This window comes from Grampus griseus, assembly GCF_964374135.1.
Source record: "Grampus griseus genome assembly, chromosome: 8".
Classification (NCBI taxonomy): Eukaryota; Metazoa; Chordata; class Mammalia; order Artiodactyla; family Delphinidae; genus Grampus; species Grampus griseus.
In genome coordinates, this window is record NC_139002.1 from 82885261 (window position 1) to 82953629 (window position 68369).

Genomic DNA, 68369 nt, shown 5'->3' on the forward strand with positions numbered 1-68369 from the left:
GCTTTTCTTGTTTACTTTCTTGTTTGGTGGGAAGAGGGTGACAACAAAGTAGAAATCAAGAATTTGGTTTAGGGCTTCCCTGGTGGCGCAGTGGTTGAGAGTCCGCCTGCTGATGCAGGGGACACGGGTTCATGCCCCGGTCCGGGAAGATCCCACATGCCGCGGAACGGCTGGGCCCGTGAGCCATGGCTGCTGAGCCTGTGCGTCTGGAGCCTGTGCTCCGCAATGGGAGAGGCCACAACAGTGAGAGGCCCGCGTACCGCAAAAACAAAAAACAACAACAACAAAAAAGAATTTGGTTTAAGACACGTTAGAGTTAAGAACTCTATTAGATATCCAAGTAGAGATGTCAACGGTTTCATATAAAAGCCTGGAGTTCAGAAAACGGATCAGCACTGGAAATGTGAATTTGAAACTCATACGGGTGGTATTTCAACTAAGGGACTAAATTAAGTCACCAAAGGAATGAGCATAGACAGAATAAAAGAGTTATGAGGACTGACCCTGAGGAACCCCAACATTTAGAGGTCAAGAAGATGAGGACAATCCCACAAAAGCAAATGAAAGCCAACAGTCTTCCAAGTAGAAGGAAAACCACGAGAGTAGAGTACCCTGGAAGCCACATGAAGTCTTTCAAGAAAGAGATCACGTGTACGGAAGCCACTAAGAGCTAAGAAGACTGACCACTGAATCTCGCAACCATGAGTTCTTGGGTGATGTACCAGAAAGTTTCACTAAATTTTATTACATTTTGTATTTCTTGTTTATACATATCCTGTAAGCAGAAAAAAAGTATACATTTTTCTTTGTTTTATTTTTAGATTCTAAGGAGAGGAGCTGGCTAACCACTCATGAAGTTCTGATAATAATATGTTGGTGAATGGAATAAGGTCCTCAGTTTTGATGGCCTCTATTTTATCAGTTCACACAGAAATGTTTAGGTTCTAGAGAACCAACTCACCCTGAAAGTTACAAATTTACTGATAGAATCTGATTTGTTAATCAAAAAGCAAGTGTATCCATTTGTATTAGGAAACACACCATTCTAACACCATTGCAGGTTGAAGGAGCCAAATGGAAGGGAGGTAATAGTAAAATGAGCCCTCCCAGGGTGGTATTACTTTGAAGAATTTACCATAATTCAGAATCTAATCCTTACTCTGGCTGATATTAAACTCTGGGAGCAGATTTGACTTGAGAAGGCTGGTTCTCACTAATCACATTCAAAAGATTCAAATGAACTCAAAAGAAGTTCACTTGTAAGACAATTATAACTGAAAATTCAGGACGCAGATTAATATAGAAAACCAAACCATCATATAGTTGATTGACACAAATGGAATTTTTTTTAAATGTGCTTGCTACAAGATTCATATTTTCAATGGCATATTTAATGAACATCCCTGTTATAATAGCCACACAGGTTGTCTTTGAACCAAATAATTCCCTCTCCTGGCAGAGTGGACATCTGCTATTTTAACTTATCTGACATCTCTTTCCCTTCCAATAGCAGTGTGAGTTTCACTAGACAACTTCCTCCCCTCTGTCCACACCCTTGACTCATTTGCCCTGCCTTTCCTACCTCATTTGTATCTGAGAGAAATCTAATAATTGTTGAGGGGAAAGGGTTTTCTTTACAGGGTATTCCAGTTAAAAAATGAAGAAGCAATGATAGGATTATAATATCACCATTCTGCTCCTCTTAATGAAATAATGGAATTAGGCAAAGATCACAGAAAGAGAGACAATTAAATAGCATGTGTTTCCTATTAGCAGTATACAATACACTCTACAACATATTTTTGGCAAAAAAGAAAAAATGATCAGACCTGAATCTGATCACCTCTTCAGATTTAACTACAGTCTATGGGAAATATAGAGGTAGAGACACATGTTTAATAACATTATAAGAATAAAAATCAGACTCCTCAGGGCAAAAAACAAACAAACCAGCATTTTCTTCAATAAATAAATTGCAACAAGAAAGATAGAGATAAAGGAGGGGCCACCAATAGATTAAAAGAGACTTAGATGATATATCCACAGTAGTAGTTTACAAAAATTATCCCATTCTTCACCCCATCCTATGCAATATAACTCTGTAGTGCTTTCCAATCTGACACTGACTTGGCAATAGCACTTGCTTTGGCCAAAAGAATGTGAAGTGATGGTGTACCACGTTTAAGCCAAAACCTCAAGAAACTTGCCTGTTACTTCTTTGCTCTCTCACTCCTTTGCCATCCCTATGAGAACGTGCTTGGGAGAGCCTACTGGATGACAGACATGTGGATCTAGGTCAAATCATCCAAGACACCACATAGCCAACAGCCAGCCAAACCCAGATACACAAATAGCCCAGATAAGATCATCAGAACCTGCAAGCTGACCCCAGATACATTAGCCATAAATTCTTGTTTGTTTGTCCTGCAAAGTAATGTATGTTTTGCTAAAAGCAATACTGAACAATAGATAAGTGATACATTCACCAAATTGCAATATAAAGATCTTCTTTGTATTCTGATTTGAACAAACTGTTAAATAAATGTGAGTCAATTGGGAAAGCTTAAACAGTGACTGGATATCTGTGGACATTATGGAAATATTCCTTTTTTTTTTCTGTGCTGACATTATGGAGTTAACAGCTCATTTTTTTGCAGCATGATAATGATATTGTAACTCTGTATTTTAAGAGTCTCTTAAAGATACATACTGAAATGATACAACGTCTTGGATTTGCTTCAAAATAATTTGTGGACCAGGGTGGTGATAAGGATGGGGAAATAGATAAGATTGATCATGAGCTCATATTCACTGAAGACGGATGATAGCTATATAGGGCTTAATTACACTCTTTGCTTTTATATGGTTGGAATTTTCCATAATTGAGAAGACATGCATGGGGGAAAAAAAAAACAGGCTTGCACCCAAAGCAAACAACAAAAACAACACTATATCAGGAGGGAAAAAAAAAAAATAGGTTAGTTGAAATTCAACTGGCTACTATTAAACATGCCATTTATTCATTCAAAAAATAAGCAAAAGTACTTGCCATTGAGGAACTTACATTCTAATGAGGAAACAGACAGTAAATAAGTACACAATATATCAGACAGTGATCAGAGCTATGGAGAAGATTCCTTCAAGTCTGCTCAAATCATATCTTCTCAATGAAACTTCCCCTGGGTAAAGGGTTAACAACACCCTTTCCCTTTTCCTACAAATATGCCCCTGGGTTAATATTTTAGCACTGTTTCCCTAAAAATCTGATAAAGGTAGAAGAGCAGTTGTGTCACTAAGCAACAGTGCTTGTGGTAAAAACAACCCTGGATTGACAAGTAGCATCTGGATTGAAAGTTATATATGTGAACTACAAATTCTCCGTTGGAATCTATAGCTTTGGAATCCGTGAAAGTGACAATTCTTGTAACTAAACACGTCTCTTGCAGGAACATACTGGGGAAACAGGGTTCTAAGCCAGGGTGCATATTGTACTTACCCAGCTGGACCACCTCTTTTCACACCTGAACTAAAACTTTGGTCGGGGTGCAAAAGAGACTGGCTCCTGGATGACTGGGGATTGCTGCAAAGACTACTCCCGCTGTAGAGAAACATTCGCCCGCCCTGCTGGCATGCTATTTTTCCTGACCTCTATCCTTCTAAGTAAGGCTTAGTGCGAGTATGGCCTATGGTAGTTTAATTGAACCGGAGAAGACTTCCCAGGTGGCAATCATGTTAGGAGCTAAAGAGAAAATGAGCTGGAAATCAACCATGAAGCGGACCAGCAGGAGTATGGGAGAACTAGAAAGGTTCCGAATGAGATATCTGGGCACGTGGACAGTCCAGGAATGCAAGACTAGAGGTCAGCAGCTAAAGTCTGCAGGCACTAAAAGGGGCATCTGTAGCTTCATCTGCGCAGCTACCCTCCCATTACCCACACACGTGTAGGATGACTGCATTTGGCTTCCTGTCTTTTGGATGGATCCTGGGGAGCAAACTCAAACTCCCTACCACTGCTCTTGCACCTGTGGATGGCACTGATAACTGTCTGCACCTGGCTGGAGTGGCTGCCGCAGCCAATCAGCAGCAATTCCTGGGAAGCACATCCTGACAAAGCACAGTACATGAGTCAGAGCCTTAAAGCAGCCAAAGCACTGCTGTGCCAAGGCAGCTCTGGCAAGTTACTGGGAGCATGTGAGAAACTGCGTCTCTAGGCCCAGGATGTTGGGTCCAGGGACTCAAGGAATGCTTCAGAGGGCTTGGTCTCCCTACGTATTATGTCAACAGAGGAACATCCCGTTTCCATGGGCCCTTCACAGTACAGCTCCCATCTGCTTCTCTAGCTCCATCACCCTCCACTCCAGACCCTTCCTGCCCAGCCATCTCTCAACATGCTGTGCTTCTCACCACTGCTTCAACACTTGAGGCCTATTCACACCCCCGTGATTTGCTAAATATTATTCCCTCTGCCTGGCTCGGACTTTTCCACCTCACTTTCTCTATCTGACCCAGAAAAGGTTGCCGCAGGCTAGCTGACTCCCTTGACCTAAAGTCACCTTTGCTGTAGGTGTCCCTCTCTCCAGCTACTGCTTCTTCCCCTTTCCCTTAGACCTACCCACATCTCCATTAAGTTGTTCTCTAATCATTCAATTTTTGTGTGTTCCAACTCTTTCCAACTGGGACTCTGACTGACAACATTTACAGAAATGTATTGAACATTTTTACTTGTCAGTTTCTTCACTAAGATTATAACTTCCTCAAATGTGGAAACAATTATTTTATCTATTTGTTCAGTAGTTTAACAAGTATCAATATTTACAAGGTCGTCCACTATGTCAGGACCCCAGGGATAAAATGACGCAAGAAAGACGATGCCCTCATGGAATTCCTGTCTACTAAGGGCCATTAAAAGACTGTCTTGGGATTTCTTAATTTCGGAGACCATATCATACATCATATCGAGCATTATACATGTACCAGTAAAAGTTATGAAAGCAGTCTTACAATTTTTTGTGTGGCATCATGAGATACAAATAGCACATATAATTCATGAATTGTTATGATTTTATAGAAATTATGCTTATCGAGAACTTCAAAATTAAGAAATAAACTTTTCAAAAGCAATGAAATATTTATGAATACCCAACTAAATAATGAAGTCAATATTTAATTATTAATTCAGATTTTCTTCATTTTTAAACTTTGGACTTTTTTTTAATTTAAATTTATGAATTTGGATTTTCAGTTTTATTTTCACATTTTGGAATTTGGGGAGACATGATAATAATACTCACCAATACCTGACCCTCCTTACCTCTGGGCAAATAGAAAGCTGTACTTCTCAGTCCCTACAGTTGAGCAAAGCCATGTGATTAGTCCTGCCCAATGAAAGGGAAGCGATGGGCAGAGAAAAGCCTCGATTATTCAGACTCCCTGTCTCTGCCTTGGCAATCAGGAAGTCTGGGTTTTCTAGATGGGGCAGCTAAAAGACAGTGGAGGTTCTATCAGCCTGGGTTCTTGAGTGACTCTGTAGAGCCCAGAATGCCCCTTCCTTCACCATTAACCTGCAATGAACGTGTAACATAAGCTAGAAACAAAGCTTTTTGTATTGAGCCACTAAGGACTTGGGAAATAATTGTTGTTGTAGCATAATCTAACCAATGCTTACTAATACAAAGCCCCATGTTGGTTTTTTGGTTTTTTTCAGTTCTCTTACATTTTCAGAGGCCCTGCATACAGTCCTTAGACACCGTGCCAGCACTACCTAGTAAATGAAACAACCCTAAGTCTACTAGGGGACACAGGAGATCAAATGAGAAGTTAAAGTTTAATCAATGCAATTCATTCAACAAAGATTTATTGAGTTCATGCTACATGGAAAGAGGATGAGATCAACTTCCTCTGAGTCACGTGGGCTCCATAAGAATGTGGTGGATACTGGAACAGATTCAGAGTTCTAAGTAGGAGAAAGACAGATGGCTGCTCCGTAGACAACCACTAGTATCTGCCTCAGGGCAGCAACTCCAAAGTTGATGACTTCTTTCACCAATGGTCCCAAATAAAATAAGGATAAGACACTTCTGGTACTAAGGAAAAGATGATTTCTCTGGGAAGATAAACAGAGACACTGCTCTGTGTTGTTTTAGTCTGCAGGCTATTAAGGAAGGCCAAGGAGGATGGGTTCTTATAAGGAAAAAGAGGCCGTTCCATTAAAGAGAGAGGAAAGCACTTTCTCTTCAAGTGGGGTGTGGAGAAAGAAACGGGCTACCTGAGAGATGACAGTGACCAGAAAAAGAAATAAAAGGAAGAATGCAAGAAAAAAAGCTCTCAAGGATTCTGACCCAGGAAGATTCTCTATCTTTGGCTGTTAGTAATCCTATAGTTAAAATATTACCTTGTACAATGCTCCCTGTGAGGTTGAGAGACTGGGGCTCAGGCTCCTTTTTCTGTTGATATTTGTACTTTTTAAAATATAGTTTTCTGCATATTGCAACAAAAGCAAGCAATAATCACTTTTAAATTGATTTTATAGAGGTTAATTTAACTGCAGTAAAATTCACCAATTTTAGGTTTACAATTTGACAAGTTTTGAAGGCATAAAGTTGATCATTACTATGAAGATATAAAACATTTAACTTGCCCCCACCAAGTTCTCTCTTATTCCTTTGATATGTACTCTTTTTGAAAATGCAGCCTTAAGAAAGTTTGCCAACCTCAGTTCCATGAGTGGACTCTCAATAGATTGCATCACAGATGATAATCATAGACCCCTTGCTAGTGATTGGTTCAGGAATGAGTATGAAAATCTAATTCTGGCTTAGGAGAGGATTGCTATAAACTTCTGGGAAAGCATGGTCATCCTCTTCTGCTCCTGATGGAGTAACTAAATGATGCTAGACATTTCACCATGAACAAATAGAAAACTGGACAAACTTTATGAAAGAACTGTTTTCGGACTTTAGGCAACAGGTGGTGCAGGACTGTGATCCATTATGTTTACCCAATTTCTGCCCAGAGGAACTGTCCAGGCTGCAAAGCAGGGAGGTATAAGCCATGCAGAGAAGGCGCATCTACAGAGCCAGGGAGACAGAGATTAGAGTTTGGGAGGCTAAGCAGCTGAGATTTCTGAGGCAGAATACCAGAGAAAAGGGAACTAAACAGAGAAAATGCCAGAAATCTGCATCAGGGTCCCAAGTCTTGGCTGAATTCTAAGAGGCCACACAGCTGCTGGTCAAAGAGCAACTATAATGAAAACAACAAAATCAGGTTGCTAAAAGCTGAATATCTTAGCACTTCTCTCATTAGTCATGCCATCCTACTATCTTTATTAATAATCCTACAGCATGGGGGCCTCTGTTTCCTTTACCCCATCACTTTCTACTCTCATCTCTGATGCACAGAGGAACTTCTCCCATAAAAATGCAATTATGATGGGACTTCTCCAGCGTTCCAGTGGTTGAGACTCCGCCTTCCAATGCAGGGGGTGCGGGTTCAATCCCTGGTCGGGGAACTAAGATTCCACATGCCGCACGGTGTGGCCAAAAATTTAAAAAAAAAAGCAACTGAGGGCTTCCCTGGTGGCGCAGCGGTTGAGAGTCCGCCTGCCGATGCAGGAGACATGGGTTCGTGCCCCGGTCTGGGAAGATCCCACATTGCCGCGGAGCGGCTAGGCCCATGAGCCATGGCCGCTGAGCCTGCGCGTCCGGAGCCTGTGCTCTGCAACGGGAGAGGCCACAACAGTGAGAGGCCCGCGTACCGCAAAAAAAAAAACAAAAAAAAAAACAAAAAAAAAACTGGAGCCTGAAATAGGTGTTCTGGGGCAGCAAAATTTACCAGAACCCAGCAGGGGGTTGGGAAAAGGGAGGGGACGGAGTCACGTTCCGCAAAAAAAAAATTAAAAAATAAAATAAATGATTTTGAAGGCTCTCAGAACAATAAGCGTGGCCTGTTGTCACTATTTCTACTTTTATTTCTTTGGGACATCACCTAGAAAGGCTGGATTGGATTACAGCAAGTGACTACAGCTAAGTGTGAGGGGATGTGAAGAACAGAGTCTTCTTAAGCTTTTGCTACATTCTCAAGAATAGGTGGGAAATGACACTGAGGAATTTAAAGTCAGTTAGACCTGGATTTGCCAAGGGGAAGTTATTTAACCATTCTGAGCTCTGGTTCTCTTATCAGTAAAGCTAGACAATAATATATATGTTGCAGAATTACTGTTAATAATTAGAAGCAACAGGGACTTCCCTGGTGATGCAGTGGTTAAGAATCCACCTTCCAATGCAGGGGACGCAGGTTTAATCCCTGGTCAGGGAACTAGATCTCAGATGCATGCTGCAACTGAGTTTGCATGCCACAACTAAGGAGCCCATAAGCCGCAACTAAGGAGCCAGTGAGCCACAACTAAGGAGCCCGTGAGCTGCAACGAAGGAGCCCACTGGCTGCAACCAAGGAGCACATGTGCTGCAACTAAAGGAGCTGGCGAGCCACAACAAAGGAGCCCACCTGCCGCAACTAAGACCTGGCGCAACCAAAAATAAATTTTAAAAAATAATTAGAAGCAACATATATCTAATACACAAGATATCTGACAAGTGGTTGATAAATGGTACTTGTTATTATAGCTCTCCGAAGTTTGCCAAAAAATACAATCCTCATTAAATCATGAGTTTTTCCAGTATATCCCCAATATTTCATTAAGGGCTTACAGATACAAGCACAGTAGCAGTTATATTGGTACCATAGAAAGACACATAACTATACAAAATAATGCTTATAATAAAGCGACTCTCCTGTCAATATAAATAGAGTTGCATGAGGATTAACCGTGAATGAAAGTGAAAGGGAAGGGATTCTATTTCCAGCTCTAATAGCGTAACTTGTAGCAAACCAGTGAATTCTTGCATCAAGAAAAACTAGAAGGAACAAGATTTAAAAAAAAAAAAAAAAACACTTTTGAAAGCATTGAGAGTTGCTGAGGCAACCAGGACTGAAGGGCCAAGATCCTAAAGAAAAGTGAAGAGAGAGGTAAGCCTGTAAGGCTCCCATTGGGGAATTTCTTAATTCTTAGTGCTGGCTAAAAGGCTAAGAATCTGAGCAGAGTGTGTTCTTAAGAGGCAAAGCAGCTGAAAGAGTTTCTGGACAGAAAAGACAAAAAGTGTAGTCCAAAGACAACAGAGATAGGGGGAGAGGCGAGCACACAGAGTCGACTTTTCAAGATACACAAAGCAAGAGGGTAAGAATCTAAGGAAAATGCCAATGAAAGCATAGGGGAGTTTACAATGGCCTAACAGTGCCAAGGAAATAAAAGTAAGAGCATATAACCCAGCAAAAAGAAGGGGCCCTAATGAACACCCACAGCCTCTCAGTTAAGACCCTTGGAGGGCTATGTCCACAAGACTGGGGGCAAATCAGTTGGATATTTGTCTTAATAAAAATTACAACACAGATGATTCATGGCAACTCAGTTGTTGATCACATTAAAGTGATCTGACCCACCCTCCCCCCAACCCTAGCTTCCTGCCAGAGAACAAGGTAAGCCCTTTCTGAGGGAAGATAAAATCAGGAACTGATGCAATTTTTTCATATACAATGTCCATCATTTAATGAAATATGACAAGGCATACCAAGAAATAAGAAAAAAGAAAACACCCAGATGATATAAAGAGACCAGATTATCTAGATCACTGTTGTGCAATAGACCTTTCTGCAATGATGGAAATGTTCCATATGTGTGACATCCAATACAGTAGTGGCTGCACATATGTGACTGTTGAGTACCTGACATGAAAACTGAATTTATTTTATTTTAAATAATTTACATTCCTATTTGAATTTAAACAGCCACGAGTACCTAATGATCCCTGTATTGGGCAGCACAGCTTTAAATAGAATGCACACTTTTCATGCTGATAAAGGGAAGAGAAAATAAAAAACATTTGATTAATCCAACAAAGGAGGGGAAAAGGATCATAGAACAGACAAGACAAAAAGGAAAGAGACAGTATAATGGTTAATACATATCCAATTATATCAGTAATTATATTAATTACAGAAACAATATATACTGCAATAGAAAAACAAAGATTGTCAGACTGAAAAAAACCACCACACATTCAATTATGGAAATTTCTTTATATACTGCCTCTCCTTCACGCTCTCTTCTTCTCTAGAGCTCTCATCATATTAGACATATGCTCACCCATTCAGTCTATCCTCTATGTCTTCAACTTTTTTCCTATTTTTCATGTCTTCACTTATCTTTGCTGCATTTTGATTAATTTTCTCAACTCTTTCTTCCAATTCAGTAATTCTCATTTTTCCTGTGACATATCTACTGTTTAACCCTTCTACTGAGTTTTTAATTTCAATGATTTCATTGTTAAGAGTTTTTTCAACTGCTTTTCAAATTCATATATTCTATTCTAATATCACAATATCTTACTCTTTCCTTTTGGTTTTTACTCCTTTGATCACTTTAATAATATTAAGCAGAGTTACTCTACAGTATGTTTCAGATTGTTGTATTTTATCAAGTTCTTAAAGTCCTAATATTCCTCTTCATCATGTCTAATTATTCTCTCTCATGAATTATTTTCCTCTATGATTTATACATTTTAATCACTAACTCTTCATGGGAGTTCTTTACTGCCCTGGACTGCTAGAAGTGTTGCTACAGAGAGTTTTGCTTTTGCTGGACACTCTAGGATTTCACTGGTATGAAAGATTAGTGTTCACATTAAAATCCTAGGAAGACCGTCAAATGAGGCTTAACATCTACATATGGAAAAAGCTTAGCGCTTTCATTTCTCAGGTTAATTTTCTTTACTTTTTGGTTTTAGTGTTTAGCTTTTCTAATTCCCCTTTCATTGAGACAGCGATCCCAAGGTCCTACCTTTATGCAGGGACCTAAGTTATAACTTTCTGCCTCACACAAGTCAAAGACTGCCTTCTGCCCTACAGCCTCTAGCTCCTAGGGGCTATATGCAGTCAACAGCCTCCTTTGTACAACTATCCTTCAACTACATCTGATCCAGTAAAAACCAAACTTTGTATCAATGTGATGATCTTGCACTCACTCCTCAGTCAACTAGAAAGCTGAGCACTGAGAAAAATATCTCAAAACCATACTAATTGTTACCCTTACCAAATAGGATCTCTCACCTTGGCTGAACCCTCATTCAGAGTTTCAACTGTACTCATCTCTGATCGGCTTGCTCCCCCAAACTGTGCAATGACTATCTTATAATGGGCCCTCCATATCTGAGGGTTCCGCGTCCTCAGTTGCTTGAATCCGAGGATGTGGAACCCGCAGTAGGGAGGGCTGACTGTACTACACCATTTCATATAAGGGACTTGAGCATCTGCGGATTTTGGTATCTGTGGGGGTCCTGGGACCAATCCCCCACTGAGGAAGTACTGTACTTTCTTCTAAAGCTCCTACTCAAAGCAGATAATCTGGCTTCCTGTTACGTCAATAGACTCAGACCCATCAAGCAGGATGTCTCTCGGTATTCTGCTTCCAGGCAGACATTCACATACATCACCACCTACTTTCCTTTAAGCTCAGAAGTTTGGTGTCCCAACTCCTATCCTAGGTACACTCCTCCATCTCTGAGCTCTCTCTCATTTCCTCCCTCTTTTGTGAGACCTCTTCTCCAATGTTCTCTCCTGTATCTTCAATCTCTCAACTGGCTTCTTTCTCACACCTGACAAACATACTCAATTTTCTCTCTCTCTCCCTAAAAGACTAAAATAAAAAGAAATAAATAAAAATAGGGTCTTTTCTCCCAGAATCCTCACCTAATGTCTGGCCTCCTTCTTCTCCTCACTGAAAACACTTGAAAGATTATTTATTCTTCTTGGCTGTATTTTCCAATCATTTTTCTAGCATATGTAATCTGGCCTCTGCCCAACCAGTTTATTGATATTGTTCTTATTTAGGTCATCAATAAATTCCTGGTTGGCAAACCTAATGGACAGCTTTCAATATATATTTTACAGGACCTCTCCACTGCACATGACACCATTGATCATTCCTCCTCCCTATTTCCTCCTTCCCAAATTCCCTATTTCCTTTTTCTCCCATGGCACAGAACTCTCTGCCAATCACTTCTGTGGTCCTGTGCAATATTTCGCAAGGTGCTCTCCTTCACCCAGTATGCACCTGACGCAACGTACTTTCCTTGCTAGACCTCACTTAACTTCTTGATTTTATTGACAACTTAATAACCAATGAATCCAGTGCTTCAGCAAAGGCATTTTCACACCCATACACATTAACCTGTAGACAGACATTGTCTTGTGGTCATCCCACAGGCCTCATCCTCTCTATGTCCCAAATCAAATTTGTCATCTCCTTTGGTAGAAGTACTTCTGCTCTATGTTCTCTTCTTCAATTGGAGACACCATCATTCACCTATGATAGAAATCTGGGAATCATTCTTGACTCCCCCGTCTTCCTTACCCTTCACATCTATGTGTGGTAGTATAGCATGGTGACCCAGAGATTAGCACTGAACAGGTCCTTGCTCCTGATTTATTAACTATACTGGGCAAGTTATTAGATGGCAATTTCATAAGTTCAACCTAGTACTTAGTCTCTTTAAGCTTATTTTCCCCCATCTGCAAAAATGGAAAAGGTATGGTACACATTACAAAGAGGATCGGCATGAAGATTAAAGAAGGTAATGCATGCAAAGCACTCAGCCTCTTGCTTCATACATAATAAATGCTCAATAAATGTAGCTAGTTTTATCAAACCCATCAAGCCCTATCTACTTCCAAAATATATCTTGAAGTTATCTCCTCACTATTACCTCCTCACTATTTACTCATTCACTCATTTATTAGCAAATTCTTATTGAACAGTCACATGTTCCACGTACTAAGTTAGGCCTTGGGAATTCATGATGAACAAAGTAGACATTGCCCCTGCTTTAGTGGTACTTCCAAAATGGAGGGGAGGACAGACTGTTACACAGCTATTACATGAAGTCATAAAAAGTCATGACCCTAGGGTTTGTTCTGGTTAGTGAGAGCACATTCTCCAGGTCCCATCCCCTTTCCCTAGGGTCCTGGGTGAGGAAACACATGACAAGCCCAGAGATGAGAGAACTGTTGAAGAAACTCCTGCCAGAGCGATCTACCTAGACCACAAATCTGACTACGTCACCCACTGTGTAAACTTTTCTATGGTTCTTCATTACCTTCAAGATAAAGTTAGACTACTTAAAATGACAGATAACCTACCTCATCTCTTAAAATGAGAGAGAGAAAGAGTGCTAAGATATGTTTCAACAATACTGAACTATTTATATTTCTGTATACACGCCATTTTTTTAATGTTTTTATACCTTTGCTCCCAAGGCCCCTGAAACATCCTTCACCCTCTCTCTGCTTTGGTAACTCTTTATACAAGCTAGGATTCTTATGGAAAGAAGAAAAGGAAAGCAAGCCAACTCAAACTAGCTTGAGAAAAAAAGAGAAATTCATTATAAGAATACTGGGGTGTCTCATGAAACAGGACAGGGAAGTGGCTGCACAGCTATCGTAGGTAACAACAGAACCAGAAGCTTGTATGCTGGGAGCATGCATTCTCTCCACAGCTCGTCTCTGCTTCTCCCTGTGAGTTGTCAACGTAACTCAGATTGTTGTTGTTTTTCCTCTACCACAAGGCAGAAAACAAGGCAGTTGACAGTTCTCAAGCTTCATGGGAACCCGTGTTGAAAAATTCTAGGGAGGGACACTGATTGGCCCAGCACATTTCAGGTGTCCATTCGTGGACAAAAACTTGTTGGCTAGGGACACAATGTAACAGTGGACTGAATGGCTGTTCTTGCCATAACCACGTGGATGGGGGAGGAAAGCACCTAGAAAAGCTGAGGAGAGAGAACAGGACAGATTAAGGAACACAATGAGTAGACTACATTCCTACTCATCCTTTATGACAGCTCAGGTGGTCCTCCTCCAGGGACACTCCAGACCCCCTTTATTGGGTTGAATGTCTATATTCTATGCACCCTTACTGCCCCATATGTATGCCTAATTGTCTAATACTGCCATTAAAATATTCAATGATCTGCTTCTGTGTCAATCTCTCACGAACTCCTTGAGGACAAGTGTGTATCATATTCAGTTTGATTCCTCAAACTCTGAGGATACAAAAGCAAAGCAATAATGAATGTGTAAATTTATTAAATATTTCTGGAAAAATGAGTAGGTGATTACTCGAACTGACACATGAATTTTATTTCTGAAACTCTAGCTATAAAAAGTCATCCTTTCAGGGGCTTCCCTGGTGGCGCAGTGGTTGAGAGTCTGCCTGCCGATGCAGGGAACACGGGTTCGTGCCCCGGTCTGGGAAGATCCCACATGCCGCGGAGAGGCTGCGCCCGTGAGCCATGGCCTCTGAGCCTGCGCGTCCGGAGCCTGTGCTCCGCAACGGGGGAGAGGCCACAACAGTGAGAGGCCCGCGTACCGCAAAAAAAAAAGTCATCATTTCAAACTTTCTCTGAAGTCACTACACACACAGCAAACTCCAGTGACTAATAATTCCAAACCTTATTAATTATCTTTTCTGAAGTAATTATTAGAAGTGAGAGAATCTATATAATGGATTTGATTATATATATTTAAAATCACTTAATTAACCCAATATTCTGAAGAAAAGCACCAAAAAACTCCTACTATGCTTAAGAACTTTCCAATCCCAGCTCACGTGACAGCCAGTAAAGTTAAATAAAAACGCCAATTCATTGACAGAGGCATTCTCTGTTCTCCTTAAAAGTACAGGAAAGAGTAGCTCACCACTGTCAAGGCATTTATCAAATATGTACAAAACATGAACAAAAGGTAAAACAGAGTGAGAAGAATCTTGGTGAAAATTGGCAAAACAATGTCTGCTCGCCCTCTGCTGGCTCCTAGGTAGTACTGCTCTTCAAGGGCCTGCCCAAAGGCCCAAATGAGGGTTCTCTCATGGAAGCCCCAAAATATTTAGAATTGTTCACATTGTTCATCTAAATAAGCCCCCTTCAAGCCAAAACATTCCCCCAAAGCCATCAGTATCTTTTCTCCCTATAATTAATAACGGCTAATAATCTGAAAAAAAAATAGATATATATATGTGTGTATAACAGAATCACTTTGCTGTATACCTGAAACTAACACAACATTGTAAATCAACTACACTTCAAAAAAAATAAAATGAAATTATAAAGACAAACAAAAAATAATGGCTGATACAGAAAAGACAAAATAAGTAGACTAACGGCTTGACACCTACTTTTTCAAGAGAATAATTCAAAAAAACAGAGATATATGTAATATTATATTTTCTGGTTTTCTAAGAATATGATCCTTACTCATAGATCAAGATGCCACCTGCATTTTGGGGAAAAACCTGCATTTTGAGTTAGAAGACCGGGGTATGATTCTTGAGCTTTCCCAATTATCTACTGGTTGTGTAACCTTTCCTACCTGTCACTTTTATATTGGTCGCATAATGTTACCGTTTTTGGAACTGAATTTCATCAACCGCTAAATGAAGATGCTAGGCAACAGAACTGTTGGATCCTTTTCTTGTTCTAATATTTTCTGATTTTAAGTGCTGTTAAATTACAAAATTTTAATGGTTTCTGCTTTTTCTTGACACCATTTGAGTCGTTCTCAGACATAAGCAAAATGGTTGAAACCTTTCCTGTCATCATCAGCTTCTTTCCTGGATGCAGTGCCAAACACACTGTGGACACCCAGATGAATGCTGATTGACAAATCAATGGTTCTGATGGCAATGAAGAGCCCCGGGGCTTTACTTCGGGTCGAATTCTCTCCTGCTTATACGTCTAGAATTCTGAACAGCAGCTGTGAACAGATCTGTATCTCCTTGCCCACGCCACCCTGACAACTGAAACCTTTGTTTCAAACGGGAAAAATGAGAAACAGCTAAAAATGTACTTTCAATCTGTTCTACTGTCCAGTCATTAGTTAAATTCCCTATACCACATTTCTTTAAATCAACTGACTCTTCGATATTGTTGCAAAGAAGGAGGGTACAAAGTGGTGAGAGGGAAGTCAGGAGGTACAGTTTCAAACAACTCCACTTCTCAGTTTAATATCCATCTTTCAAGACTAAAATACAACATGTCATGAATGAGAGCACATGTGTGAGCTGCTCGTGCCAGTGCTTCCATGTATAATTGGTAGTCTATAAATAGTAGCAAAAATAATTTTAGCTACCAGTTATTGAGAGCTTAATTGTGGCAGGTATATATGTATATATATACATCACATACTTAAGGAGATCACATATATATATATAGTTGTGATATTGTGATCTGCAATAAGAAATTTTTATGTGGTTTCGGTCCCTTTTCCTGGCACAGAGCTCCCAAAATCCTTAGAACTCCCTAATTGATAAGAGTAGTAAACAAGCTCGTAACAACTACACCAGAGTTTTGTTAATGAGGGGACTAAGGGAAAGCCCCAAAGGCTAGTGGCTGGTTGCCAGGGCAACCAACTAGGTGAGTAGAGGGTTGGAACTATAGGCCTCATCCCACCTCTGGGAGAGGAATGGGGCTGGAGGTTGAGTTGAATCACCACTGGTTAATGATTTAATCAGTTATGCTTAATGAAGCCTCCAAAAAAAACCCAAAAGGACTAGGTTGAGAGAGCTTCCCAGGTTGGTGAACGCAGGTAAGCTTCTGGGAGAGTGGTGTGCCCCAGAAAGGGCATAAAAGGCTCTGTACCTATTCTCACCTGCCTTGTCTTATGTATCAGCACCTGGCTATTCCTGAGTTATATACTTTTCAAATGAAGCAGTAATCTAGTAAGTAAAATATTTTCCTGAGTTCTGTGAGCTGCTCTGGCAAATTAATGGAACCAGGGGATCATGGAAACCTCAGATTTATAGCCAGGGGGTCAGAAGCACAGGTAGCAACCTGGAATTATGATTGGTGTCTGAAGTAGGGAGGGGGCAGTCTTGTGGGACTGAACCCTTAACCTGTGGGATCTCACACTATCCCCAGGGAGACAGTGTAAGAATTGAGTTAAATTGTAGGACAACCAGCTGGTGTCGTGGAATTGTTTGGTGTGTGGAAAATCCACACATCTGGTGTCAGAAGTAAAGGAGTATATAGTATAAAGAAAAACACAGGAGGAGGTGTGGTATGTGTGTATATACATAAACTGTAAAAGATTAATAAAAAGAAACCTCAATTGAATGGAGTTGGGAGACCAGAAGGGGGCGCTCTCACACCCTGAGATGGTAGCACAGCCCCCCCAATAGGAAGAAGACTCAGCCAATGAAAAGCCACGGACTCTTTGTTTACTACAGCCCTCCCAACCTCCTTTCCCCTCTATAAAATCATTGCCTCCCCTTGCTGTGCAGAGACTTGCACGTGGCTCCCCATGGTTGCAGAGCCTGAACTGCAATTCTCTGCTGATCCCAAAGAAACCCATCTTTGCTGGAGAAATATCTGGCAGTCTATTTGTTTCAACAATACCATAGACGTATATATATACATAGATAATACCACAGAGGTATACGTGTATACACAGAGGTTTGAACTGTGTGGGTCCACTTAACAACGGATTTTTTTTTCAATAGTAAATACTACAGGACTCCAAGGTTCATTGAATCCATGGATGCAGAGCCATGAATAAGAAGGGACAACTATATATACTGTTAAAAATAAAACTACAGGCCCAAAATGACATCACTTGCGGTAAAGTCCATAATGTCAAACCTAGATTTAATATCTAATCTAACTGCAGTTGAACATTCTGCAGAAATGTAATCTTAATCAACCAGTTTGCAATTCTCCGGTCAGCACCTTTGAGGTAATCTGTCAAATGGGCCCTCTCCATCCCCCTATCCCCATCCCGGAAGAAGAGGCAATCTGCATAATAAAACCTCTGCCATTCCTTTCCCTCCCTCCCCCCACTCCCCAAAAGATGTCCCTTTCTTTTATTTTGCTAATAGCTCCCTTGCCCCACCCTTCCTACAACAATCTTCCATTTTGTACCACTCCTTGGGATGCCCTTCTAGTTGTTAGAAGACATGCTGCCCAATTCATAAACCCTTGAATAAAGCCATCTAGATCTTCAAATTTACCAGCTGAATTTTATTTGACTAGCATATAGCTAAACTCTCAATGACTGGAAGCTATAATAATTCTTGCTAGTATATATACTTGTCAAAGAACAAAATTCAACCGAGTCCACTTTAGAGATTTTATTGTTGGGAATTCCCTGGTGGTCCAGTGGTTAGGACTCTGTGCTTCCACTGCTGGGGGCCCAGGTTCAATCCCTAGTCAGGGAACTAAGATCCCGCAAGCTGCACAGTGCGGCCAAAAAGTAAATAAAGATTGTATTGTCTTTATTCAGCGATTTATGTACAGATTAGCAGATTGAGAGAAGTTTTGAGGAACTGTACAGAATGAAAGGCTTTTACAGGTAAAAGGGCGCAAGAACAGAGAAGTCATACTAGGCATCTGCTGACTGATTAAAGTGAGGGTATTTTCCTTATATGGAGCAAAGGGAAGTCTAGGAGCCTGGTTAGGTAACTTGGGCTGAGCAGGCAAGCACTGATTGGTTTACCTTGGCCTTCCTTATTTTGGGAGAGCCAAGAATAGAAATTTTGTTAAGTTTTGGTTTGCTGACAAGGGACTTACTTAGCATGAGCGATTCCATCTTGGGCCAAAACTGGTTACTTTAATATATTAGTATTATACATATACACACAAACATGTATATGTATATATGCTTGCTACATACATACACACACATACACATACACGCATATATTTATTCCCCACAATAACCCTATAAGGCAGATGATATTATCCCTATCTTACAGATGAGGAGTTGAAGCTTAAGTTATTAAAGTAACTTCCATAGGTTATGCCAGCATAAGTGGCTGATCCAGGATTTGAACCAGGCATATAATTCCAGAGCCCACTTAGAGTTGTTTTGTGCCCCAAGTGGTGCAGTGAAGTAACTTAGTGTTAGAAAACAATTACTTATGCAACCTCCAGAGTAACTAAAATGAAAAACCAACAATAACAGCTGATAAACCCAAGTGCTGGTGAACATGTTTAGGAGTACAAATTGGAGCTGAATGTAGTGCAAATTGATGCAATCACTTTGGAAAACTCTTTGGCAGTATCTACTCACACTGAACGTACACACTGCCTATTATCTAACAATTCCACTATCCAGTAAATATCCACTACATACGTTCACACAAAGCGTGGAATATACGTGCACTAAAAGACAGAATGTGCACAGCATCATTATTTGTAAAAGCCACAAATGAAATCAACCCAATGTCTATCAACAGTGAAATGGATAAAATAACAGGTTCTCACCTTCATGTAATAGAAATACGATTCAGTCATGACAAAAAACTACTGCTACACCCAATAGAGGTGGATATAATGTTGTGTCATGAAAGCCAGACACGAAAGAGTGTATTCAGTACAATTCCAAATTCCAAAAACAGGCAAAAATAGTCTATGGTAAAAGTAGTTAGAATGGTGGTTACCTTTGTCAACAGGTGACAATAACTGGGGGCAGGGAGGGCAACTTAAAAGAATCTTCTGGGATGGTGGAATTTCTTGACCTGGGTAGTGGTTATATGGATATAAAAATTCATCAAGCTATGACTTGTGTACTTCTGTGTGACATATTAAAATTCAATATGAAAGCTTACAAAAAAAGAAGAAGGGGGGAGAAGGAAAGCAATTACTAAGAATCCATCCTCGTTCATTTCCCATAACCCCTTTCGGAGCACCAGGCCATCTCATCTGAAACTTGGGACCCATTTCATGTTAATACTTCATGTTTTGCCTAGTTTGTGGTGTTTGTGCAATCACCTTCTTCCTCACATACATATCTAATCAGTTACGAAATCCAACTAAATCCGCTTGCTTAAGTTCTATCCTCTCTTGCTTTCTTAATTCCCTTAGTTCAGGGTTTCTCAATCTTGGCACTACTGCAGTTTTGAACCAGGTAGTTCTTTGTTGTGAGGGGTTCTCTTGTGCACTGTAGGATGTTTAGCAGTTTCCCTGTCGTCACCCCACTAGATTATCAGTAGCACCCTCTAGTTGGAATAACCAAAAATGTCTCCAGACATTACCAAATGTCTTGAGGGCAAGGGAATCACATCTCACGCCACAGAGCCACTGTCTTAGTTGATGGAAGACCTCATTATTAATCACCTGCATTAGGGCAAGAGATTCTACCTGGCCCTCCTGGGCAGGACTGTATCTCTTCCCTATTCTTCACACACTCCACACAGTTTTACAGTTTTCTCCAGGATAAAATCTAGTATCTCTAATATGGCCAAAAAAAAAAAAAAAAAGGGTATTATCTTTCCTCTACTTACCTCTCCAGCTTCCTACCCCAGCTATATTGAATTCCTTGTAGTTCCCTGAAGGATGGATGAAAGTCAGAAGAAGTGTTAGTCAGAAGTGTTAAGTACTCTAGCAGCTTAAAAGATAAATGCAAAACTCCTAGGATGTTTTATATATAGAAAATGAGTAAGCATGTACTTTGTGAAACACAGACAGAACTGTGTTAAATATACATAGTAAGTTAGTAAACTATAAGGCATATCAAAGTGAAAATAAATCAAAAATATGATGGAACGGAGCATCATTTAGAGTCAAAAAGGAATGGAAAAACTAAGATATGAATAATTATGCCATCTCTGGGATGACAACTATGTCACCCCTAAATCAGCCATCCATAGGTGACACCTAGTATAGTCTCTTACATGCTCTACCCAAGAAATACAAGTAAAACCCGTGTCTGTTCATCAGGCTAATTAGTAAGCTCTGGTTGTGACCAAACACGTTTCCCTGCATCTATCCAACAGAGCAGGTGTGTGCCATTGGCCCAAAGCACTTTCCACCTGTGGGCCTCCTTGCTGTAACCTCAATGCTAGTCTTCATAAGCATAAGATCAGTGGGAAAGGCTGATGTGGCAACAACACATGAACACTGCATAACTCATGACCCAGCTGATGTTGCCCTTCCACTTGTTTGCACCCTAGCCTAAGTGTGTCAGCTTGCCCCAACTCTTTCCCCTTACTTTTCACTAGATATTTAAATTGATTCAGTAAACCATGTTATTCAAGCATCTTAATTTGTCCTGAAAGCCTTCTGTTTCACTACCTCTAGGATAGATTGCCTAACAGTTTACTTGGAGGCCACCATTGCATCAAGCAGTTTTCCATAGACAATTCAATTCAGGCATTAATCTCCTCCCAGAATTTCCCTGCCTTAGCACCTCTCATTTTATCCTGTCCATATCCTTGCGTTTCTGATGGCATTTATCACACCACACTGTGATTAACTATTTATTCCTCTCTCTCATTAGTCTGAGCTCTCTGAAAGCAGGTATAAATTTCATTCTTCTTCTCTCATGATAACTTAGCAAAGTGCCAATCACAAAGTAACTACTAAAAGAACTACTGAATGTCACCTCCTGTGGACACAGTTGAGGGGATTACCCATTGTTCTTGCCTTTCTCCCATTTCTAAGATGGGTGTAAATTAGGGAGCGGCAAAAACCCTGACTAGGTTCAAAGCAGCATGGAGGTGTTAGGAAGGACCATCAGAGAGGTTCCCTGCAAAAAAACAACTTACAGTAGGTGTGTATAGTATTGCTAGCAAGCTTGGGCTTCGGTGGATCTTATTTCCCTGTCTCACACTTTTCACCTGGCTAGTTAAAACAACAGTGGGGCGGGGTGGGGGAAGGGGTCCCCCTACCCCCACCTGAAAATGGCTGCAGGCTCAGACGCTTCAGTCTAAGGGATTTAGGGCCCTCAAAGATTGTAGGTGAATAAAATCTGTTTTAGAAATTAATCAGCTCCTAAATTGGCCCAGACAATAGGGTTACAATAAAGATACTGTGTGCGTGTGTGTGTGTGTGTGTGTGTGTGTGTGTGTGTCCCTTCTGAAAATTTGCAAGCATCTTCCTGGTGCCTACACTCTACTCAAAGTAATAAACATAGCTATTCTTATAATTTATAATAAAGGAGATGCATTTTGGAATATATTTCGCTTGAGTGAAAGAAATCAAAATGTGAGACCCTAAATAAAGGGTCTCTTCTGAAGGCCTTTTTAACTCATTCACTTCTTCAGGGATTAGGAGGGTTGGGGTGCAAGAATGTGGCATCACGCACGGCGTAGAGATTCGCGAACACAACCCAAGTTAGCCAAATTTGCATCTTGTAAAAGGTGGCCCCAGACACCGCCCAATTCTCTAACGTCCAACAGAAGAGAAAAAAAAAATCCAGACAGCCTCTGAAGCAACCATTGCCTCACCTGGATTCATTCGCCAATTCACGCCGCCCCGCCCTGTCCGCCCCGGAGGCGGTGGGCCAAGCTCCGTTCCCCTCTAGGCTTCTCCCAGCCCTCTCTTTATGGTAGCGCTGAGACTCTCTAGCCTGGCTCGCCGCCCTCTCGCTGGTAGCGCCGGGAGGAGCTGAGAAGCCGGCTGCCGAGGCCCAGCTGAGACGTTGCGGCTGCGGCCCGACCCCGGCGATTGAGAGCTCCCGCTAAAGGTGGGAAGGGCTGGGGGAGGCTTTGGGGAGGGTCGGAGGCGTGGAGACCGATCTCTGGGTGGGAGGAGGGCCCGGGCCAGGTGATGGAGGTTCCCCAGGAGAGGAGGGGGAGCAGGTCGGACACGTGAGGGGGATTTTCAGCTGCTAACTGTGGCCTCCGCCAGCCTGCCACCCTGCAGCGTTCCCCGCTTCCTCCGGTTCATCTGCGGCCCCTTGTGTCAAGGCCCAGTACGGTTTCTACCACCGCATCTGTTGACCCCGCGGGTCGTCGCCACCCTTAGGGAGACCTGGAGCCCTGCTGATTTTGATTTAGGCTTATCTTATTTAGAGGAGAGCTTTGCGGCCTAGAGCCTCATCCACAGCTTATATCTCTGCTATTTGGTTTTTATTTTTTAAATCGGAGCCCTCCCAGCCCTAGCTGTTTGGTTGAGGCTGGATGCCGAATAGTCTTCTTTCTTCCATTCCCGTACCGTGAACACGGTAGAGGCTCATATGATGTATCTGGTGGCTTGCAATATTCTGATACAGCCGTGAAGTAGGGGCGTTATGCATATGAGCACAGGGTTGAGGTGGGGATAATTGCAGGATCCTGAGCACCTAGTCACACTGATTTGGGCAGATTCAGCCTTCTTTGTGTGAGATTCTGGCAGTTTAGGAACATGTATTCATTTGAAAGATGTTTTCTACTAAGTGCCAATATTGTGCTAGTTAGAGAAGTTACAGCTGTAACAGGACCCTGGTGATTCCTTGCCCTCACGGAGCTTAATACATAATGGGAAAAACTAACAAAGAAGAAAGCCTGTGATGAGTGCTATGAAAAGGGAAGTCCCTGAAGTTCCTTACTCTTTTGCCTTGAGTGATAGAGAAAATAACACCATATAGCTCCTGTCTTCCAACAGCTGAAAAGTAATAGAGTAAAAGTTTCAAACACAGAGGAAGAAGGACCTATAACAATAGTATTTGGGTAAGGCACAGCAGAAAGGTGAAGACGCTGGCACTGTCTTGAAGGATTAGTTAGCATTGCCTGGCTTACCAAGCAAAGAGACAATATGAAGACATAAAATATAAAATAACTTTGCTAGTAGACTATTTTGACTTGGAGTATGTGACGTTTGAACAAGTAATGCCATGCTAAAGAGTCCAGACTTTGTTTTCTAGGAAGAGGTGGAAGTGTTTTCAACAGAATAGCTTACAGTTCAGTGTCACATCATTTACCCAACTGTTTGACAGTTTAAGTATAGTATTAAGTACTGTTTGACAGTGTTGACCACATCCAGAATTCAGGTAGAATAAAGAGAGCTTTGCTCATTCATCTGAGTCTGGAAACAGTCTTTCAGTTGTTGAAATCAAGGGATTCTGTTCTCTTTGACGGTTTAGGACCATAGGAATAGAGAGAAATCACAAATGGAGTTTGGAGACCTGAAGGGTTTGCTGAATTGTGCCAAATGTGAGCAGTAGGCAGTATATAGATGCGTCTCATTGTTTTAATCCATTCATCCAGCCTATGTCTTTTGATTGGAGCATTTAGTCTATTTACATTTAAAGTGATTATTGATAGGTATGTACTTATTGCCATTTTGTTGATCATTCCTGGTTGTTTTTGTGGTTCTTCTCTGTTCTTTGCTTCTCTTGGTCTCTCCCCTCATGTTTGCTTCCTTTCTCTTTGTTTTTTGTGTATCTATTATAGGTTTGTGGTTACCATGAGATTCATGTATATTGACATATATTTATATATATATATAAATATCAGTTTATTTTAAACTAATCCTTGGCGTAAGTTTGAATGCTCTAAAAGCACATTTTACTCTCCCCCTCCATGTTTTATGTTTTTGATGTCATATTTTACATCTTTTTATTTTGTGTATCTCTTAAATGCTTAATTGTAGTTATAGTTGATTTTACTACCTTTGTTTTTTAACTTTCATACCTGTTTTTAAGCAGCTGATGCACTGCCTTGACTATAAATTTGCCTGCACCAGTGCAGTTTTTTTTTTCATATATTTCCTTATTTCTTGTTATGGCCTCTTCTACTCAAAGAAGATCTTTAACATTTCTTGTAAGACTGGTTTAGTGATGATGAACTTCTTTAGTTTTTGCTTGTCTGGGAAACTCTTTTTCTCTCCTTCAATTCTAAATGATGATTTTGCCAGGTAGAGTAATCTTGGTTGCAGGTTTTTTCCTTTCTGCACTTTAAATATATCATGCAAAGTTACTGCTAAAAGACTGGCTGATAGTCTTTCAAGGGTTCTTTTGTGAGGGTTCTTTTGTATGTGATTGGTTGTTTTTCTCTTTCTGTCTTTGAAATTCTCTATCTTTGACTTTTGCTGATTCAATTATAGCTTGTCTTGGTGTGTCTTTAGGTTTATGGTGTTTGGAACTCTCTGTGCTTCTTGAACCTGGATATCTGTTTCTTTCCCCAGGTTAGGGAAGTTTTCAGCCGTTACTTCTTCATATATGTTTTCTATTTCTCTTCTTCTCCTATAATGCAAATGTTAGTATGCTTGATGTTGTCTCTGAGGTCCCTTAAGCTCTTTTAAATTTTTTGCTTTTTGCTTTTCTGCTTGGATGACTTCCACTATTCTGTCTTCTAGATTGTTGACCCAGTATATTTTTCATTTCAGTTACTGTATTCTTCATCTCTGTTTGGTTCTTTTATATCCTAACTCTTAAGTTCTCAGTGTGTTCCTTCATTTTTCTCCCAAGTTTGTTAAGCATCTTTATGACCATTACTTTGAACTCTTTATCAGGTAAATTACTTATCTCTATTTCCTTAGGGTTTTTTCCTGGACTTTTATCTTGTTCTTTTTTTTTTTTTGGAACATATTTCTCTGTCTCCTCCTTTTGTTTAACTCTGTTTTCGTATTAATTAGGTGAAACATCTACCTCTCCGAGTCTGGAAGGCATGGCTTTGTGTAGGAGTGTCCTCTGTATGGACCGTGTGTGCCAGGCACCTTTGTCAGGCTGGTTGGACCTGGAGCAGGTGTGCGCCAGTGTGTCCTGGAGCACGTTCACATTGGGACCACCCTAGTGAGGTGACTGGAGCTGGAGCAGGCATGAGTGGAGCAGGGGAGGGATGCGGTCCCAGGGCTTGCTGTGCTCAGACCACCTTGGCAGGACAAGTGGAGCTGGGGGGTGGGGTGGGCCTGGGGCATGCTGGGGCAGCCTTGGCAGGCCAGTAAGAGTACCTGGACCATGATTCTGTCCGCACTATTAAGGTGTACGGGGGACACACAAAAAATGGCACTTTCTGGCACCTTGGACCCCAGAGACAGTTTCAGCAGTTCTCTGCCCATTTGGCAGACACTTGAGGGTTAGTAAATGGATTTCCTTCATCTAGAGCGTAGGTGCCCTTTAAACAGTTGCTTCTTTGCCCTGCTCTAGTGTGGGCAAGTCTGCGTACAGGCCCCTCAGTGATATGCCTCCCTACTGAAGGTCCTCGTCAGGGTTGGGGTTCCCATCGATACCATGCCTCCATCTCTTTTATCCATCCCCTGTGTTGTCCCTCTATCACTTATCACTTGTTCTGCAGCCCTCAGTTCTTCTTTGGCAGGAATGGATCTGTATGTAGGTACAAATTCAGCGTATCCGTGGGAAGAGATGAGTTCAGGGTCTTCCTACACTACCATCTTTGACTGGAATCTCCCAAATATTTTATTTTAAATAATACTATGGACCATATTTTTGTTTTAAGTTCACTTTATCTTTCTTATGGGGCCTGGGTCTTCTTGAGGTTTAAGACTATCCCACTTGGCCATTTAACCCTTCTGTTAGTACCCATTCAAGTGTCCTGTAGGTAGTTAGTATTTGAAGATAATGAGCACAAAAAGTTACCAGTTGCCAGAGGCATGATTTGTGTGTGTGTGTGTGCGCGCGCACGCGCGTGTGTGTGCGTGTGTGCGCGCCCACGCGCGCGCTGGCAGACACATGCTTAGGACTGAAACTGCTGATTTGCAAAATAGGGGTGAAGTTGTTTTTTTTTTAATTAAGTAAAAGGTAAATGGGGAAATGCCTTACAAATTGTAAGACCCCTATACCGAAAAAACAAGACGTTTTTCCTGAAAGGGAAAGACTCTTAAAAATTGACCTAAAAATTCAGTAATTTTTTTTTTCGTTAAATTTCCTCTTAATGCTCTTTTTCCCACTAACTTGAAGTGGTAACCAAGCACCACTATCTCCCTCTGCTTTTGTTTTGTTAGTGGAAGTGATGGTTGTGGTTCTGCTTTGACTAACTCCTATAGGAGGCCTGTGATCATGTCCTAGAACTTGTGTTATTAGGGAAACTTGCTACTGTCGTGGCCTTGTATGAGGTCACTCAGCTTCTTCAGTGCATCCAACCTACCTACCGTAGAGTTGGGTAATGAATAGCAAGAGATAGTGTTTAAAACTTATTCCATGGAATCTATAAAAAACAAATAATTTTAAAATATAATGTTTAAAAAATGAACTGATAGATAAAGAGAACGGATTGGTAATTGCCATTGTCGGGGGTTAGGGTGGGCAAAATGGGTGAAAAGGGGGTCAAAAGGTACAAACTTCCAGTTGTAAATAAGTAATGGGGATGTAACATCCAACATGATAACTAGTTAATAATACTGTACTGCATATTTGAAAGTTGCTGAGGGAGTAAATCTTAAAAGTTCACATCACAGAAAAGAAACATTTGTAACTGTGGTGACAGTTGTTAACTAGACTTATTGTGGTGATCGTTTTGCAATATATACAAATATTATATCATTACATCGTATACCTGAAACTAATATAGTGTTATGTCGGGTGATACCTCAGCTTTTTAAAAAAGCTTATTCCCTAACTTGTCAGTGTTCAGATATATGAGGAGCAAATGCCTGTGTTTACTACCTAAGGTATAGAAGAAGGGATCTAATAAATCTATATTTATTTCATTCTCTCTCGACTCTTCTGGGAGTGCTATAAAAATATTGGAAGTTAATCTTAGAATCACAAAACATACTCTATTTAGGTACTGAAGGAAAGTATTGGCAATTCTAAGGCAAGAGAAAATTGAAAATGCAGAACTTTTAAAAGCAAGTGTCAAATAATAAAATCCAGAGTTAGTAAGGAGAGACTTTATTGAAAGGGTTATTGCAAGAGGGGAAAAGGGATTATAGCAGTGGAGAGAATTCTCTGACCAAAAGATTTACCAGCTTCTCAAGGGGTGAATAAACAAAGCCAAAACAGAACTGCTTGGTCTGATTGTAGATCCCAGATTGTTTTGCCCTGAGGCCAGCGTATTCTCTGGAGGGGTCCTTTGCTGACTCTGGCTGAGGGTAGGCCAAAGTTCAGGGACCTAGGGGAAGGAGAGAAACTTAAAATATGGTTAACAAGCATTTTGTTCCAATTGATTATTTTCAACAAGTAGTTCAGCTCATTATTCATAAATTTATAAATGAGACAATGGGAATTTGGAGGTCCTTTGTCCTGGTCATAGGTAAACAAGGGGATGTTCTTGAGTCTTATGGAAGCCATATGGAGAGGAGTAGGAGGGTTTCGTGGCTATTCAAGAACCAGGAGCACAGGTCTCAGGTAAAATTTGACTTGTTAAAAAGGCATTTTACTATTTGAAGTGGAAAATAATTAAGTGTACAAATAAAATTCATTGAAACATTTATCCAGGAAGGCCTTAGGATACTCATTGACATTCAGGAATTAAAAAATCCTCCATCACTACGTGTAGTTTGAAACCACTTAAAGACCAGTCTCATTTATATCTGAAATTTTCCTAAGGCGGTGGGGGGAGTGGAAAACAAATCTAAATTACTCAGGTCTAAATGAACACATTTGGGGCCTTTTGTTTGTTACATGGTTTTCATCTTAACCTATAAGAAGCTGGATTTTTTTTTCATTCCATCAAAGTGACTTGGCTGGAGCAAATTAATTTTTTCCTATGTTTAAAATATAATTTTCCACAAAAAAGGGAGAAGGAAGTAAAATCATGACTGTCACACAGATATAAAATTAGCAACACGTGGTTTTTGTTTACCTTATTAATGAGGGGACTGGTAAGATGTTATATAATCAGTTCAAATGACAATCAAAAGAACTGACACATTTACTGATCAGGAATATTGAAATAAATGAGCAAATAGAGGCAAAACTGTCTTCTTCCACAGTGGGCCAGGGGCGTCAATTGTACCTCTACCAGGCAGAATTTACAAGAATATAGACAAGAGTTGTTTTGCGTTGCTGTTAGTTTTGTACAATTGTCAGCTGTAAAATAGCTCAAAGGCAATGAAAGACTCAGAGCTCTCATGTGATGGGAATGTGAAAACCCTGAAGGTTGTACTCTTTAACAGCGCGGTTTTCTGCTGAAGCAGGTATTTCTTTCTATACCTAGTTTATGAAATTTACAACTCCCCCTCCCCCCCTCAAATAATCTTCCCTAAGTGTCGGACTTCCTGGAAGGCAAGTACATGTCTGTGTGTGTGTGTTTCTTATTCTTTTTTGATATACTCTACAAATATAGAAGATGCTTGGTTAATGTTTTTCACTGAATTATCTAAAGCAGTGCATCTCAAACTGTACTGTGCTTACATATCACCTGGGTATTTCCTTTTTAAATGCAATTCTGATTCAGTGAGTGTGGGGCTTTCCTGAGATTTCTCTTTTCTAGTTAATAATAAGTTCCCAGCTGATGCTAGTACTATTCAATAGTTCATGGACAGTAAATAGTAATGTATTTCTGACTGTTAATTGAGGAAGATATTAGATAATCATTACTGGAGAATATGGCACCATACTGCAGGTGAATAGAGCAACATGAAGCCACTAGACTATCACTTGAAGAAAAAAAAATACTAATTGTGGGCCACATTGCCAGAGCACAGGCCAAAATGAGCAAAAGAAACAGTTGCTCGGAAACAGATCCAAAAAACTCTATAGCAGGGCTTCCCTGGTGGCGCAGTGGTTGAGAGTCCACCTGCCGATGCAGGGGACAGTGGTTCGTGCCCCGGTCCAGGAAGATCCCACATGCCGCGGAACGGCTGGGCCCGTGAGCCATGGCTGCTGAGCCTGTGAGTCCGGAGCCTGTGCTCCGCAGCGGGAGAGGCCACAACAGTGAGAGGCCCACGTATCGCAAAAAAAAAAAAAAAAAAAAACTCTATAGCAGAACTTTAGCTTCAGAGAAGAGAACAGAAATGGGGACACTGGGAGATACAACAGGGGAGGAGCAACCAGAGGGGTGTAAGTTTTAGAAGGCAGGCAGTAACCACCGAAGATCACTGCCTGAAATTTTGTGTTCCTTGAGCTAACCTGACTTTTTTTTTTTTAAAGCAATGCTTGAACGTAAAACTGCTTTGACACAGGTGTGTACACTTTTACCGTGACGGTTTCACTCAAGTTAGTGGTATCAATATGCCATTGAGCTTTAAGCAATGTGTAAAATATATTTCGTACTGCAACTAGTAATTTGTCTTCTGTCAGATGGGGCACTTTAATTTTTAACTGAGCAGGTCCTGTAATTTGTTCATAAGTAGTTCAGTTTTCTTTTAGCAGCAAATAAGAGGTGGAAGATAATGTGAAGCTGGCACCAAAGAGATCTCTATTTACTGGAATATGCAAAAAAAAAAAAGGCATGGTAAATGAGACCACCAGATTTAGCAAATAAAAATACAGGATGCCCAACTAAATTTGAATTTCAGACAAACAACAGATTACTTTTTAGCAATATTTGGGATATAATTAAAATTATTTGTGCATTATCAAAAATTCAAATTTAACTGAGCATCCTGTATTTTCTCTGGCAACTCCAATAGTAAATAATTCTACCCTAACAGTGATACCTGAGAGATGGCTTCTTAGAAAATAGCATAATTGTGCAGCAATTTAATTCCTTCAAGTGTTCCTCCATTATGTACTTAAAAGTACGCCAAGAGTTCAAAATGGTTAGAAGCCATTGTTTACCCAGAAGGGGATGTTTTCAAAGACTGATAGGGTCATGGCTAACTTGAAGGAAAAACAAATTCCGCTCTATGCTTTCCAACTAAGAGTCTAGATTCTTAGTGGTTTAAGGTTAATAAAAGAATTTATGCAATTGTGGAAGATGTCCAAGCAAATACTTACCAGAAAAATTAATTTAGTAGGAATTAATCATATTTCCAAGAGCATCAGATCACTTAGAAATAAGGATTCAACCTCACTGGTATAACTTGAGTCTACTGATAAACTCTTGTGAATGACATCGTAATTTAGCCAAGATTAAAGGAAAATAAAGGAATAGAAGCCCCTAGTAGCAAAGAAAAAAAAAAAACTCCCTAACGGGTAAAAATGTTTTATTGCCATGGACAGATAGAATTTCTAAAATAAAATTTCCAAGTCACAAGATGCTTTTCCTATCAAATATGATCAGGGTATAACTTCTTGAATGCTAAGAAATAGTTTTACGTTCAAAAAATCATATTATACATTAGTGGCTACAAATCGGTGACAGTTACCTACAAAGATAAAGAATCTGTGGCATTAATAAGACATTAAGCATTAGCAGTCTCCATACTGTGCTGTGGGAATAGTTGATCAAATTTCCTTCCTGTTGACTGTTAAGGAAGGTCAGAGCCAGATTTGTGACACTATCTGCTGAAGTTTAATACAACATAGTTTGGTGGTGGTGTTTTATAACCGTATCTCTGGCTTCTTCTTTTCCATTCCTTAATTTATCTTAACCCACTTATCTGTTAAAAGAAAACAAATAATTAGATTTATACAAGCATTTTCCTCTGATGTGATTGGGACCTATACTTGGTAATTAAATTTTAAAAGTTGGTTAAAATATACTCTGATTTAATCAGCTTTTAAATTTTTTAAGTTAAAATGTTCAAACACTTTAAATTCTGGGGTTTTTTGGGAGGGGTGGCAGTGGGGACCGTGTCTGGCCAGCCCTCATGTCCAGGTACTTCAGGTAACACTGCATTTCCCAACCAGGGCCAGACCAGGGTGAGGCAAGAGAGGCACCTGTGGTGCAAATCTGGGTGGGTGCCCGCCTTCAGGGGCGCGCCAGTGTCTTCTCCCAGGCTCAGCCTACTCTTGACCTCTACTCATCCCCCATAAATTCTGTTTTTTAATTTTTAAAATTTTGTATTTTAACTTAAGACATAGAAATGTATATTTACTCACCATTTTTTATTACATGAGACTACTCTTTTCTTTGTATATGGCTTTACGGATTACAGTTTCTCTCTGCAGAAAACATATCAGAAAGTATCTCAGCTTTCTAACCCTTTTTTTAATGTGGAGCAAAGCTTATAAAAACACTTGCAAGATTTCTGGATCCTTTACTTTTTCAGTACCTCGCCACTGCCCGGATTTCAGTGGTTCACATCTATTTTCAACAACAGTTTTTTCCTAGTGACTTGTATTTGTTAAAACTTGTCTTCAGCTAAATTTTTGTATTTGCTTTGAAAAATATTTAGTTATGAAAAATTTCAAACAGGGCACAGAAAATAATGAAAAACTTGTGTAGATACCGTTTTCTTCTATAAATCTCTCTTTAAAAAAAAAGTCCTTCCTCTTTAGAAGTATATATACTACAGACTTGGTATCTGTTATTCTTAATGTATATTTTAGCATGTATTCAAGTTCTTATCCAGGAACAACACATACTATTGTATATGTAAAATTTTAATTGATATACTATATGTCCTTTTGCAGCTTTTTCACTTGTGATTATCTTTGAAATTTATTCAAATTGACTCATTTAATTCATGCAGTTTTTTTTTTTTTTTTTGAGGTACGCGGGCCTCTCACCGTTGTGGCCTCTCCCATTGCGGAGCACAGGCTCCGGACGTGCAGGCTCAGCAGCCATGGCTCACGGGCCCAGCCGCTCCGCGGCATGTGGGATCTTCCCGGACCGGGGCACGAACCCGCGTCCCCTGCATCGGCAGGCGGACTCTCAACCACTGCGCCACCAGGGAAGCCCCCATGCAGTTTATTTTTAACTGTCCTGTAGCAGTCCCTGTTGAGTAACCTACAATTTCTCACTCTTTACCATTGGGTTATTTCCAATTTTTCACTGTCAAAAGTGATGCTGAAAGACTTTGTATGTATCATGCGCAAAGTCCTTATGCTCACGTGGGACATACATTTCTCTGGCACAGACACATAGAGCTGAAAATGCAAGGCCCTGGGATGTGGACTTCTTCCGTTTTGCAAGAAATTACCAAAAACTCTAAAGCAGTTGCAGCAGTTTACATTCCTACAAGGTATAAGGAGCATGTAAGAATTGGCCACACTTTTGCCTTCACTATGTTACCAGATTCTTAAAATCTTGCCAAACAAATGTTTGAGAACTGGTATTTCATTTGCATTCTCCTGATAACTATGAGGTTAAACACCTGCATTTGTTGGCTGTTTTGTTCTCTTCCTCTGTGAATTGCCTGTGTATATTTGTTTCATTTACTAATGGGTGGTCATTTTCTCACTGATTTGTAGAAGTCAGGGGATTTTTTATATATTTGGCATAATAATCCCAACAACACCTATCCAGTGTGACTTCTTTTCCCTTCCTTAGAGTTATATAGAAATGTTTAATTTGGACATAAAATCAAACGTGTCCATCTTTTTCTTTGATATGTCCTTTCTTGTTTGAGAAATTCTTCTCTACCCCAGTGTCACAAAGTCGTCTATGTTTTCTTATAAACATTTTTACAATTTTTCTTTTCAAGTTTTATTTTATAATAACATCTGGAATTGATTTTTGTTTGTGAGAAAAAGATTTTAGTCTGTCTTTTTCCATATGGTTAGCCGGTTGTCCAAGCATCTTTAATTAAATCTTTCTCCCATTAATGTGTTATACCTATTTTTTTTAATTCTATCAAACATTTATTTATTTATTTACATCTTTATTGGAGTATAGTTGCTTTACAATGGTGTGTTAGTTTCTGCTTTATAACAAAGTGAATCAGTTATACATACACATATGTTCCCATATCTCTTCCCTCTTGCGTCTCCCTCCCTCCCACCCCTCCAGGCGGTCACAAAGCACCGAGCTGATCTCCCTGTGCTATGCTGCTGCTTCCCGCTAGCTATCTACCTTACCTTTGGTAGTGTATATATGTCCATGCCTCTCTCTCGCTTTGTCACAGCTTACCCTTCCCCCTCCCCATATCCTCAAGTTCATTCTCTAGTAGGTCTGTGTCTTTATTCCTGTCTTACCCCTAGGTTCTTCATGACATTTTTTTTTCTTAAATTCCATATATATGTGTTAGCATACGGTATTTGTCTTTCTCTTTCTGACTTACTTCACTCTGTATGACAGACTCTGGGTCTATCCACCTCATTACAAATAGCTCAATTTTGTTTCTTTTTATGGCTAAGTAATATTCCATTGTATATATGTGCCACATCTTCTTTATCCATTCATCCGATGATGGACACTTAGGTTGTTTCCATCTCTGGGCTATTGTAAATAGAGCTGCAATGAACATTTTGGTACATGACTCTTTTTGAATTATGGTTTTCTCAGGGTATATGCCCAGTAGTAGGATTGCTGGGTCATATGGTATTGATTTATAATACCACATGTCATACACCAAGCCCTCATCTTTTCATGGATCTATGTGTCTATAGTATACTGATACCACACACTTTTAATTATAATAGCTTTATAGTAAATAATTTTTTTGTTTTCTTTTCCTTCAAGATTATCTTGGCTTTCTTGAAACTTTACTCTTCCATATAGACCAGCTTGCTAAATCCCAGGGGGTGGGGGAGTTGTGGAATACCTGGTGAAATTTTGATTGGAATCATATTGAATTTATAGATAAATTCCTAGAAAATTGACATATTTACTGTAGTCACACTTGCCATGATTAATTTCTACATTTATCTAAGGTTTCATTTGTCTTTCTGTTTGATCGTCTTCTCCATAAAAGTCTTACATATCTTTTGTAAGATTTATATATCTTGTAAGATATCTTTGTAATGTTTTTGTTTCCAGCATGCTTGCTGAATTATCTTACTGGTTCTAATAGTTTGTCCATTGAACCTCTTGTATTTTCCATTTAGATATTCATATCTTTGAGTAATATTTCTTATTTCTTCCTCTTCAATCTTTATATTGAATACCTTTTAATACCTTTTAATATGGTGTTAAATGGGAACTGTGATATAAGTATTCTTGTGTAGTTCTAACTTTACAGAGAATGCTTCTAATGTTTTATAATTAAATATAATAATGTTTTTGTAGAATCTTGGTAAATGTCTTTCTATTCCTTGCTTGCTAAGAGTTTTCTTTCTATTATATAGATATTGAATTTTATCAAATGCTTTTTCAGTTTCCCAGATAAAAATTTTGCAGCACAAATCGAACTCTTTAATGTTTTCTCTAGGGTGATCTGCTAGACAAAAATCAAAGAGGAAATTTGCTAGAATCAAAAATGATGGATCCATGTTCAGTTGGAGTCCAGCTTCGTTCCACAAATGAGTGCCATAAAACCTACTATACTCGTCATACAGGTTTCAAGACTTTGCAAGAATTGTCATCAAATGACATGCTTTTACTTCAACTTAGAACTGGAATGACACTTTCTGGGAACAATACAATTTGCTTCCATCATGCAAAAATTTACATCGACAGATTTGAGGATTTGCAGAAGTCATGTTGTGACCCATTTAACATACACAAAAAACTAGCCAAAAAAAATTTACATGTTATTGATTTAGATGATGCCACTTTTCTGAGTGCAAAATTTGGAAGACAGCTTGTACCTGGTTGGAAACTTTGTCCAAAATGTACACAGATAATCAATGGAAGTGTGGATGTTGATTCTGAAGACCGGCAGAGAAGAAGACCTGATTCAGATGTATGTATAGTCATTTTTTCTCCATTACTTCTACAATGTAGGGTTATAATTATAAGGAAATCACATTTATATCACTATTTATTACAGTTGAGCCTTGAACAACACAGGTTTGGACTGTGCAGGTCCACTTATATGTGGATTTTTTTCAGTCAATACAGTACTATACAATCTGTGGTTGGTTGAATCCAAAGTTGCAGAGGGCCAACTGTGGGACTTGAACATCCTAGCATTTTGGTATCCACAGCGGATCTTGGAACCAGTCCCCCTCAGATACCAAGGGAAGACTGTACACTAACTAGCAGGCAGTGAATATAAAGTTGGGGAGGTGAAAATAAATGGTGTTTCTAAATATTTGTGTAAACCCAGATTGTTTGGTAAAGAAAGTTGGCTTAGGAAAAGAATAACATCATATTCCCAAGACTTTCAAGCCATAGCTCCTAGTGCTAAGACATTCTTGCACAGCCAGGACTTAACCATCCTAGCTCCTTTTCTGATACCAAAGTAACTCAGTAGGATATGCCAGCCAGCAAGAGTCTGAAATGTAGCAGCATGAAGTCCCCTTTTTTTTGAAGGACTTGAAAACTGCTACTTTAAAAGGAACTTCAGAAGTGACTTGAAATAATTGTTTCTTATTTCAGCCTTTCTTTCTACTTTGGCACTATCCCATTCTTGTTTGGGATTTTAAGATGCTTGTGAATTTCCTTTGCTTCTAGCTCTCAATTCTTACTTGGTATGGTCAAGACTAATTTTAGGACTCCCTACTGTCAAAAAGCGTACATTTTTACATTGTAAGCATTAATTATTTTATAACTCTCTTCCTTAGTCACATGTTACCTTTAAATTATTTAACCGTATCAGAATAACTTAAGATTTCATAAAGCTGTCTCTGGTGCAGAACAAGGACTGGTACATCAAAGGAGCACTTCTCAAATTTTCTATTTATAAGCAATTTATAATTCTTTCTGCTGGCATATTTTTCTCAATTTTCTCCTTTTCATTATATTAATAAACCAAATTAAAATTTTAAATTACCTGTAGTGCTTTTCCTTCGTTATCCCCTCAAAGGCATATCTACAGGACCCAATGTTATCTTGCAGTTTATACTAGGTACTTGCTGCTGTCACTTTAGATGTCTTCTCCACTTCATTTATCTATTGTTCATGTGGAATGTATCACATAAAACTTTCTTCCCCCCAGATAATGAAATTAAACTCTTAACCGTCAAAATTTTGTTTTACCAATTTTTTTAAAAGGATTATAATACTGTTACAGAACTTGAAACTTTATTACTTCTCAGCTTTAAAAATGTATGTAATCAAACCTTTTCCTAAGGACTCAGGATCATTACTAGGAGCCTGTGCTGTGTGCTATGGGTTATACAGCAGTTTTGCTGCCTTCTCTCCCATGTTGGCAGCAGCCATTGCCATTTTCACTGTGCCTGTCCTCCTCTCCTCCTAATATGCCAGAGACTAAAATTAGATAATGAAAATATCATAAATAAGTTAACCAGTAAACTTTGAATATGGTCCCGGACCATGGGCCACATAAATTTTGTTGCACTTGGGCACTAAAACCCTTTTTTTTTCTTTTTAGTGAGTTCCAGACTGTTTTCCAGGCTAAGGAATAATCTAGATTAAGATTAAGTGAAATATTTATGTATGGTCGGATATTAAGATTTGAGTTGATAATTTGTTTACCTTTATTCAGGGAAGAACTGCTAAAGCTCTGAGGTCATTACAATTTGCAAACCCAGGAAAGCAAACTGAATTTGCTCCAGAAACTGGTAAAAGAGAAAAAAGAAGGCTTACAAAAAGTGCAGTTGCTGGTTCAGACAGGTAGGCTATGTGTTATTTAAGGTATATGTTAACTTGCTTCACATCTGTATTGTTTTCCTATCTTTCTCTTAAGTTTTGAATGTTTCTGGTTAGATATTTTAAATTCGATAATCTAGAATTAGTAAGAACCTCCAAGGGCCTCATAGAAAATTAAGGCATCCCCTTCCACTCTAAAAACTTATTTCTAAGAAAGTATCAATGAAGTGAACAAGATAACATTTTTGGCACAATAATTAAAATAATTTAAACTTAATATACTTCTCTTTTTGTTTTGTTTTTGGCTGCGTTGGGTCTTCTTTGCAGTGTGCGGGCTTTCTCTAGTTGCGGCGAGCGGGGGCTACTCTTCGTTATGGTGTGCGGGTTTCTCATTGCAGTGGCTTCTCGTTGCGGAGCACGGGCTCTAGGCGCATGGGCTTCCATAGTTGTGGCATGCAGACTCAGTAGTTGTGGCTCGCGGACTCTAGAGCACAGGCTCAGTAGTTGTGGTGCATGGGCTTAGTTGCTCCATGGCATGTGAGATCTTCTGGGACCAGGGCTCGAACCCGTGTCCCTTGCACTGGCAGGCGGATTCTTAACCACTGCACCACCAGGGAAACCCTATACTTCTTATAGCTAAAATAATTCACTTGTTTGAAAGCACTGATATATAATCAGTATGTCTCTGCTCTATAGGTGGCAGCTAAAAAATAAATTTTATGAGAATACAGGTTACTTTTTATTTTTTACATGTCTAAAATAGAAAGTTACAGTACAGTCAATAGAATGAACAAGAAAACTAAATTGTTTAGAATATGACTTTTTAAACTGAACATTTCTAAAATGCAAATTGACAAAGAAACGTTAGTGTAATCATTCAGAATTATTTTCTACATAGGCCATTTATTCCATCTGTGAAGGTTTTCCATTGAATCATGTAAGTGTTTTTAGGCCAGATTTGCTAGAGTCCATTAAAGAACAAGAAACAGATTAACTTCAATATAAAAAACAATCGGATAGTATACTATGATAAAAATCTGTGTTCACAAAGCAGTAGATAGATTGGTTGCTAATAAAATGTACCACTATTACCCAGCCTTTTTTTTTTTTTTTGGTAAGGAAAGGGTAAATAGTTTTAACAATTATATTATTGTTTTTACACACAGTTCTTGTCCATTCCTTTGGATATGTTTCAACACTTTACAGTGAGGTCTCTTCTTCTCACAAGGAGCTCATTAGCTATTAATTGTAGAGTAGCTTTGAGTTAGGTAAGCCATGTATCAATTTGGCGGGGTTTCATCCCTAATTCAAAACATTTTATCTCCTTAAGTTTTTTCATTAACTGTTTTCAGCTAAATATTCAGAAATAATATATTTGTGAGGTGTAACACACCTTGTGTTTTGTATTACAGACAAGTGATCCCAGCGAAGAGTAAGGTCTATGATAGCCAGGGTCTCCTGATTTTCAGTGGAATGGACCTGTGTGACTGCCTCGATGAAGACTGCTTAGGATGTTTCTATGCTTGTCCTGCCTGCGGTTCTACCAAATGTGGTGCCGAATGCCGCTGTGATCGCAAGTGGCTATATGAGCAAATTGAAATCGAAGGAGGAGAAATAATTCATAACAAACATGCTGGATAATTTGTGGTATCAAATTACGGGATCTTTAAAGTTCCTTTCTCTATTTCTAAAATTCTAAGGTACCTTTTAAAGTTGATTGCCAAGTGACAAACAGGCACTCAGTGTGCACTAATGTTGCTTTTAGGGTGCTTTAAAGTAAATTATTTGATGTAAAGTTTGATGGACTATTTATTACTCAGCAGTCAGCTTCCAGCCTGTCTGGGTCAATGTAAACAAGCAGTGTATAGGCAGTCCTCAATTTGCACAATTCCCAGGTCCACAAATTTCAATGACAGTGATTTAGTTAAATAAGCCAGTTGCCTAACAGCACAGTTCAAATTTCAGTCACCATGGTATATTAATTGTGAGTATTTACATGAAGTACAAACTTCCTTGCTAGCTCTTAAGTCCACAAATCACTATGCAAGTAACAGATGTGCTTCAAGATCAGTGATCAATCACGTTACTTCTCTCAAATTCTGCAAGTGATTGGTCACTGCACATCTGTTACTCAGTTTGCTCAGACAGCAAAGCACAGAGTTGTGTTGACTCCTGCCACCCATGTGACATTTTACAAAGTGGATAATCAGAATTGGCCAACAAAGATGAAAGTGCAGTGAAGAAATGAAAATGATAATGCTAGAAGTGTGACTTGAATTGAACATACATAGAGTTGTAGAAGAAATCACTGATCATGGGAATATTGACACTGCTGCTATTCCAGAGCCTCTAGATATGCAGCTAGAGGAACTCAGTGAAGGCAAACTTATCATCATAAATGAGAAAAGGAGGAGCATGTCCCAGAGGAAGTGATGGTAACAAACTTCACATTAAAGGAAATTACAGAGGTATTTCACAACATTGAAAGCACAAACGATAAAATGGTGGAAGCTAATCTAAACTTAAAGGATTCTGACAACTTGCAGTGGTATAGAAAAGATGCTTACCCAGTACCATAAATTACTTGACAAAAAGGCAAGTACTATTACTCCTGATTAGTTTTTTTACAATGAAATAACAGTTTAATTTTCAGTGCTTCTAATATAAATTACAATGTACTAAGTATACTTTTTTACAATTTTTTCATTTTCTTTTATGTTTATAACTGACACTTGTATGTTTATAACTGACACTTTAATATTTTGACAGATTTTTTTCAAGGTCACAGAATAATAATTTTCCCCATTAATTATTAAGATTACTTTGATTGCCATTTTTATGGTCCCACACTACCGCCCATGCAAGGCAAGGACTACCTATAGGTGAGAATAGTACCTACTTCAGGAAAAGTTAATTTTGAGACAGCTAAGTAGTTGAACTATTTTGGAAATAATCTACATAACTAAGTACTATAATACATCATTTCTTCTCTCCACTTATTCTTTTAAAAAAAGTTTTAATACTGTAAACCTTTCATTGCTTAGACTGTGTTCTTGGTGAAAATTTGTGCTTGGTGGCAAAAATCTATGTATAAAACATGGATATACATACAATATATAAGCAGATATGCATTATATCTGTGGTATTTCAATTTAATAGGGTGTTGACTAGGAGTAAAAGGGCTAAAAACAGCTCCTTAATGGAGTAATAATGAAACAAGGTAGAGAAACACTGGTTGAGACAGAGTATGAATTATTTGGAAATTGATTGAATCTTGAGTTGCAATGTGTATGGGTACCCTTTGGAGGGTAGGGGTGGGTGGTAACTTCTCTCTGCTCTTTTTTTCAAGACAGCTATCCATCAGTCTGTCTAAAATGTTTTATTGTCTAGGACATGGCCTCTAAACTAGCTTTTTATTTTCCTTAAGTATAGTACTTCAATCAAATGAGCTTTTAGCAACTTGAAATACTTTTAGCTGTTGAAAATAGATTTATACAGCCAATTTGATGAAGTGACCAAAAGAGGTTTGTTTTTACTCCTGTATACTTTTGGTATCTGTTTAAAATGACTGGTTTTACTTTGATGGAGTGCCATTTTCAACCATGGAATTAAAATGTCATTTTTAAGTTAGAAGTGTTTACCGACCCAATTATTAGAAATACAGTTTATCAGTTCCTTGACTGACATGTTTCAACAGAGCACTGACAAAAAGAATATTTTGTCTTTCTATACTTAAATCAGATGCTAGATTCTTTTTTTTTCCTGAATTAAGGAAATATTTTATCACAGAAGAGACAAACACAGGCTCCTAATTTTATCTGAACTTCTAGGTTATTAGACCTTCTTAGTTGAGTTACTGCCATCATTTTTTTGCTTCTAAATATGACTTAGTGTATTGCTTAAGCTCTTCGTAGGGACAAGTTAAAATCTTAACTTTTTTGTTTGTTTAAAACAGGAACATATTTTCAACAAAATAAATGACTTTAAAATTCAAATTGTGATATTTCAACATTCCTTAGTAAAAGAACATTTCTCTTATTTTTCAAAGATGATAAATTTTTTAAGGGAAACTTTCTTGAACAATTTTGCAAATATTTGTTCATTATGCCTATTTAGGAGACCAAACTTTTAGTGAGCATGCAAAATGTTTACGGAGAAAGGTATATCTGATTTGGAGTAGGCTGTAATAAAAGCTGTGTTTCAGAAAAACTACATCACAAGTCCACTTATGTTTTAATATAAAATTACAGTAATATAGAATACAGTGAAATTGTCTAGATCCTTTTTGTACTTTGCGTAAGTATGATTCAAAGTGGCTAAATTATTTTAGAATGCTATTAATCTAAAAGCAAAAATAAAAGTTGTATGAAACGCGTAACTTTGGCTATAGGTGGGTCCTGGTTGAAAAGTTAACATAAGACCACAAACGTTGGTCTTCCACAGTGTTGGTCACAAACGTTAGAGTGAAAAATGCACGTATATATGTGAATAAAATGAGTGGCATCCCAGTGATCTTTTTCCCATTTGTCTTTTACAAGTATAAGAAAATAACTACTTATCTTTGGAATATTATATATGAGATTCTTCTATTTTTAAAAATATTATGTCTATTTCTAGATAGCAAGCTGCTCTACAACCTGACAGTCTATTCTAAAACTGTTTTCCTGGCGTGGATTCAACTAAGTAATTTTTAACAGATGTATTTTGAAACATGCATACATATATATACATATAGAGAGTGATTTATTCAGAGAATATAACTTATAGTAAGTTCCAGTATGGTTCTTAACTTTATGGAGGTCAAAGACCCCTGTGAGAAGCTGATGAAAACTATGAACTCCCCAGAAAAATGCATTTGAGTACTCATAAATATTCCACGTTCAGAACCCCTGAACACGTATTGAAGTACCTGGGTAATAGGCATTTTCTGTAAACCATTTGATGTTTTTTTTTTTTTAAGTGAGGATGGCTGTCTAAAGTATAGTTTGGTTTTTTATGTAATGTTGTAGGTGGGTTTTGTTAAGCGAAATCAGAATGGTTCAGTTCGTTGAAAGAGCTCTTGCTACCCTGAAAAGGCTAAATCCCACCGTGGCCCACCGCTCCCACGTCCAAAAAGGTAATTACATGTCGAGTAGCAATGTAGAAAACTGAGGTGTCTTACATGGACTGAGCTTTTGTAATTAGAGATTTTCTTGCATTATGGTTATGCTGTTAGAAATAGCTTAGCATCCTTGTACAAATTCATGCGACACTGCTTTAGTTTTTGCTGACATCTGCTGGTATTTTCATGAAAATAAACTCTGCTGCTGCTACTTAATGGTTAATCTCTTTGCTTATAAATTAAACTATGAACACTGGTAGTTACATTGAAGTGGGATATTTTTTAAAATTCTCAAAGTAGAATGTCTTCTCTTTTTAGCATTCTTAGGTCTTGCCCAGCAGCGGTCAACAAGTTTTTAAGAATATGAGTGAGGATATGAAAATATACATGGACACTTCTGGGTTTCTTTTTATTTTTATAAAGTTGGAGAGACTGAAAAATGATGCTTTTACCTGTTTTTTAAAAATCATCAAATACTTCATTGAACACTTAGTTTAAAGTGTAATAGACTTCTCTAGACTATATACCCCAATTTGTAGATTATCTGTAACAGCATAGTTAAGAGGATTGACTAATCTTACCAGAAGATAAGGGAGATTTATCAAATAAAACAGATTATTAACTCAGTTGGGTTAGTAATTCTCCATCTTTAAATACAATTTGAAAGTATTTAATTACAGCCCTATTAAGTGGCACGATTAAAATTTATTAATTTTTTCCCCTTGAAATGAGGGAATAATTTCTTTGAAATAATGATTAGAAACTTCAGTTTTCCTATTTTTTATCACTACAAGCAAACAGATGTTTTATTAAAAAGTTGCTGTAATCTTCCTAGACTATGGTTTTAAAATAAGTGGACTTATTAAAAATAAAATGTTTGCAAACATTGCTGAAATAGCCAAAACCTTCCAGTACTCCCAATTTCTAACAGCTAATATATACATGAAAACACGAAGTTTTGGGCTCATGATTTTCATTGTAAACAGGCTGGATGATACTTTCTTTACTCAGTTCTTTTCAGAGGCACGTTTTGAGGTAAGGGCACATTTTACTTTAAAGAAAGTAAAACCAGGCCTTGGCTCAGAGTTATGGGATGTTTGCCTTATCGAGAGAACTTATCTAAAACCAAGATTGAAGAGTTTGGCCTTTAAAAGGAGACCTGAAACAATTCATAATGTAAATACTAGCTCTGTAATTATCCCTTAGTTATCAACATCCAATCAGGTATATTGACCAATTTGATAAATACAAGTTAAATTTTGGTCTCAGTTATCTTATATTCTAGTAGCCCGGATGTATGATTTGGGCTGCAGGGTAGTATTGCAGTTACTTTAAAAATTAAATATGTTATTTGGTGGCATAAGATAAAGTTACGAATAGTGGCAGTACTGGTACCATGTAAGTGGGTTCTTCAAGGTTCTGGGTAAAGTACAAATTTAATTTTGGCATTAAGAGAGGTAAAATGATTCAGGGATGTTCAGTGAATTGTGGTATCCTTAAGGTTTTTAAATAACAATCTCATGCCTTCCCCAAAGGTTATTTAGCCTTTTGATTTGGATTGGACTTTGCTTGTTTTTCAGCTCAGCTTAGTATAGTGAGATCAGATCAGTTATTAAAAGAGAGTCTGCAGGGCTTCCCTGGTGGCGCAGTGGTTGAGAGTCCGCCTGCCGATGCAGGGGACACGGGTTCGTGCCCCAGTCCGGGAAGATCCCACATGCCGCGGAGCAGCTAAGCCCGTGAGCCATGGCCGCTGAGCCTGCGCGTCCAGAGCCTGTGCTCCGGAACAGGAGAGACCACAACAGTGAGAGGCCCGCATACAGAAAAAAAAAAAAAAAGAAAGTCTGCAAACACAGAAGACAAACTTATGGTTACCGAAGTGGGGGAGGGGTAAATTTGCAGTATGGGATTAACAGATACACAGCACTATGTATAAAATAGGCAAACAAGAATAACACTGGGAGCTATATTCAATATCTTGTAATAACCTATAATGGAAAAGAATCTGAAAGAATATATATGTATAAATGAATCACTTTGCTGTACACCTGAAACTAATACAATATTGTAAGTCAACTAGTTCAATTAAAAAGTCACCCCAGACCATGCAAGGGAATTTTAAATTTTTATAATTCATAGTAATTCAATCACAAATTGTTTGTTGTTTTAAATGTCTTTTTTCCTATTGCCCACAATTCAGAATTCCCTTGCACAAAAAAAATAGATTGGCATAGAGGGCCACTCTGAAGTGATCTGGAGAAAACTATCACATGAGCTTTTTTTTTTTTCTTTTTGTTACATGAGATTTTTTTAAAATACCGATAAGCTTCTAATCACTTATGGCTTAGGAAATGAGACTATGGAAAGAGAATTTCTGCATAAGATACAGACCCTACAATCTGGTGCATGCAAATAAGATTCATTTTTTCCAAAATATTATGGCTCATGGCATTCCTAAATTAGGCCTCAAGAAGACTCCTATAGGAAATATTGAAAGGGAAACATTTCCAAAGTTTTTCAGTTAAAGTTTCCAACTCATCCTCAAAATGTATAGCTGAACAAATGTTTAATTTCTCTTTGATATCTTTTTGTGTCAAAGAACTACACATAGATTTTAGGGTCAGAGACCAACTAAACAGCCCTAACAGACCAAGCCTCCCACTGTGTGACATACCCACAACCCATGTTAGGGGGCTCAGACCTTTTAAGGGAAATGGCCTTAGGAGATTCTTAACATCCTGCGTTTTGTTTTCCCCTGCTCCCAACTATTGGGCTTGGAGAGAGACCTGACCCAAGGAAAGCCAGTCTTCATATTGGACAGCAGAGCTTTTAAATTGGGCAAATGTTAAGGAAACGCTGCCGAAATGGTAAAAGTGATTAACTGAGCCAATCATTCTCTCAGGAGTTTAAACAGAAGATAAAGTAGAAAAATTCGGTTTGTATAAGGAGAGGTGAAATGACAGAATAGCTAAGACACTATAATGGAACACAAGGGTTCTGTACCTACATACTATACCTTCAACAACTGGTGAAGCTGTCACTGAGTTACCAGAGCTGCTGTCAGATTAGTACATCTGTTGTATCTCGAAAATACCCAATCTCAGTGCAGCTTGGCCACACACAGTCAAGACCCCTCTTATTTTCATATGTATCCTTGCAACAAACACCACTACTTAAGAAATCCTTAATGAGGAGATAGCTCTTTCACCCAAAGAGTCTTACTAATTACGTCTGCCCTTCTAGTTAAGAGAGAGTGGAGGTGTAATGTTATGCTCCTGCCTGTGTTAGCTTTGTATCGTTGGAGAACTCTAGACCAGTGGTGCTCAAATTTGAACATGCCTCAGAATCACTTGGAGGGCTTGTTAAACCACAGACTACAGGGCCAGGGTTAAACTCAGGGTTAATGATTGAGTAGGTCTGGAGTAGGGGCAGAGAATGCATTTCTAGCAAGTTTGCAGGTGAAGTTGAAGTCGCTAGTCTGGAAACCATGCTTGAAGAATGACTGCTCTATCAAAAAATACTTTTACCTCGGCCTCACCTGCAGATATTTGATTTAACTGGTCTGAGTTTGGCCTGAGCATTGGGAGTCCAACCCTTCTGGCTCAGTGTGAGAATCACTCAGAATTCAAGTAGGCTGATGTTATGTGTCAACTTGGCTAGGCGATGGTATCCACTTTTTGGTCAAATATTATATACTCTAGCTGTTGTTGTGCAGGTATTTCACAGTAGTTGAGGCACGCAGTCTCTAGAGCGCAGGCTCAGTAGTTGTGGCACACAGGCTTAGTTGCTCTGCAGCATGTGGGATCTTCCCAGACCAGGGATCGAACCCATGTCGCCTGCATTGGCAGGTGGATTCTTAACCACTGTGCCACCAGGGAAGTCCCGAGCCAGTTCCTTAAAATACATCTTTCTCTCTGTGTATGTATATGCACGTCCTCTTGCTTTTGTGTCTCTGGAGAAGCCTGGCCCCTGACTAATACAATAGCCTAATTAGTCTCCATTCCAAATTGGTACCCAGAAAGGTCCTGGCTCTAAATCAAAGAGTATAAACCTTTCACTAATTTTTTTTTTCTCTATCTCTCCTTAGAGGAGTCAACGAATATATAGCTCAGTCATTTTTGACTCCTTTCTTCTGTTCATATTATTAAATCCATTTGGTTCCCCCTCGGAACATTCTTGAATCTGCTTTGGGTTTTTTCTTTATTTTTATTTTGTCTCTACCACTCCCGTTAAAGCTCAAGTGTTTTGCATGCCCAATATCAATTCCCCCTTTCGGTGTTAGACTGAAATTTGCCTTTGAGGCATCACCCTTATACTCAGCCCATGTAGTTCAGGTGGAATAGACCTCACCTTCTGGTTCCAGGAGTGGGTACATCACCAGCTCCGGCCTTTGAGAGTGCAGCATCTCTGTAGACTTAGTATTTTAAGGGTGGATACGTGGTTAGCAAGGCCAGTCAAAGCCAATAAACATCAGCTTTGCTGGGACTAGAAAAAAAGAGGTTTTTCTATGAGGGCTGCTCAGCTTGTAGATTTAAGGCTGGACCTGTTGGTGGTTAATTGGGATACCACCTAAGAAGAATCTGCCTTAGAATGAAAACAACATGGGTAAAAGCAGAAACCAAACATCAAAACACACAGACAGGATTTGAGTCCCTGGATCCAGTTAATGTCGGAAGTCAACGCAGGAATTTTCGATTACACGGGGCAATCATTTTGTCTTTTTTCCTATGACTGGACATTAAGTGAATACAAGGTGGTGACCAGATGGAGAGTTAGCTCTTTTCATCTGAGGATAAAGACCACCAGAGCTCAAGGGTAAAATGGCCTGTTTAAAATTCATGCCCTTGGAACATGTGTATATTTTTCTTTCTTTTTTTTTTTTTTTTTTTTTTTTTTTTTTGCGGTACGCGGGCCTCTCACTGTTGTGGCCTCTCCCGTTGCAGAGCACAGGCTCCGGACACGCAGGCTCAGCAGCCATGGCTCAGGGGCCCAACCGCTCCGCGGCATGTGGGATCCTCCCGGACCGGGGCACGAACCCGCGTCCCCTGCATCGGCAGGCGGACTCTCAACCACTGCGCCCCCAGGGAAGCCCAATGTGTATATATTTCAAGGAAGGAGAGCAAGCAGCTGTGACCTTCAGCCACATCTTTATTTCTACTCCAAGTTCTTGCAGAATCTTCTCACTCTATAGTTCTTATGGACTCAACCTCCTTTAAAAGACAAATGTAGCATAGACTGTGGTAATTTGCCACTAGGGTCTGAAATTCTATAATAAAAATAAGAGACCTATAACTAAGATATCAGTGTTTGGTATTCTTGTTGGTATTACTTGCTTTTAAGGCACTTAGAGTGTTTGAAAATTACACTGAAGCATTCTCTCTGTAATCCTGTGTTCCATAGTTGGAACTCAGTCCTAAGTTAAATGATCAAAAATTTTTAATAGCTGGGTCTGAATTAATTAACTTTTCAGGAAATTAAAGGTAGATCATTGCCTCAAATTTGTGATTTATAGTACACTGCTAGCAAAGTGAGATTTAAGTATTAACAGCTCTAGTTCTTCTTCCCTTCTGCCCTTAACAGGCCATTTAATTCTCCGTGGTTGAAGGCAGAATGTGAGGCAGTGGTTCCACCAGACAAAAGAGAACTAACTCGGGCTTCCCTGGTGGCGCAGTGGTTGAGAGTCCGCCTGCTGATGCAGAGGACGCGGGTTCGTGCCCCGGTCCGGGAAGATCCCACGTGCTGCGAAGCGGCTGGGCCCGTGAGCCATGGCCACTGAGCCTGTGCGTCCGAAGCCTGTGTTCCGCAAAGGGAGAGGCCACAACAGTGAGAGGCCCGCGTACCGCAAAAAAAAAAAAAAAAAGAGAACTAACTCAGTATAGTTTAACATCATCTATATGTCACTTCCAATGATAATAGTGCCAGAAAATTAACTGTATAGTGACTTTCTGATATTTGATAGTATTTTAGATAGCTGGATATTCTTAATCATTTATGGTAGGAATATTTAGATGCTTTCCTCTTTTTTTACATTCTACTATTTTGATGTATTTTTTACTTCCTTTTTAGTTTTGAAATTAGGTAAAACAAAGTATAGATTATCTTTGCCATGAATTTCATAGGTTCACATATTTCTGAGGTTTCTGTTCCAAAACATCTTTGTATGGATATCCTTGATTTCCTTGAAAAAGTATACAGCTCACCTCTAAAATTTGGATAATTTAGAGAAATATTTGGTTTGTTAAATCTTTGCTGTTAGCCAAAGCTTTGGTAAAAATAAAGACACTTCAAAAGAAGAAACTGGTTTTATACTTCCACATTGTTGGCTTTTGTGCTTCAAAACTTAAAATAGCTGATTCTATACAATTAATAACTGGGGCAGACCTAATCATAAAATATGAGTTTATACGTAAGAGTCTAATTCTTAGCACTGAGCTACCTCTGTTAGGTATTATTTCATCTTTCCACCAGGCCTACTTAACTGCTTTTTTTTTCAACTATACAATACAGTGTTATCAACAATAGTCACCATGTTTTACATTAGATCCTCAGACCTTATTCATCTTATAGCTGAAAGTTTGTACCCTTTTACCAACCTCTCCCTATTTCCTTCCCCCCTGCCCCTCAGCCCCTGGCAACCACTTTTCCACTTTCTGTTTGATTTTTTTTTTTTTTTAATTCCACATTTAAGTGATACCATGCAGTATTTGTTTTTCTCTATCTGGCTTATTTTAGTTAAGCTGCTACTTTTATGATTATGATTTAACAGATGAAGAAACAGGCTTAAAGAATTTAATAACTTGCCTAAAGTCACATAGCTTATAAATGGAAGAGAGGGAATCAAATGCAGTCTATTTGACACCAAAGTGCGAATGCCAACCTATATTCACTATATTCTTTCTCCTTTCATCTTATGTATGTGAAATTCTTCCTATTCAGGATGCGTTGGAGCTATTTGATTCTGATAGTTTAAGTATTATTATAGTTAGGTATTATTATAGGTTATTTAAAGTGTATACTGAAATTAAAGATTTTACCTACTTCTATCCCCGGCACTCAGCCACCTCCATAAAAAATGGATAGAAAATTATTGCCTGGTCAGTCCCAAAATGTCTTTCTGCTTCAATTCTGAGGAGTCACTTTGAAGAGTAAGATATACACCTGATAAGTGATAACAACAGCTTTTCATTGTGTAGTTGGGCACATAACTGAATTGTACTTTTGTTCCAACTTTTAAAAACCCTTTGTATCCATCTCCGTTATATGATGCCCGTATGTCCAGAAGAGGGCGATGTTTTACTACAAACTTACAGTGAAACGTCCACTTGCTTTGGATAAGGTCTACATTTAGAAACAATTTCTTAAAGTAGAGTTGAAGTGCCATTTGCTTAAGTGGTTTGGGAGAAAAAATGTTTCTTCTAAATACTACGTGGAGAGGAGAAAAATTTCCACCTCATCTTTATATAAATTGTTCTTTCAACTGGAAATCAAACATTCTATTGAAATACAGATTGCAGTGGAACATTCCAGACCTAGACAATATTTAAACTATAAGTATTTATAATCCAGAGAAAAGAACATGGGCTCTGGCGTCAGACAAACTTGTTTGAATGCTGTCTCTACTACTTCCTGGCTTTGTGACTTCAGACCGATTATTTGGTTTCTAGAGGCCTCAATTTCCTTGCATGTGAAATGTGAATAGTGGTAAGTACCTGATAGAGATGTTGTGAGGATTAAATGTTCCAGGTTAATACAGATGCATAATAAATGGCAATTTCTTATTCAATAGAAATAGAAGTGCCTGATAAAATGCAAGAGGCCCCAGTAATTTGAATTTTAGATAAGCAACAAATAATTTTTTTGTGTTATGCCTCATGCACTATTTGGAACATACTTACAGCTGCTGCATAAAATATGCTAAAGGTATCTGTTTATCTGAAATTCAGATGTAACTGAGTGTCCTGTGTTCTTATTTGTTAAATTTGGCAATCCGAAACAGGAGACTCTGGCACAAAGGGAAAAACGTAAAATAAAAATGGCTAGAGACTTTGGTCCAAGACTTTTAGAACTCTATTAGTAAGTCACTTGACATTTCTAGTATCTAGGAAAATTAATATAGGCAATATTCTAAATTTTTGAATAAGTAGCCAATCTGAGCAAAGTGACATGAATTTTTTTTAAAGATGAGCCTTGGTCATTTCTCTTCTCCATTGCATTAAATATAGGCACGTACTACACATTCAATAAATCTTGTTGAGTAAAATAATTTAAAATATAAAAAAGTTAGACTTTAGGGAAGAAATCACAAAGCCAGAGGTAAAACTGGTAATGTATTCTAAGAGCTGCGTTTCTACCTTCTTCCCTTCCTTTTCTTCTCCCTGCCCCCAGTGAAAGAAGTCAGCTCCCTCCTTTCTTCTCTGACTGAGGAAGTGAGTTTGGCCACTTAAGAATAGGTTTGGGGAATGAAGGAAGGGAAAAAGAAATAAAAGGAAGTGTTTTGTTCACTGTCCTCTGTTTTCTCTTTAATGGGTAGGAAGTCTGCTGCAGAAGAAGGAAGGCAAAGGCCTAGGGGTTGCAGGAAGTGCAGTGTCCAGAGCCTGGACCCCACCGGGTGATGTCCATGGGTGCCAAGGCAGGGCCAAGGTGAGCTGGCTCTGTGGCAGCCTGTAGTGAGCTCTCAGAGGGACAGGACAGCAACCCCAGGTGTGCTCTCCCTGCTGTTTCCACTCTGCTCCTCCCTGCTTCCCCTGGGAAGTCCGCACCAGGCTGAGACAAGAGCAGCACCAAAGGGGAGTAGTTGTAGGTCCAGCTACTTTGCCTGTTCTTGGCCTTTGGTCTGGGCCCTCACACCCCAGCGCCCAGGAGGTACGATGTATCAGCTCCATTGACCTACGGAGGGCATCATGACTAAACAACCAGAAAATGTAAATGATGACACTTGTCAGAGGGAAATCACCTCTAAAGGACAAACATGGCTGCCACTGGGGCCTAAAAATAGAGATTTTGTACAAGGATCCTTGGCACATAACAGCAGAATTTGTGAACTAATTTTCCAATAAGGAGGAAACAGTTGAACAACTGATGGTATAATATTTATGTATCAATATAATGCAACCAAATAAGTTTTTTGCAGAATTTTTAATGATTTGGGGCAATACTCATAACATAGTGTTAATTATTTTTTTTAAGGCAGGATACAAAACAAAATGAACAGTACAATTTCAAATTTGTTAAAAAGCAGAAAAACAGAATGAAAGAGACTCCAAAATGTTAATAGAACTTATCTTTGATTTATGTCATTTTTAAATTTTTTCTATCATATGTTGTACAATTTTCAAATTTCCTATATTAAACACTATTACTCTTATAATAATGATAATGTAGCATTACAAAAAGGTAGTGGAAGTCGTTGAGGCTAATGATTTGTAACCCATCCTGGTTACATAGAAGATATAGCATCTAGCTCATGGCTTTTATGGTCAAAGTTGAAGGACTTTGGGCAAGTCTCTTGACAACTCTGACCCTCAGTTTTGGCATCCTTAAAATGGAAATAATTGAATGGGGTAGGGGTGACTTTGTGCAGTTGCTGTGACGATTGAGTGAGATGATGTATGTAAAACTTTGCTTAGCTTAGCCCAGTCCTTGGTAAAGAGGAAGTTCCATCAACTATAATAATTATTATTAGGAAGTAGAATAGATGAGTAGTTACCTAATTCTAGCCCTAGCTTCTTTAAGCTTTCCTTCCTTCTTTCCTCCCTCCCTCCCTTCCTTCCTTCCTTGCTTCTTTCCTCCCTCCCTCCTTCACTCCCTCTCTTCTTTCCTTCCTTCTTTCTTTTCTTCTCCCTTCCTCTCCTCTTTTCTTGCTGCCTTCCTTTAGGCAAAAAAATAGTTGATATTGACTCTCTCATAAGATTTGACTTTGCTTCTTGTTCACCCCATCTCAAAAATTTGGAGCAAGGAAATGGACCCCAGACCCTACTGGCAAATGGATTCCCAATGATAAAAAGACAAAGGAAGGAAAGTGTGATTCTTTGGTATTGGGAGAAAAGCACAGCCCACTTGACTGTCAGGGACAGAGTGATTCTGAGCCTGTGTCTATGCACCAAGGAGGGATGGGCCAGCACATGGTCTTGGGTTCTGGTACATCACAGAGAGGCCCAAAGAAGAGCACAGGTACCAGATCTGGGCAGGAGTGAGGATCTCTTGGTTGGGCCGTCCAACTCAACCCTTGCCACTGAGACGTGCAGGGCAAGAGGAAAGGAAATGGAGCCACAGTGTCAGGGATTTAGGTAAATGTTTCATTTGAAACTTTTAAATTGTGTTCTAGGCAGACAGAAACTCCAGAGGCAAAAATAACATTAGGAGAATCCCTTCAGAATAAAACTGGAAATGAAGAGCCCCTGTGAATATCTATGCAACAGCCACCTGAGCAAGTTCTGACCATGGCTGGGTTTACCAAGTGTACTTAACCCTCATGTTGCCCTCACAGTTTCCAACCGTATGGCCCAAAGCTCTAACTTTTCTTTTTGGCTGCACCCTGCAGCTTGTGGAATCTTAGTTCCCTGACCAGGGAACGAACCCTGGGCCCTGGACAGTGAAAGTGCAGAGTCCTAACCACTGGACTGCCAGGGAATTCCTGGCCCAAAGCTCTAGAAACTATTTCTCTACGTTCCCCATTAAGGGAAATCCCTCAAGAATTTTCTGAAATGCAGGGTTTGGAGTGCTCAAAATATAAACAAACAACCCCGAATGTTTTAAATATCTAGGATCAAGGTTAAAAATGTTTTCTTATTTTTTTTATAGTGTAAGCCTGAGCCAGTCCCATGCTGAGTTGTCATCCTTAAACAACCTTGTGAGCTAGGTGCTTCAGTTGTTTCCATTTTGCAGACAAAGGGAAACTCCAACTCCATGAGACAGTTTTGTTCACTCCTTTGTCTCAGTACCTAGAACACTGGCTGGCATTGAATAAGTGCTCAGCAAGTATTTGTTGACTCAATGAATGAAGTTAATAAATTTGCATAAGCCACCCAGCTGGTAAGGGGCAGAGCTGGGGTCACACCCCGGCTGGCCTCACTGCAGAGACTGAGTTCTCAATTTCTGCCTTTGCTTATCTCTTTTTCATTGACTGCTTAAGTCTGGGGAAGAAGACAAGGGCCTGCTGGTGGAGGTACTTTCCTGTATGGCATTTAGAGCTGGCACGTCCTTGGGAATGGAGGTAGAGTGATTCCTCCAGGGTCAGTGTTTAGACGTTGCTAATGATCCAGGGCTCCTCTAGTCTGAGAGTATGTTTACATATCAGCTGTGAAAGCTGAAGGCTTCTATATAATATAGAAGGTTTTCTCCAGGCCTTCTGTAATGCAGAGAGATAAATTATAGGCTACTTACCAAAAATCTCTAGATACAAGCAAATGTATTTCTAGTATCACTTAGCAATTGCTTGAGAGCTTTGCAAGTCTCTTGAAGACAGGCAGTCGAAGGAGTTTCCTTGAAGAAATTATCAAGATTAGGGCTTGGAAGGTAAATGCAATTCCTATACCTTTTAGACTCTGTCTATTCTAAGGTGAATAGATTGAATTTGCTTTTCTCTGTGATTAACATCAAGCACCCTGTGTTGGTTGAAAAGGTTCATTATCTGGAGAAGAATTTAAAAGGCAGGATGGACAACTTCAATTTAGATAATTGTTGCATGTGATGGAGTGCTTTTCAAATGGGTCTGCCTGGGCAGACGTGGGGAGGAGCCTCACCGCTAAGCACTGGAAAGGCTCTCAGAGCCCACAGGCAGCAAAGGCCTAAATGAAGGAAGCATGACAGATGGGATCAGAAGACTTGCGCTTCAGCTCTGGCTCCATCACTTACTAGCTGGGTGGCCTTAGGCAAAATCACTTTGTGTCTCTGAGGTCAGTTTTGTCATCTGTAGAAGTGGCACTGGCCATGCCTAGATTTTAGGTTGTTACAACTATCCAGTGAGATGGCTGAAAATGCCTTGTAAATGCTCTTTGTAAGACTTGGACCCATCATCACTGTGATTATATGATGATCATCGTTACTAAACAAGATTTAAGAGAATTCAAAGGTGAATAACACATTGTATTTCCATCCAGTTTTATAGAACCTGAAGTTAATACAATCTTCAGGGCCTCTTTAAGGAAAAGAATACCAAATTATAAATATAAATTAAGTACATTGCCTTGGAAAGGGATTTGCTGGCTTCACAGTAAATGTGCCTCTGCCTCCAGAGAAATGGTGTAATTGTCGTCAGGAGCATGGACTCAGGGAGGCACACTACCTGGGTTTGAATCCTGGCTTAGCTGTGTGACCTTGGACAAGTTGCTAAACCTCTCTGTAAGAAGGGTTATTATGAGGCTTAAATAACATAAAATACATAGCAGTATCCACACGTAGTAAACAAATATATGTGTTTACCACCATTTTTTTTTTTATACCTCCTTTGAAGGATCTTTTCACCTGGGAAAATGAAACAAAACAAGGGCAAATATTACTTGAGACAGAGTGTGGTGAGTGCTGTAAGGAGGTACAATCCATGAGTTCTGGAGAAGAGAAGTCATATCTACTTGGGGTTACTGGGAAAGGCTTCATAAAGGACAAACAGGGAAGGTTTCAAAAGGCAGTGCATTCCAGGCAGAGAAAACAGCCCACACCTGGGCTTGGAGGTGAGCCTCAGTTGGAGCAACCAAGGTCTATGTTTACAGACTGGAGTGGAAGTAGGAGATGAACCTGAAAGGGGGTTGGGGCCATAGCGTGGGGAGTCTTGGGTGCCCAGGTGCGGAGTGGCAGGCAGTGGAGGGGATTAGAGCAGGCAGGTTTGAGGAAGGTTACCCCGGCAGCGTTGGGCAGGAGGGATGGAGTGGGTTCAGTGCCTGCTACACATCCAGGCAATAGGTCATGGAGGGAACTGAAGTCCTTCTACACTTACAATCCAGTTTGAAATATGCCACCAACAACATTGGAAAGGACGATATTTTCTTTAAAGTCTGAAGAAAGAACTCCTAGGTTGTATTTTTTGCATTTTTCCCATTCACATGAGTTGCCGAGTTGAGTTTCTCATTCCATTCCATCAAAAAGAAAGGAGGAATGGGCTTCCCTGGTGGCGCAGTGGTTGGGAGTCCGCCTGCCGATGCAGGGGACGCGGGGTCGTGCCCCGGTCCGGGAAGATCCCACATGCCGCGGAGCGGCTAGACCCGTGAGCCATGGCCTCTGAGCCTGTGCGTCCGGAGCCTGTGCTTCGCAACGGGAGAGGACACAATAGTGAGAGGCCCGCGTACCGCAAAAAAAAAAAAAAAGAAAGGAGGAGGGGTTTTTACCTTTGAGAGAATAGAATCGTCACCCATCCCAGTCCAGGGCCTTGCCCTCATAAGCTCTGATCAAAGGGCTGAGAAGGGCTTCTCTGGCATAGGCAGAGCCTTTCTCCCAGTAAAAACTTTTCCCATCCCCTCTCATTAGGACTAATGTTTTGCAAGACTTCTTCTGCTGTCACATTTTGGGGTACACTTCCTTCAGAAATGAAGCGCTCTCATGCAGCTGCCTGGCATTTGGTTTTCTCCCCAGGCGCTGGGGCTACGACACAACCTAAACTGCTCTGTGTGGCAGCCCAGCCACCTGGTCAGGGCCTTATTGCAGAGGACATTTGGAGAGTTACTCCCAGGTGTTTCCACCCGTCTGGGAAAGGAAGTTGCGATGTGTCCTCTGGGGATTTTGCCTCCCTGGCATCAGTTGGTCCAGGAATGGGCATCTGACATCAGCCAAGACAGTCAGCATCCTTCCCTGGAGTGTTTAGAACTGAAACGAAGGAAAGGATCAGCCTCCTCTGGTGGGAGCGACAGGATTTGAATACTGGGAGCATCTACCCGTCAGGTTCCCAGGATATGGAGGAAGAGTCTACATAGTAGAGAAGGATTCTCTCCCAGGAAAAAATGAAGTCCTGGTTGAATTTGAGTCCATTTTCAAATTTTCCCTGAGGATCAGCTCCACCCTTCTTCTACTCTAGGTTAAGTGTGATGTCCTCTCAGAAAGTTCCTTTGTCTTTTTCCTAAACAATTTTGAGTTAGATTTCTTTCACTTTTGATCAAAGAGTCCTGATTCGTATATCCATGCTCTCACCCTGTGCTCATCAATGCTAGCCTGCTCAACCTGTTTCTCTTCTTTTCGGTGCCCTGAGGGTTGGACAGACAACATCATTACTGCTAAGAGAACTATGTATTAACCCTTTTTTTAAAATTGGGGTATAATTGTTTTACAATGTTGTGTTAGTTTCTACTGTGTATTAACCCTTAATAATCACAGTCAGCACTTACATACTGCTTTTCAGATTTCAACATGATTTTTCAATCAGTATTTCCCTTGATCCACATAACACATGCAGAAAGACAAGGCTTACATTTTCTTCCTCATTTTACAGAAGAGAAAACTTAGGCCCAGATCAATTCATTGACTTTCCCTAGTTCCCTCAGTTATTTTCTGCCAAAACCTAAATTTCAACATGTATTTTTTTCTTTCAAATGCTTTGTACTTTTCCCAATACCTTCTTGCCTTAGAAAGTGATCCAATGCTTAGACTTTGGGATATTGATGAAGGCCAGTGAGGGAGATGCTGAGGTCCAGGGGACCTCATAATATTCTTATAACGCTTTGGTGAGGCAGCTTTCTGTTCTGCCTACAAGGAAGACGGTGGTGCTGTTGATTCTCTTTGATGGGACCAAAGGAAATGACACAGGGCCAGGACTAGGGTGAGGCAAGTCAGGTGCCAAGGAGGAACAATTTAAGGAGATACCTACTCTCAGGGTCATGCCAGGGCTTGCCCTCCTGTAACATCATTAAGGTCATAGCTGCAAAATTCAGACTCCAGGGGTATGTGAGATACCTCCTGAAATAAAAACACCTCTTCTAGGCTAAGTGATAGGAGGTAGGTTGGGTGGAAGAATCAGATGACCAGGGACTTCCCTGCTGGTCCAGTGGCTAAGACTCCATGCTCCCAGTGCAGAGGGCCTAGGTTCAATCCCTAGTCAGGGAATTAGATCCCACACGCCAGAACTGAGAGTTCGCGTGCCGCAACGAAAGACCCCACATGCCGCAATGTGCAACTAAGACCCGGTGCAGCCAAATACATTAAATAAATATTAAAAAAAAAAAAAAAAAAGAATCAGATGACCAGGAACAGGCACTGGTAGTTGATTCTATCAGGCCTGGCATCTAGACATCGTTGCCCTCATACTTTTTCTCAGTGCTTGTATGTATACTTGATTCACTTGGCTAAATGCTCTCAAGAAAGATTTTTTTTTTCCACTCACCCTGATGTACAAATGTCCTTAAAAGTAGACTCTTAGGTGAAGGAAAATTACAATCATGTTCTGTTGGAAACCTAGTAAAAGCCAAACAAATACTAAAAATCAATCTTTTTAAGCCTAAATTAGATCTTAGAGATAATCCATTTCAAGTTGGATTTCTGTCACTTTTGACCAAAGAGTCTCAATACTATACCCATAGTCTTCGTCTGCTCTCATTGATCAAAACTTACTTATCCTGTGGAGCTTAAGTGGCTTTCTCAAAGTCTACAGCCAGTTAGTGAAAAAGCCTGGACTGGAATCCAGGTCTACTGACACACAGTGTTCAATCCACTACACCATGAATCCTACCCTGAGACACTGGACTGAGAGAGTTATTGTCCAAGCTACAAGAAACTTTTTTTTTTTAACATCTTTATTGGAGTATAATTGCTTTACAATGGTGTGTTAGTTTCTGCTTTATAACAAAGTGAATCAGCTATACGTATACATAAGCCCCATATCTCCTCCCTCCTGCATCTCCCTCCCACCCTCCCTATCCCACCCCTCTAGGTGGTCACAAAACACCGAGCTGATCTCCCTGTGCTACGTGGCTGCTTCCCACTAGCTATCTATTTTACATTCGGTAGTGTCTAGTCATTTCATATATGTACACTTAGAACTTTTCTGAGTACTCCTGTATCCATTATTTCATTTCCAACTCACACAAATTTTGTGAATAATTTATACCTATGATAAAGATTTAAAAATCGCATTTAACAAACTATGTGGGAAGCCATACATATCTAAAATTATTTGTTTAATAACCATTCTCTCCTGCCCTGTATTACTTATCTATTGATACATAACAAATTACCCTGAAACTTAGCAGCTTAAAATAGCAAACATTTATTATCTCACAGCTTCTGTGGGTCAGGAATCCAATTACCACCCACCCAACTGGGTGCCTCTGACTTAAGGTCTCCCTGAGGTTGCAGTCAAATTCCAGCTGGGGCTGCAGGCTCATCTGAAAGTTCAAGTGAGGGATGATTCACTTCCAAACTGTCGGCAGAATTTGGTTCTTCATGGGCTGTGGGTGAAGGCCTCAGTTCCTTGCTGGCTGTTGGCCAGAGACCGCCTTCAGTTACCACATGGCCTCTCCATAGGGCAGGTCACAACATGGCAGCTGGCTTCCCTCAAAGTGAGCCCAGGAGCGAGCAAGACAGAGAAGCTCAAGGCATAAGCCACACTACTTTGTATAACCTAACCTTGGAATTGACATCCCATGACTTCTGCCATGTTTTATTCATTAGAAAAAAGTCAAGAGGTCCAGCCCACACTCGAAGGGGAGTGATTACAAAAGGGTGCGACTATCAGGAGACTGAAATCATCGGAGCCATTGTAGAGGCTGCCTAACAAATATCACATGCCCCAAATTAAAGTTACACCTTCAAGACACCCAAGGCAAAAGAACTCTAGAGTTGAGTTTATTATCCTTCTGTTTTTAAGAAAAAACATTTTTTCATTGTAAAGCAAAAGGGATTATTCATCCAAAAATTACAGCTGGCAGCTTGTTTGGTATTTTGAAACCATTGTGCAAAGTGGACACATATCCCAGAGGGATAGCTCTGTGCTGCTGCCATCCGTCTCTCCCTGTCCTCAGAGCATGCTAATTTCATAGTTTGATTTTTATTTTTTTTTTGCATCTGAACCAAAAGTCTTGCCTTCCAGACACACAAGTGAATGACACTGCCTGCCTGTCAGAAATTGCTACTGACATTTCAATTTTGCTTAATTTTTTTTCTTTCTTTGATAGTATTATGGAGAAAATTTACATTTGAATAAAAAGCAAATAGTGCATGTCAGAGTAAGCATCAGGGAATGTCAAATTGTTTTTTTCCAATTACAACTCTATTTCAAATAGGGTAATGCAATTAAAGGATAATTACTAGAAGCACAAAGCCAAGGTTACGATCAGAAATGGTTACCCTTTCACTTTAAGTTGTGTCTTGCTAAATAGAATATTCCTGAGGGGCAAGTTACTGTTTGAAAATAGAATACACGCATCCAGGAACAACTAAACACTTGGCAGTGTTGACCAAAACATGTATTTGTGCATAAATACAAGTGTTGAAAAGAGATGAAAAGACACTAAAGGTGAGCCACATTTTCCTTGGCTTTATCACTCTGATTAATAATGTGACAAATTAGCTGTAGGATGCAATATTAATTAACAGTATATTAGTTGCATTTTATTGCCAATAACATAACAAGCTCTGAAATAGTAGTCAGACTAAACTGCTGACACGGGCTTTTCTGCAAACTGAGCTGTAGCTTGATTTCTCATTTGTCCAAGTGAAGCATCAGCAACCGAGTAAAACCAATTACCTCAAAACCCACCAAGCCCTCGGCAGCAACTTAGTGCATCTGAGCTTTGCCCAAATGTTATTACTTTCAAATTAAAGCCTGGCCTGAGATGGGGCACTGAAGAATTTCTACTGCTGAAAGTAATTCAATATGGCAGTCGAGTTGTGTAACACTTTGCAGAGCCAAATAGAAAGCAAAGGCTCCCTTCAACGTCTAGACATCTTGAATCCATAGCTGTCCACTTCCAGGAGGCAAGCTGGAGGTACAGAAGTCAGATACAAAAAGAGAGGCGTTCTCCTGACTCCCTCAAGTGAAGAGGTTGTAGGAACATTTTCAAAGTTTCATTTCTGAAAATGAAATTCAGAAGTGTTCATTTTTGAGGTGAAGTCCTGGTTTTGGGTGGGGGGCACTTGAGGTAAAAAGATGCAAAGCATAAGGAGGTAAGGGAGTTATTATTTAGTTTATTTAGTTACATATTGGGAGTTCCCTCACTATATAGTAAGAAACTCTAGCACAAGCTGCATAGCACAGGGAGATCAGCTCGGTGCTTTGTGACTACCTAGAGGGGTGGGATAGGGAGGGTGGGAGAGAGACGCAAGAGGGAGGAGATACGGGGATGTGTGTATATGGATAGCTGATTCACTTTGTTATAAAGTAGAAGCTAACACACCATTGTAAAGTAAATATACCCCAATAAAGATGTTAAAAAAATAAAAATGAAAAAAAAAGACAACAAGGATGTGTTCTAATAAATTATGTTAATACACAATGCATGCAAAAAAAAAAAAAAAAGAAACTCTAGCACAAAAATTTACCAGGTCAAGAGAGAAGTTACTGAGTTAACACAGGGTCAGAGGAATTAAAACAATCTGGGCAAGTTGCATGAGAGACACCTGAAGAAATCTCTGTCCATTTATTTAGTCACTTGTCTCCCCCAACATCCCTTCGCTGCTCTGTCTCTCTCTCTCTTTCACACACACTCTCACTCCCATACACGACAGTCATTTTCTATTCCCTTATCTTGCTTAATTTCTTTCATAGCACTATCCTAAATTACATTTCAGATAACTTACTCATTCACTCATTCATTTACTTGTTTACTGCCCACATCCCTAGCAAACTGTAAACTCTATGAGGTCAGGGGGTGTGTCTGTTTGTGCACACATCACATAGTAGACACAGAAATAGTTGGAGAATGAACCCATTCACTGAACTTACATTTACCAAATACCCAATGTCTAAGTGCAAAGGATTCAAAGGTGATGATAATCAAAACGACCATTCATTGACATTTACTATGTGCCCTCAATGAGCTAAAGACTTTATATACAATATCTCATTTAATCTCACAACAACCGTGCAGCGTATGTGTTTCTATTATCCTCTTTTTTTTTTTTTTTTTTCCAGACAGGAATAGACAGCTCAAAGAGCTTGGCCTACTTAATGCCAATCATGTAGAAAGAGGTAAAGTCATGAATTAAGTGGGGTTTGCCCCTCTGACTCCAGGCATTGTCAGATCCAAAGATGAATAAGAAACAAACATCCTCTCTGAGAATCTCACAGTCTCATGACTGGATGTCATTGATGACCCTTTGTCTTCAAAGGTCATCATTGCCTTGCATGGCCAGAGGAAGAATCTAGGAATGAGTCCTAGAGAATTGGAGATGGGACATTTGCCATCCTGGGAACTTCAGGAATGTCCTCTCTCCTGGCAGGATCTGGTATTCCATGCTGTTTTGCCTTTGGGTGAGGTCAGATTCTACTAGATGTTCATGAGAGCAGCATGTATTCTCAAAGCCCTAGTTCCAGGTTATGTGAGCCCAGCAGCTGTCAGGGATCTTATTTACTTTTAATAAATCTAACAAATGAACAATAAATAAGTGATGAGTCTTCTGCCTCAGAGAATCCAGAGAGGGCAGGACCCAGCCAGGTGCATGAGGAAGCCAAACTGTTTCCTAGCATTCATAACTGAATTCTAAACAGCCAACACCAAACTCTGCAGTCAGTTCAGAGCACAGAGTTTCTATGTATTTTACAGGTCACAAAACTATTCCTCTCTCTCGTCCTCTGGAATCAAAGAAAGTTCTTCAGCCTATTCATTCCATGAATTTAAAAAAAAAAAAAAAAGATTAAAAAAGGTCTCCCTCAGTAACAATGCTGTTCATGTCCTTTGACCAGAAAGAGTTAGAGAAAAACTTCAGGATTGATCTGAGGGACCAGGTTCCATTAAAGTGTATTAATGCCAAGGTCTGTGCAATTAGTGAAAAGTCAATTCCCATTACTAGTTAACAGTATTGAATATCTGCTTTCTTTAATAAAAAGCCATGTCCAGTACAAAGAGAATAAATCAATAGGTTGGCTGCATTTAGATCTATTCTGCCTTCGTCTAAAATGCACAGAGAAACTCCCTGTCAAAGCTCCACTGTCTGTCTGCCAAGCTCAGCCTGTGAGCTGGCAGCTGGCCCCAATGTCTTTGCCTGGAATCTTTCATTAGCGCTCTCTCGCCTTAACTCTCATTTCTCTAATCAGAAAATTTGAATTTCACCCCGTGCCTAAAAATCCTCTCTTTGAGCTTGATCTTGATCTGTCTCTAAATTGGACCTGTTCAGAAAACAAGCCATGAAGCAGCCATGGACATACCTCTAAACACCAGCATTTTCTATAGCATCAGCCTGCCCTCTGACTAGGAGAGTGTGGGATGGACACAGCCTCTTACAAGGGGCCGCAGAATCCCTAGGGCATGAAAGAGTTTGGCCCTTCAGATACCCCCTTTCTGTTATTCTACAGCTGGTTAATCTTTTTGCTGTCAATTTTGGAGGCAGCTGGAATGTTTCAGATTCGCAATTGTGAGGAGCAGAAAAGGATACATCTGTCAAAGTTTACAAGCCTTCTTGGTCCCTAGCACCTTCCCAGAGGAAGGACACTTTCACCTCCCTGCCTCTCTGTAGCTGAGCTGGGCTATTCATCTTCTCTCATGTGGCCCACAAGAAGGAGAAAGCTGTTTAGACACTACTCTCATTATAAAGCTTGGTTTATTCCAGATGAAAAGAATGCTTTGCAACCCTCTGTCTCTCAGGTACTTGCTGATTATAAGTAAGTTACTCTTAAGTTGAAATACTGTACTTCTAGTAAAGTGAATTACGTTCCCCATATCATTTCATTTGATTCATGAGAATGCTTAGTCTTTGATTGAAAAAGGAGGATTGATATCATTTTGCTTTAGTTCACGTTCACTGTGCAGAATTATTTGATGTTCTTTTTTATCCTTTGGCCCTTATTTTTATCCATTGGTCCTTATTCACGGTTCAGTATTTCTGTACCGTCTCTCCCTTCCCAAGAGTGTACGTTTGGCAGACGGGTAGGTTTGGTGGTGATATCGGTTTGGATCATGGTGTCAGTAGGAGAAGATATTTGAATTCCACTCTTTCCAGGATTCAGCAAATTAGTATAGATTGATCTGAGGTTTTCAGTTAGTTCGAGTCTAATATTCTCCACCCAAGAAGGTAGACATATCTAATGAAGCGGGAGCTGGCCAAAGGCATATATGTTTATTCCTGTTGGAGGGGTGCTTTCATGCCACTTGCCATGACCCAATTCCTGGTGCTAAGGTCTGGTCTGTCATTGCAGATGATTGCAAACCAGGCCCTACACCGTGAAGCCCAAGAATGATCCCACTACTCTTGTGGGTGCTTCCTGAAGCCACTGAAATCATCCACGGTGGTCGGAGAACTCAGGGAGGAGATTTGCTGTGTCACTTCACAGAGCAGCTTGTGAAGTGATAACAGCTGAAGCAAACAGTGGGAATTTATACCATCCTAAAACAAGGGTGGGAAGTGTTCAATGGTGAGGAGGCATTTATGGCTACACAGACAGCCAGCTTTTCTTCACATTCAAGGTTATAGATTTTGAAAAGGCAGGTTCATTAGGTGACAAGGGAAGACCTAAAAGTCATCAGACAGGCTGGCCGAGTGCTCCAAACAGCTCAGATGCCTCTGCTGAAGGGACAGTAAGGAATAAGAGACTTAGTCAAGGGACCACACATCTTCATCACCCCAAGTGGATGAAGGATGCCCACTAGGCCAGAGGCATTGACTGAGTTCCCATTTTGGGATGGAGATCACAAAGTGATGAGCTGGCATTGTCAAGAAATTAATCCAAGGTGAAGTATGATAATGAATGTTGGGAAATGAATAAGTGCAGTCCTAAGCAATCTGCCTGTGTGATGTTTATACAGGAAAACTGCCTTTTAAGGAGTTGGCAGTTGTCTTGGGTCCTTTAGCAAATCCTGCTAAGTCTGAGATGAATAGCAGGAGGCAGAACTGGATTAAACAGTTTTATTTTTACAAAACATAGAGAGATGTCTTAGAAGTTTGAAATCCACAGAATTGCCTCAAATGCTGAAAACTTTACGAAACACCAAGCAGCCAACGCTTCCTGCCTTCGGGGGCAGGGAGTGGTCAGAGATACTCCCCACTCTGTAGGTAATCCTAACAACCAGCTTTTACAGGTGAGTCAAGTTGCCAAGGCAGCGCTGTCAGGACAGTTGCTCCATGAAATGAGAACAGAATGGAATGCACTCTCACCTTTGAGTTCAAGTGCATGTTGAGATTTTTATCTGAAATGAATTCTTATTAACATCAACTTGGACTAAGGGAGAAAAAAAAACCATTCAAGCATGTGTTTATACTTGTTGACATGCTTAAAAGGAACACCTTAAATTTGAGTCACAATACTGGAAGAGAAGACTATTGAAAAATGCATGCCACTGGTACAGTCTTACCAAGAATCCAAGAGACAAGAATTCCAAGTCCCCCACGAGACAGGGAAATTTGTTTCAATGATTTGTCCCGTCACTCTGCAGCCATAAGAACAAGCTATGGTTGAGTGCCTTCAACCCCCATCACACCACTTTGTTCTTTTAGTTATTGTCTCCTTTTCTCACTCTAATACTTCATTTTCCAATCATTTTAAGGAGAACGAGGAATGGACATACCCTCCATGAATGCTTTAAAATCCTCGTTGCTGGTACGGAGAGAGCAGAGAGAGTTGAGCTCCATGTTCTAAGGAGAGCATTGCATCCATGACAGTGCATGTCACACACACAAACAAGAGGATAAAATGAGCCCATCTCTTTGGAGGATGATGCTAAATTCCTGCAGTCAGCTCTCTTTATTAAGCCTGAACCTCTGCCTTCAGCCAAGTTAGGTCTTTCAGTGGAAATAAGATGGAATTCCCAAATTGGCAAGATTTGGAGCTTGGCTGTATAAGCCCTGTCAACAAGAAGAAGCCAGTTTTTCCCTTTCTCCATCCCCTGGATAGACATGCTTACGTTACCTATTCCTTCTTCCATGGTTTCTTTTTTTTGTCTTCCATTGTTTCTTAGCAGAAATTATTTTGAAGAGTACAAAGCAACTATATCTGATGGCTTCCGATCTCCCTAAGAGTAAAAGCAAAACCTCTACAAGGCTCTCATCATCAAGCCACCACCCAACCACTCACCCACCATCTTCATTCCTTCTCCAACCTCCTCCAGGCACACTAGCCTACGTGTTCATCCTTGAACACACCAGGCATGTTCCTGCTTCAGTGCCTTCACACTTGCTGTTCACTCTGTCCAGATCGTGCTAACTACAGTGTACACATGGTGAAATCTAGTCTTGACTCCAATGTTGCCTTCTCAATAGAGAATTCCTGAGAAACCTTACCTAAAGTTTTAACTTCCCCCACTTCCCAAACAATTCTTATCCCCTTCCTAACATATCATACAAATCACTTGTTCATTCTTATTTAATATGTCTCCCCACTTGAAGGTAAGCTCCAAGAGCACAGTTTTCTATTCACTGTTGAGTCCTCAGTGCCTAGAACAATGCCTGGTAGGTATTAAGGGCTCAATAAATACCTGCTGAATGAATAAATGATGAATGAATGCATGAATGAATGTCAACGATGTATCAAAAGAGATAGCCACCTCTTCTACATTCACATATAAAGGCCAGGTCCTTTCATTGGGCACTAGAAGCATTAACACCATGATCTTCATTGTAAATGGCTACTAGCTCTTACCATGTACAAAGCATTATGTGAAATGCCATACACGCATCAACCAACCCTCGTGCTGAGCGTGGTCATCCCAGGTTTACAATGAATAATAGATGATGAGCTAAGGAGATCTGCCCATGTTGGCATATTAGTGTGAGGTGGAGCTCAAATACAAGCTGAAGTGTGTCTAACACAGTAGGTCTCAACCAGAGAGTGATTTGGCCCCTCTGTCCCAGGGGAAATTTTACAACGTCCGCAAACACTTTTCACTCTCACAACTGGGGGTTGCCACTGGCATCTAGTGGGTAGATATCAGAGATGCTGCTAAACAGCCCATGGTGCACAGGATAGCAAGCCTCCCCCGTAAAGAATTATCCAGCCCGAAAGGTCAATTGTGCTGAGGTTGAGAAACTCTGATCTAACTCCATAAACAGCTTTTAAGTCACTTTGCAGTTTCTCTGGATTAGTTGCTAGCAGCAGTAAAAATACAGCATCAACACTTTTATAAAACATACATGATGATATTTCTCAAGAGTGCTGAATGTTTTCATACCTTTTGACCCTGCAATCCTATTTCCATAAATCTGGCCTCAGGAAATAATCTGAAATGTGGAAAATGTCCTCAAATATTTATCATGACATTATTTGTAATAGCAAAAAATTGGAAACCATCTAATGTCTGGTAATAAAGGAATCATTAAGTAAACTCTGGAACAGCCACTTGTTGGGACATTAAGCGGCCATGAAAATGATATTAATTAAATATTTATAAAGGGATGGGAAAATGTTTACATAGAAATGATAACTTTTAAAAATTAGGTTTCAAAATTATGTGTATGACTCTTTAAAAACTGACCAAAATTACACATACAAAAGAGGTGAAGCAGGGCTTCCCTGGTGGTGCAGTGGTTGAGAGTCCGCCTGCCAATGCAGGAGACACGGGTTCGTGCCCTGGTCCAGGAAGATCCCACATGTCGCAGAGCGGCTGGGCCCGTGAGCCATGGCCGCTGAGCCTGCTCGTCCGGAGCCTGTGCTCCGCAACGGGAGAGGCCACAACAGTGAGAGGCCTGCATACCACAAAAAAAAAAAAAAAAAAAAGAAAAAAAAAGAGGTGAAGCAGAAATACACTAAAATATTAATAGTGTTGTAGGACTATGGCTGGTTAATTTTATCTTTCAGTACATCCAGAATGTGCTATAATAACAGTGTATTCATTTTATTATAATCAGGAAAAAATATTTAAAAAATAAGCCTTTTTTTCCTCTTGTGAAAAAAAAGAAAGGTAAATAAAGCAACTGTCCCTAAAGTGAACTTCAGACCTGTTGTGGTGGTTTTGTCTCTAACGTGGATTTATTAACTGTGTTTAATTAGTGTTTATAATTATTCCTTTTAGGTAACTATCTTTGTTGTAGGAAGAAAGGCTTGGTTAGTTATGTCGTGGTAGCTGGAACTAGCTCCATTTTTGCTAGTTTATATCTACCAAACACATTTTACTCACTCATCTTAAATTTGTTTTCTGATGTTTTAAAAACATTTAGTTCCATTAGATCAAAGAATTCCTACTCTTAGAACCAGAACTACTGTCAAGGGAGTTGCTGTCTGGGGACACAGAGTGGGGATGTGCACAGTTGGGGTCAGAGACTAAGAGGGTAAGCTCTGAACTTCAACAGGTCTTGATTCAAATCCCAGCTCCACACTCACCAGTGTGTTCTTGAGTGAGATCTTAACCCCTCTGTGCCCTCTCTGTATCCCAAGCCTGTATTTAAAACCACTACAAAAATTCTGTTAGTGCCTGACAGACTCCATGCTCTTTGAATGCTATGACGTGGGACCATGCACTTGAGAAAATTTGACCCACAACCAGCCTAGTTCTTCATCCTCATCCGTCACACCACTTTCCAGATGTCTTTAATCTCAAGAAAACTTAAAGCTTAGCCTGTAAAAGTTATGACACAACCTCTGAAAGCCTCATCCAAGATGCCGTATCTTTAGACTTTGTCTTAAATTAAACCTGCCTTCATTCTATGGACTGATAGGGGTAAGGCTTGGCTTTCTGGTCAACCTTGGGCTGCAGCCTAGAATGAGTAAGGAGCACAGATAAAGCAGATGCAGAGAGAGCATCCTCACTCAGATGGTATTTGGGAAATGAAAGAACAGAGAACTTGGTTATTTAATGAACCCTCAGAGTCTCTGAAATGTAAACATTTTCTTTGTAAAGCCCTGAGACCTCTCTTGTTTCCAACCAGAAGACCTTTATTTCTGCCTCTCCTTCTGTTCTCTCTGCTCTCGACCCCCCTGTTAGATGTTAGATGACTTGTTTGCACAGAGGGACGGATTTTTTTTTTCCAAATTCTTGAGGCGTTAGAAATTTTCTCCCTTATCAATTTTCCACGGACTGGCCCTCT

General features: G+C 39.8%; 1 protein-coding gene across 2 annotated transcripts; it reads left to right on the forward strand.

The window, feature by feature from the left end:
- Positions 1-22481: 22481 nt before the first annotated feature.
- Positions 22482-42497, forward strand: ARL14EP (ARF like GTPase 14 effector protein). 2 transcript variants are annotated; one of them, XM_082659864.1, is made up of 5 exons: positions 22521-22566; positions 32670-32774; positions 34902-35375; positions 37083-37210; positions 38599-42497. In XM_082659864.1, the coding sequence occupies exons 3-5, from the start codon at positions 34950-34952 to the stop codon at positions 38825-38827; spliced, it is 783 nt and encodes a 260-aa protein (XP_082515990.1). In that variant the 5' UTR covers positions 22521-22566; positions 32670-32774; positions 34902-34949; the 3' UTR covers positions 38828-42497. The 2 variants fall into 2 exon arrangements, with proteins under 2 accessions (XP_082515991.1, XP_082515990.1); XM_082659865.1 differs by lacking the exon at positions 32670-32774 and having other exon boundaries at positions 22482-22566.
- Positions 42498-68369: the final 25872 nt, after the last annotated feature.

Excerpts from the sequence above, each read along its gene's own strand:
- ARL14EP (XM_082659865.1), top strand. The coding sequence starts at position 34,950 with ATGATGGATCCATGTTCAGTTGGAGTCCAGCTTCGTTCCACAAATGAG. Across the intron at positions 35,376-37,082 it reads GAAGAAGACCTGATTCAGAT|GGAAGAACTGCTAAAGCTCT; the intron begins GTATGTATAGTC and ends ACCTTTATTCAG. Across the intron at positions 37,211-38,598 it reads GCAGTTGCTGGTTCAGACAG|ACAAGTGATCCCAGCGAAGA; the intron begins GTAGGCTATGTG and ends TTTGTATTACAG.